This window comes from Spinacia oleracea, chromosome 6, assembly GCF_020520425.1.
Source record: "Spinacia oleracea cultivar Varoflay chromosome 6, BTI_SOV_V1, whole genome shotgun sequence".
Taxonomy (NCBI): Eukaryota; Viridiplantae; Streptophyta; class Magnoliopsida; order Caryophyllales; family Amaranthaceae; genus Spinacia; species Spinacia oleracea.
The window spans coordinates 138,200,651-138,272,739 of record NC_079492.1 but is presented as its reverse complement, the minus strand read 5'-3'; the positions used below and the strand labels follow the sequence as shown (position 1 = coordinate 138,272,739).

Genomic DNA, 72,089 nt, shown 5'->3' with positions numbered 1-72,089 from the left:
CTGCACATACACTGCAAATAGAATCATAAATTAGTCAAAGAAAAGAACAAAAGATACAACAAGGAAAAGACTTGTGACAAAAAAATTAGCAAGCTGTAAGATGCATGCTCTACTCTCGATCTACAATCTAAAGCAACTCTAGATCTGCAACTCTTCCAGGAGAGTTTCTAGGGTTTTAAAGAACGTATTTGTTAAGCCTGAACCCTAGATCTGCAACTCTAGATATGCAACTCTTCCATGAGAGTTTCTAGGGTTTTAAAGAACGTATTTGTTAAGCCAGAACCCTAGATCTAGTATAAAGAACGTATTTGTTAAGCCTGAACCCTAGATCTGCAACTCTTCCATGAAAGTTTCTAGGGTTTTAAAAGGGACGACGACGAGTACAACGAAGACGAAGAGGGGACGACGACGACGGATGCAATGATGGGACGGTGCGGAGGAGACGGCGGCGACAAGGAGGTGACCGTGATGACGAGTCGACGGCGTGTCCGAGTTTTGGAGGAGAGAGAGACAGAGAGTTTTGGTAGGATAGACAGAGAGAGCTTTGGAGGAGAGAGACTAGACGCGTTTGCAGAAAATGATTGGAGAGAGAAAAATAATCTATTTATACCGTACGTGATGCCAGGCGCGCGTGCGTGGTTGTCTAACGTGGTCTTTTGTACACGCGCCTATAATTAGGTCCTACCGAAAAATTTCTCGTATGAAGTAGTTGGTAGACAGACAATAGTGCTCCTCAACTCTAAGAAACAAAATATACAGGCTAGCACGTAAAGTAGAACGTGGTGCCACATATTCATATTTTGTATCACAAGAAAGTTAAATTATTCAAAGACATCACTAGTATCCCCTGATCTTACACCAACCAAAAAGATTACCATATTCAATTCATACTAGTATCTATCAACGGCGCGGGCTATTCGTTTTCCTTTCTACGATCAACATACATACGTACGTACTTACTATATATATTTTCAAACCAAAAATCAATTAATTTACAGATCAGTGTATAACAATGTTGCTGCATCCTGATATGCGGAGAACATTGATCAAGGTTATCGTCCTCGGTGATGTTGCGTATGTTTTATGTCCCTTCTCTTTCTCTATACTCTAGGTCTCTGCCTACGGAGTACTTCCTTTTATTTTTCTTATCATCAAATCATTCATCAATGCCTATGTTTTGTGTTTTTTCAGGGTCGGCAAGACCTCTTTAATTACTAGGTAAGCAATTTACTTTCTACTTTCTTTTATGTCCCAACTTGAGGGGATGTTAATTAGTTATTTGTTAACGGTTAGAGATAGAATTGTGAGATTAAGATCTAATTAATTATTAGTTTTCTAGTTGTTCAACTTGTGTTAGGACTTATATATAGGAATTAGGAAGCATGCATTGCCCTAATAGAATCGATATTTATTTAACATAATAATATTATTGGTATACAAACGTATACTTAACTTTCTGATCGATCAGTTTCTTTTTTTTTTGTTTTAATTAATTATGTAATATAGATACGTGCACAAGAAATTCAATCAGCAATACAAGGCAACAATTGGGGCAGATTTTGTGACGAGGGAATTGCAAATTGAGGGCAAACTGGTTAGCCTACAGGTGATGAACTCGAACTCGAACTCGAACTCGATCTGTGATCTTGTTTGTGTATACTTGGTACAAAATTTCCTAGATATATGATGAAAATAATTGAGTAGATTATATATTGGAATTGAATTGTGACAGATATGGGATACGGCAGGGCAGGAAAGGTTTCACAGTTTAGGACCTGCATTTTTTAGAGGATCAGATTGTTGTGTTTTAGTATATGATGTGAATGACCAAAAATCATTTGAAGCCCTTCAAAGTTGGCGTCATGAATTTATCAAACAGACAGATATCCCTGACCCGACAAAGTTCCCTTTCGTGGTCATTGGAAATAAGATTGATCGAGATGGTGGAGCTAGTCGCAAGGTAATTTCATTAATTAATTATATGCATGTAGTCCAGTATTAATTAATTTAATTTAATTAGTCTTAGTGAAGAAGCCCGATATAAGGGGGGTTGGTGGGGGCCATGATCGAGTTATCAGTTACGTTTACTCTTTTACATATAAAAGACAATATTATCTTGTAGCCTAGTTGATTTTGTATTGTGACTACAAAGTCTCAGCGCTCAATGCTTAGCGTTCGAGTCCTAGTGCACCCAATTGAATAGTTTTTAATCCTTTTAATTTCGGTATTCGTTTTAGTGTCATTCTATCAACAAATAGCTCGTCAAGTGATAGTCTTTTATCAACAAAGTTTATACATTATTTTTTGGGTACATAACATTATATGTAGTACAACTTAATTTCATATTTTGGTATATACAAGGTAAAAGTTCATAATATCTTTTTACTCTCTCAAATTTAATAATTCTTATCTAAAATTTACAAATATGTTATTCAAAGTAGTACTTAAATTTACAATATTTAAAGTTTTTACTGCTACTTCGGTGTTTTCCTATTTGCTTTTACTTTTATTCGCTTTTATAATATACGACGCACTTTGTAGCCGGAACAAAAACTTAAGCTTCATCTGTCACTAACTAAAAGGTAAGAGTATCACATCCTTGATTTATAACTTCACATATACGGAGTAGTACATATTGACTATTAAGTAGAACTTGAGAAAATATGAATGAATATTACTTTAGGTTTGGAATTATTTTGTGCAGTTAAATGTATGATTAGACAAAGATAACATATCTAGTTTTGCCTAGTTGGCCCCACCAAAGTAAAATTTTTGGTTCCGTCAATGAGTCGTAGGTTACCATGTCTAATTAATGTTTGTTAACTATTTAATTAATTAATTAGGTGGAAGAGAAAAGAGCAAAAGAGTGGTGTGGGTCTATAAAGTCGGGGCCAGAATCAAGCAGCATTCCTTACTATGAGACTTCAGCAAAAGAGGATGTTAACATAGATGATGCCTTTTTCAATATTGCTCTTGCTGCACTATCTCATGACCGTTCACAGGAATTGTAAGTGTCTGACCTCGTGTTGTATTTCTTACCATTGTTATCTACTCCCTCCGTCCCGGAATACTTGACCTGTTTTCCTTATCGGGCCGTCCCTTAATACTTGACCTGTTTCTAAAAATGGAAATATACTAACAATATTTTATTATTTCTCACTCCACCTCTATTAACCCACCTACCCCTTACTCCATACAAAAAATAATTAAAAATTCAACCCCTACTCTCTCCAATCCCACCCCTTTACACATTTCCCACTAACTACATTAAAATAATACCCCACTATCAACTACTACCTATTAAATTAAATAAATCAATTCAAGTCCCTTAAACTCTGTGCTGGTCAAACCGGATCGAGTATTCCGGGACGGAGGGAGTATATATCATATATGTACGTCGATGTGCTAAACATCCCCGTTTTTGTGATGCAGATACTTTGAAAGTATAACAGAGTCAGGTTCTCTATCAGAAATAGTCGAACCTAGAGGAGGATGCCCTTGCTAAACTAATTTTGCTTCATCGCGCTCTCCGTACTTTATAACTATTGAAATTAACTTGTTTGATTCTTTTTAGTTAAATGTACACACATTTTGCTTTCATTGTAAACTTCACGAAACAAAAATGGAGATATTTTATTCATCTTGGTTGTTCTTTGTTCTTCCTAGGGAAAATGGGAAAGCTTTAGCTGATCCCAATTTTATTATTGTTTTTGTAATTAGGCCTTATTTTCTTCAACTTATAGGACCTTATTTTCAGGTCCTATAAGTTCAGATAAGTTCCAATAATTTCATATAAGTTTCTATAAGGTCTAATAATGTCGTATAAGTTCCAATAAGGTCCTATAAGTTTCTATAAGTTCTTAAATAAAATATGTTATATTATGATTATTTGCGTTGTTATATTAAATACATCATATTTATGTTATTATATTAAAATTCTTTGTGATCACTAATTGAAGTTAATAAGTATCGATTATTTGTAAGTATTAATTAATATATTATTGATAATTATTATCAATATAATTTTAGGGAAAAACTTATTTTTAAATATTATGTGTACATCACAAATCAATTGACGATCTTTTTGGTAAGACATACAACAAATAACATGTACGTAAAAGTTTAGTAATAATCTATTAAACTTTAAATAAAGTCTAATAAGGTTTAATAAGCTCCTATAAGGTCCAATAAGGTCTTATAAGTTTCAATAAGGTCTAAGGTCGTATAAGTTCCTGTAAGTTAAATATGGTCCTGTAAGTTAAATATGGTCCTATAAGTTCAAATAAGTTCAGATAAGTTCTTATAAGTTCTGATAAGTTCATATAAGTTCATATAAGTTCAGATATGTTCATGTCTTATAAGTTGAAAAGAACACACCCTTATAAAGGCACAAATTTTGGTTACTATTCCCACAATGGTGGTTTTCCGATTCTGCCCCGGCCCCATTTTATGCCTTAATTTTCCGTTGTGTGTTAATCTTATAAACAATGTATGGACAATAACACCCTTGGGTATTTTGCAATGTCTCGTGTCTCCTTGCACCTAGGGGTGTGCAAAAGTTGATCCGAAGAACAGAAAATAATATTTCTCGACCAAAATACGTTCTTATCGACATTGGTGCAGCTAATACCATGCAGGACATCCGTTTCTCCATTTAGCCCTATCCCACCAAGCCATACATGCTTCAATGCCATCAAAACTCTTGGACAACCTTGTTTGTGTGTATTTGTCAATGGCCCTCATATATCTGATGTTGATCGAAACATGGCAGGCAGGTTTTGAGCGATTTTCCATCTTTATATTCCAACAATCCCCCACTAAAGATGAGAAAAGATACCACGTGAAAGAGGAAGATATTGGGCATAAGAGGAGCTTAATACATAACACTTGGTGTTACATAAAGTAAATTGAAACCAAATGCTTAGTGAAGTGAATTATGACTTACAAACCCAAGGGTGGACGAACCTTGAAACCCTTAAGTTCTTGATCAAAGAGTGGACTAACCTTGAAACTCTAATATTTAAGTCACGCCCCCACAACACATACCTTACTCCAAAAATTATATGGACTCCGCAAAGTGTACGCGTTTTAAGCCATGCGTTTACCTTAGTTCTCATGGAAGCTCTAGGAAACCGCCCAAGTTTCCATAGAAGATGGCGAGTCTTCACAACCACGTAGGTGAATCCTCAAGTGCTTCTCAAAATAGCACTTATTCAATAGGGTTAAAATATGTTCACCTTTAGGGAACCATCAAGAGCTACCTCGTAGCTATATTAACACCCCACAAGACCATAGATTCATTAAGAACATACTTTAATATTCAACCTCTCAAATAATTTGGTTGGTGAATCCACAAGTTGAATGCGTCCATTTCAATATGTTAGATTCATTAAGAGTTTATACAACTCAACCCTCATACAAGCGGTGGTTCTCTTTAAAGTGCATCTCAACTAGCACTCTACCATTAAGAGTTCAAAAACTCAACCTCATTCAAGCATTAATTACAACACACGCCATAGGGATAAGCAAGTAATGATTATTACTTAACTCAAATGGGCATGAAGCCTATCCCCCTCGACATTTCAATCATCAAGGATCATTACATGTCCCAATTCAATCTTCTTACCATAGTGCATAACGTACCTTGCATTAGGATTTTTCGTTAGAAAGTATAACCACAAGCAAGGACATATATACCTAGTATTTAAAAACCTAAACCATGTGCACAATATTGCCACGTGTCATTGTATACCATATTGCCATGTGTCATTTCCTTTGTTCACCATTTTTTTCCTTTTTCCCATTAACTTCTCCCCTTCCTGTGATGCCACTTCCTACGGTATCATCTATTCATCTCCCACCCCTTCCATCTTCTAGCTCCTTCGACCTTCAAAATTAATGCCCCTTCAATTCAAATATTCCTTCAACAATCAAATTAATCCCTCTATAAAATTTATTTAATTCAGTTCTCATTTTTTTGTCTCTTGAGTACAACTTAACCGTTTTCATAATTTAACTAGTATGCGGGTCCGGGCGATTGATGAGTCATATTTGTATAGGGTATTTTAGGCGCATTTAGGTTGCATTATTAGGCATTTATATCATTTTAGTTGCATTTAGGATCACATTTGTATAAGTTATCGTTGTCGTACTCTATTACGCCCCGTTTGTGTTTTCTTAATGTTTCAGGTGATTTTACGGTCATTTGGATGCTTTCGGAGTTTTATGAGTTGATTTGGATGATGAACGGATGGAATGTTGACTCGAGGATCATTGCATGTCTCTAGAGATAATTTTGAGTCAACAACAAAGCTAAACGCTATTTTTCTAAGCATCAAAACGGACAAGCGTTCACTCTTTTGATGATATCTCAAGTTCTACATGTCGAAATGAGACGAATTTGATTGGGCTAGAAAGTAGACTTCAAGAACTTTCCAACGACAGGTCACACGTCCTTATAGGCATTGTAGAACAAGAGTTATGACATAAACAAGATGGCTCGACTATCCGATTCGCCTACGGCCCAAAACGCAGGCTCAACTCTCCTCCTTGGGCGCGAAAACCAGCGACCAACCAGCGGGCCCGCTGGTTTCTGCGCCCAAGTGATTTCCGCGCGTGTTTTGGTCTTCGTGATCGTCCAATTAAATCTTAGCTTATGTAATTGTTATTTTTTCCTATTTTGTTTAGAATTTGAGAAGCATATAAATACTTCAAGGGAATGCTTTATCCCTTATGCTTTTATTTCCTTTAGGTTTTAATTCTCTTGGAACTCCTCTCTCACGTTTTTTTTCTCTCTTTTCTTTTTCATGAACCATAGTTTTTCTACAAACTCCATTAATGTAATTCTTTGAGGTATTATTGATTTTCGTTTTTATTTTATTTATTGCTTTTAATTATGTTTTCATTCTTAGATTTGATTTTCATTGTTCGTTTCATGATTGAGTAGTTTCTTTTCTAGGGTTTGGGAATCCATGTTTATGAATCCTTATTATTATTGTTGATGGTTTGATTATTCATTGATATTTCTAGTTGATTAGGTTTATATTGTTAATCTTTGCAATCTGATCAATTGTTTGATTAAATCATGCTAATAGGATTTAGAATCGAAAGATCGAATTTTAGAGGCTTACCTACAACTAGCAATTCTGATTATGTTAGCGATCGTACTGCATATGTTGAATTGAGAGTGTTAAGACCCGACCGTAGGATTAACTTGTGCTCTAGATAATTTGAATATTTGAGTTGTTGATGATGTTTTGATTGATTCTGAACTATGAACATGGTGAACCGTTGCCCTAGATCTTTTAGTTTATTTTTCTATTTATTTTAGTTTAAACATTGAATCCTAAATTTCGTGACATTGTTAGTTTCGCCATACCTTGGAAGCTAGATTTAAATAGCCATCTCTCTGTGGATTCGACCCTGCTTACCCTACTACATTGTTAGGAGGTTTCGTTAGGATTTTATTTTTGACGGGTGTACGACAGCTAGAGCTGTCAAAAATCGACCCGACCCGAAAACCGACCCGAACCCGACCCGAAAATACTGGGTCCTGAACAAGATATTGTGACCCGTAACCCGATTTTATCCGAACCCGAGCAACCCGAAAAGGAATGGGTCAAAACCCGACCGAACCCGTTTTGGACCCGACCGATTGAAAATCTTTGTATTTATAGTAATAAATGAGATTATGAGAAAATTTAAGCATAAAAAACACGCTATTTTTACTATTGTTCTGTGTAATATGATTTTAATTTGAATTATACGCCATTTTATGGTTGAATTTGACAAAATATAAACTTTCGTAGGAAAATTTGTTAATTTGTGCCAATATTTTGTATATTTTTCACCTAATTTAATGAAAATATAATGCGCGTTTTAAAATCTCTTAACCCGTTGGGTCAACCCGAACCCGAAAGTTCTGGGTCTTGAACAAGCATTTGTAAACCCGAACCCGAAAGTGACCGACCCGATTCAACCCGAACCCGAAAGTAATTTTTCACAACCCGACCCGACCGACCCGTTTGACAGGTCTAACGACAGCCTATCAAATTTTGGCGCCGTTGCCGGGGAGACGGTTCTATTTTTCTTTTTAGCTTTTATTTTTGGTGAGGCTACATTGTATATATTTTTTCGGTTTGTGTATAAAATTCCTTTTTAAAAAATATATATAAAATGACTTCTTTTTGTTTTCCTCAATTCGAGAATGAAGTGTTTTGGAGATATTATTATAGGCTCGGAGATTTTCTTGGTCCAAATCATCTTTTTGAACAATGGGAACTATGTATGGTGATTTATGAGGGATTGAATGAAGATACAAGATTGGTGTTGGATTCCATGAGTAGTTATATATTTGTGGAGAAGACTCCAGAAGAGTGTTGGGATTTGATCGAGCAATTAGGTAGAGATACATATGAGTGGGAGATGACAATGCATGTTGAACCTACTCTGCAAAATTTCTCTTTTCCTATTCCTCAAACTCACACCCCTCCCCCGTATTATTGTTCTTGTTGTCCTTGTCATGACCATGATACTTCTCTTTGTCCCTATAACGAGTCATATGTTAGTACTGTCAACCCTTTCCTTCGATTTGATATGCAAAATTTCCAACTCAAACCATCTTATTGTGACATGAAAATCCTTTATAATGATGATGATAATGATGGTGGATTTGTTGAGAATGTTAGTTCATTAGAGGAAGGTTATCATTTGACTCTCCATACTGATGAGGAAAAGTTGGATATAACGGAGACTTTGCAGGATAAAGAATCACTAATGTTTGTAGAATCGATGATTGAGAAACCATTGGTTGCGAAACTTTTGGTTGAAGATTTTAGTGACAAGTTTATTCACGAGGGTGAAATTGTAGGTAAAAGCATTAATGTTGAGCCTATATCTCCTCCCGCCTATGTCCCGCTCTCGCGTAGGCTTGATCTTGTTCCTTCATCGCCCATGTTAAGTCTTTCGTACTTTATCAATAGGCCTCCATTCCATGATACAATTGACCTCGTCGACCTTGATGCTCATTCTAAAACGTTTACATTGCCCGAGGAGCAATTAGAAGGAAGTTGTAAATATTCTCTTTTTGATTTTTCTTCTACTTCTGATTCTTTTTCTTTTGGTTTTATTGTTTCTGCTTATTTATCTAATACGACCCTATTTGCGAGGATGAATGTGGTTTTACTCAAGCCATACGTAGTGCTCAATGACATGTTTGCAGGGGCATTTGATAAATTACTCAAGGCGTTGGATTCTTCTGATTAACAATTTGAGTGAAGTCAAGCTAATGACTTAAAACGAGCGCTTATCGGGAGGCAACCCGATTCCTAACTTTCCTTCATTTCAATTTTCTTCATTTATTTCCATTTTAATTTAGTATTACATTTCTAATTGCTTAATTTATTGAAAAAAATTAAAAAAAGGAAACAACAAAAGCACAAAAATATTTTCCTTTGAGTTCACTTGAATTCATAATTTTTTTTAGATTAGTTTTCGTTAATCGTATTTATTTATTTATTTATTTTGCGTTTAATTTTACTAACGATTTGTTTTCCTTTGAGTTCGCTTGAATTCATATTTTTATTTCATTTTTAGATTAATTTTTCTTTAATCGTATTAATTTATTTATTTTTATGTGTTTAATTTTTACTAACGATTCTAATTTTTGAGTTTAGTGGTGCTTGATTTTTTTTTAGGATGTATAGGTGCAATAAGTTAATTCCAAAATTTTGATGCACTAACAAGCTTCGGTTCGCTCACTCATTGCCATTGTGCTGCTGTCTCGCTAACCCATCGTGTGCACGCCCACCCAGCGCTCAATCAGCTTTATCGCTGCTCTCTTGCACGCGAAATCCAGCGCATGCGCAGCGGGCCCGCTGGCCTGTAAACGTTCCAAAATCAAAGTCCCTGCCTTGCCCGCTGGCCATCCTGCGGCCACGCTGGTTTGCCGCCTATCCCAATTCAAATAATAATAAAAAAAAAATCAACTCTCCAGCCCACGACCACACCCACGCATAAACTGCAGCCTCCATCACCCCGCCGGCGCGCCACCCACACTACCGACGGACGACGCCACCACCCTCCACCTGCAACCCGGACACGTTCACCCCCAGCCCGCAAATTCCCCTCTCCGCTCTCTTTCACCACCCACGCAAAAACCTTCGAACTTCCCTCTGTCTCGCACCACCCTACGGTCGGCCATCACCTCACCGGCGTTACGCCGGCGCCGAACCGTCGCTTGCAACTCGCCCAGCCAACACCCCCGTCGTACCTCTCTCCCTCGTGTGCGGTTCTCACTCAAGCACGAAACAGCAAACAACCCCCCACCCAACCACCACCACCCGTCGCACCCCTCCAACCATAACCGCCGCCGGCCGCCTGCAATACGGTGGTCGGCGCACCGCCTCACACCAGCCACCATCCGCCACCTTCCCACCCCCTTCTTCACCTCTCAAATCTCCCTCCTTCACCATTATTTGGTTCATGAATTAAAACCCTAACTTTTGAAATCAATTTGGGGGTTTTTGGTTCTTTGTGGACATTGGTAAATTGTGTAGTATTGTGGCTCGTTTGCGGAATTCACAACTAAATTATGGTCTTTGTGGTGCACAAAAGATATTAAAATTTCAATTTTTCTAACGTTTATTCACTTGAATCATATTTTGAAAACAAATTTGGAATTTTGATGACAATATTGGTTGTTGAATTCAAATGGTTGTCGTTGTGAATATTATATGAATTATTTATTGAGATTGGTTAACTTTTGTTGATTGTTTGAGTTCAAATTGTTAGCATTGGGAGATAACTAATTATTGCTTGAACTATTCGTTGGGATTGATCGTGGAATCTTGAATTATGCACCATCTTGGTTGATTGGAGTACTTTAAATCGTGGTTGTTGCATCATGAAAGCAACTAAACCAACTAGCTCTCACCCAAATCCACCACATCATGGAGATTGGCTCTTTGCGTCGTCAGTTTGAAGCTTCTGGCCACACCGCTTCTACTATCGACAGTCCTATCGAGTGATACTCGACAGACGAGGCTCATCACGAGTGAGCACTTTCCATCTCTCTCCCTTGTTTGAGTTATATTGTTGCTATTTTCACAGTGAGGGCATTGTGTTTTGTTTAGCTTGGGGGAGGGATATCTATCTTTATTGCTTTCTAGTACAGTTTTATTGCTTTTTTAGGTGTTGTACGCTTTGTACCATCCATTAGGGGTGGGAGTTTACGTGCAACGAAAAAAAATGTACTGCTTTCCTAGTGTTATTGTTCAATTTAGTTGCATTTTTTGCATTCATATGTCTTTATACCCTGCATTGTGCAATTGACTTTCAAACTATGTTCGGGCTTTATTTGACTCTCTTGAGCTTCTTTTGAACTTAGTTATGATTCTGAAATTCAGTCGGTCATGCTATACATTGATAACTGCTTGGCATTGTGTGAACCAATTGAATGGTATGCGGTAAGATGTTGGTCTCGTATCAAGAATAGCTAGCCAATTATCTTGTAGGTCACCTTACTATGTGTTTGTGTGATTGATGTGACTTGTTATCGTATGATTTTGGCTTGAGATTCATTAGTAGTTTAGTTGCAACTCACGCATGCCGCGTATGACAGAGGCCATTCTCTTAGGAAGCCTTCAGACGAATTTAGAAACATCAGTTCCTGCCTTTCATACCCATGTTGTAGCCTTGTCCGTTTATTCTTTTAACTCCACAAAATTGAGCCCTATTAGCCCCGTTGGTTACTTGTCCCGAGTCTTGCTTGGGGGAGCTTCGGTGTTCGTAATGGTTTCATTGATGTTGATTGATTGGCATACTAAGCCAATAGTTCATGGTTCGAGGCTATGGTTGGATATGTGGTTTGGAGATGGTGCATATTATTGTTGGCACCCAAGCTTGTAATGTTAGCATTATATTTATTTATTTCATTTCATTTCATTTTCATTATTTTATTTCAATTTCAAAAAAAAAAGAAAAAAAAAGGAAAAAAAAAAGAAAAAAAAGAAGAGAAAATCAAGGAAAAAAAAAAAAAAAAATGTATGTTCTTCGTTTTTGTATATAGTGTGAAGGCAAGGAAAGGGGATTGAAGAAATATCATTTGATATTATATTATTCCCCTTGGTTATAATTTAGTTGATTGTTCGGGGTTTCATGGTTCGATGGAGTTGGATTTTCGGCATTATCACGCCGACGCATATAGTTCACATTTGCTCCCCAAGTTGGACCTTACTCTCACTTTTTCCCAAATTATACCCTACCCTTCCTTTTCACCTAGCCCCATTACAAGCTTGTTATAAAGACCTCTTGATCGGCATGTTTGTTTTGTGATTGAATGAAAATCGTTTCTTGCTATTGTCATCTTACCCCATGTTGCATCATATATTTATATTCTACAAGGTATGCGGCGACGACTAGCTTGATTGAGAATAGTTTGTGGCTAAGCTTGGTTGTTTCGATTGTGGATCACGATGCTTTGTGGTTCTATTTGTATCTGAGCTAGATTTCCGTCTCAATAACTCTGTTTGATTGTTTGCTCGAGAGTTAGGTTGGTCTTACCATGGTTTTATGAAAGTCAAGTGCGTCTTGCTTCTCTATCTTTGGTTTAGTGTTGCTTGGGGACAAGCAGCAGTCTAGCTTGGGGGAATTTGATGAGTCATATTTGTATAGGGTATTTTAGGCGCATTTAGGTTGCATTATTAGGCATTTATATCATTTTAGTTGCATTTAGGATCACATTTGTATAAGTTATCGTTGTCGTACTCTATTACGCCCCGTTTGTGTTTTCTTAATGTTTCAGGTGATTTTACGGTCATTTGGATGCTTTCGGAGTTTTATGAGTTGATTTGGATGATGAACGGATGGAATGTTGACTCGAGGATCATTGCATGTCTCTAGAGATAATTTTGAGTCAACAACGAAGCTAAACGCTATTTTTCTAAGCATCAAAACGGACAAGCGTTCACTCTTTTGATGATATCTCAAGTTCTACATGTCGAAATGAGACGAATTTGATTGGGCTAGAAAGTAGACTTCAAGAGCTTTCCAACGACAGGTCACACGTCCTTATAGGCATTGTAGAACAAGAGTTATGACATAAACAAGATGGCTCGACTATCCGATTCGCCTACGGCCCAAAACGCAGGCCCAACTCTCCTCCTTGGGCGCGAAAACCAGCGACCAACCAGCGGGCCCGCTGGTTTCTGCGCCCAAGTGATTTCCGCGCGTGTTTTGGTCTTCGTGATCGTCCAATTAAATCTTAGCTTATGTAATTGTTATTTTTTCCTATTTTGTTTAGAATTTGAGAAGCATATAAATACTTCAAGGGAATGCTTTATCCCTTATGCTTTTATTTCCTTTAGGTTTTAATTCTCTTGGAACTCCTCTCTCACGTTTTTTTTCTCTCTTTTCTTTTTCATGAACCATAGTTTTTCTACAAACTCCATTAATGTAATTCTTTGAGGTATTATTGATTTTCGTTTTTATTTTATTTATTGCTTTTAATTATGTTTTCATTCTTAGATTTGATTTTCATTGTTCGTTTCATGATTGAGTAGTTTCTTTTCTAGGGTTTGGGAATCCATGTTTATGAATCCTTATTATTATTGTTGATGGTTTGATTATTCATTGATATTTCTAGTTGATTAGGTTTATATTGTTAATCTTTGCAATCTGATCAATTGTTTGATTAAATCATGCTAATAGGATTTAGAATCGAAAGATCGAATTTTAGAGGCTTACCTACAACTAGCAATTCTGATTATGTTAGCGATCGTACTGCATATGTTGAATTGAGAGTGTTAAGACCCGACCGTAGGATTAACTTGTGCTCTAGATAATTTGAATATTTGAGTTGTTGATGATGTTTTGATTGATTCTGAACTATGAACATGGTGAACCGTTGCCCTAGATCTTTTAGTTTATTTTTCTATTTATTTTAGTTTAAACATTGAATCCTAAATTTCGTGACATTGTTAGTTTCGCCATACCTTGGAAGCTAGATTTAAATAGCCATCTCTCTGTGGATTCGACCCTGCTTACCCTACTACATTGTTAGGAGGTTTCGTTAGGATTTTATTTTTGACGGGTGTACGACAGCCTATCAGCGATGCCCCAGGTTAATACACGGATAATTTTTTTGAATAAGTACTCCGTAATTATTAAATTGTCATTTATTATATTTTGTTATGAAAAGATGACATATAATTTGATTTGGATTAGTGGTTAATTGTTTGATTTACAAATTAGAGGTCATGGGTTCAAGACTTGTATCATACATATTTATCATTTTTAAATAATTGTGTATGACATAGAACATTGAATGAGATTAGTGTGAGTGCCAAGTGGCACATAGACTTGCTTATCAACGCCTTTTAATATATAGTATAGATTGGAACTATTAATTGATTCATTAAGGGAAATGAATTAGAAACCGTTAGCATTTTGACGGTTTCTTCTTTACTTTTAGCCATTTAAATCCAATTTTCTACATTCAATTTTGATTAGGTACATTTCTTTGCTTTCATCTGTTGCCACAATTGATTTTAATTTTTCTATTGGGTTGTTTTTCAGGCAATTATATGAATTTGAAAAGGTGCAGCTAGCTCAACAAATACCGATCTTTTCGTCAATTTGGGCTTCAAACCTTCTTTAATATCTCCACTGACTTCTATATCAGGTTTAACTTCATACTTTAGTATGTTTTAAGGGAAAATTTGCAACATCAGGTGGGTATATGATGAACAATGTATTTTTCTTGATTGGTTGTTTCGGATATTATACTTCGTATCTTTTTTAAATTGAGGTTCTTGTATATTTGATTATTGGTTATTTGGTGGCTTTTAGAATTTTATTTAAAATTTCGCTAACATGCCAAGTTTTGTATCTGAAATGGGTTTAATTTTTATGAATTTATAATAGGGTATACGGTGAAGAAGAATGGCACAAACCATGGATTGGTGATTTAGTTTACTGAGCTGTAGGGGCTTCTCGGCCTCCTACGATGGCTAACTTCCTCTTTAATTGATCTGATTTCATTAGCTAACTTCCTTTGCTGCCATTGTTGTGCAATATTGTTGATTAGCTACTAACTCCACTATAGCTACATTATGGGCATCGGGTACTTCTGCTTCCCATTGTTTCATTGCAAGATGATTTTTTTCCAGACGCCAGTTTAATTATTTTTTTATTTATTCGTCTTATGATTAATTTGGATATGTGAATTCATATACTAAATTTTTACCCATTTTTCTTTTGAGCTAATTAAATCCTCATAATCAAATTTTGTTTCTAATCCAATCAAGTTGGGAAATGCCGCAATTGCATCAAATCTTATAGCTACTTCAAAGTCCTCACAATGTATAATATATGTACTTATATATACTACTACGTATTTACATTGTTTAGCTTTGGCAAGTAACGTGTATAAACTACAAAGACTACTCTGTATTAGTGGAATTTAACCTTGAGGCTTAAGGAGTTCCATCTTTTGCTGTAAACATGTTAGTGGTGGTGGAACATGTTCTGCATGCCTATGTATAATACTCTCATGTTTCCTATAAATAGCCCGTTCATCGAACGGGCCAAAAAACTAGTTTAAATAGTACATGCTCACTCAAAAGCACACATGGTTAAGAAATCATAAGATGCTTTGTTCTTGTTTCAACTAACACCAATTAAATTAGATGGGACAATTTTGTAAAGCTCAATTTTACGAAAAATTCTTCATAAAGTATGATCCTCAAACCAACATAGCCACTTTAGTGAAAGTACTTCATCAATACCAAACTTCTATAATTTGCATCGAAAACTTCAAAGTAACATACTTTGAAAACAATGCAAATAAATACCATTCGACCTTATGTCCTTATCCAAGGTACCTTTAAAAAAGAAGTAAACACACGTTCACCATGAAATTTGTGAAAATACAATAACTTAAATATTTCACAAATAATTGCTATGTAAAAATATCAACCATACATATCATTAACATAGTGGAAAATATATTAGCGTACACAACCTAAATCACATTTTAGGTCATTTTAAAGGTTGATACTACATAGTACATTCCACACACCCACAAACGATATGAATTTATATTTTCACAAATCTTCACAAATATTAAGAAAATGTCTTACTATGCAAAACAAACATTTGTTTTCATATATTACTCTAAACCATTTGCTTAAATAACACTTTCAACTTTCAAGGGAGAAGACATGGAATTCAAGAAGGTTTGTAACTCAATATTCAACATGTGATGTAAAACTAACTTGAGCACATATCCTACATATCGTGTAAAACAACCAAACATATTATCACCTTGGAAAACTAAGAATTGAAATTCTCCACACAAGTCATTACTCAAAAAATATGAGAATTAAAATTCTACACAATCAATATGCATCAAGATATTGATAAGGTACATGTACCATTACAAAGGTGATAACCTCATCACACATAATGAATTCCATAAACACATGATTCTTATCCTCAAACATGGGAACTCATCACTCATGGTTTTGCCACTTAGAACAATCACTTTACATACCTATGGAAAAAGAGCATGCAATATAAAAATGAAAAGCTAAATCGCCAAAAATCTAAGTGACATAAAACTTGTTCCCAAAATAATAAGAATCACAAAACCTTAATCCCATAATTTGATAAGGTTCTCCCAAAAATCAAGTATAGGCTTGAAACTCCTAATAATCATTCGTGAATAGTCATCCAAACCTTTCAAGAAAACATTTATATATTCACATTCCTTAGGTAGGTTGCGAAACTCACAAGTAAGCTTAACTTACTCTCAAAATATTCCCCTCAAAGGTCAACGACAAAAAGTCTCCATTGACAAATCACAGAATTAAGGTCTTACTCATAGGAATTGAAAACACAACACAAATTCAAGGCATACATAAAAACGTCTTTTAGCATAACGGGCAATTCTCATGCCTTGAAAACTCTAACGTACTTCAAGTCTCTTCTAAATTCAACTTGTTCACTACTAACAAAAGAATTACAAGAAAAAAGAACAATCAAGCAAGAGACACTTTAATCCCAACATGCATAGCCAAGCAATTCATTTCATCATGCACAAACATGCTAAAAGAAGAATTATCATTAAAATGAGAATACTCAAGTAAAATACATACCAAGACTCGTCAAAAGATGGACACCCAAAAAGTCATGGATTTAAACGCAAAATAAGATGAGTACCCTCAAGAAATACAAGGATTAAGAAAACTAGTCCAACATTGAAACATTAGGCACTTTCCACATAGTGGACTTAAAAGTCTTATTTGCATGATGCCTAAAATTCAAAACTTCGGAAATGAGGACTTGGACTTACAATCAATTTTCAAATAACAAATGGGGTGTAAAGTTTTCCCAATAGAAACTTTCAAGATACATGAGCATACAAAATACAACCCCCACATGGAAATAATAAGCCCAAAAGTTAGGATCATAAAATGATCACTCAACAAGGTTAAACTATGAGAAATACCATAATAAAAATATGTACTCAACAATTCCCATAAAATCATTTAAAGATCAATCAACCCTTAAAACTCAAGTCTCAAAACTTTTGGCCAACTTTAATGAAATTCCAACACCAACACAAAGTGATAATAAAAAGTCTATTTAGTCTCAACCATAGAAAATTCATTAAACAACAACATACCAATCATGACAAGATTAATGGTCCAATTCCCAAAAGTGTAGTGACTCGAATAATCAGGTATACATCCATGGAAAATATTACACGTAAAAATTCACTCAACATATTCCAAGGAAAAGGGTTCAACATAGTTTGATTCCACAAACTCAAACACTTATGTTCTAGGGGGTCATCACAAACTTAAGAAAACTTGCTTCATTGAGTACACGAAAAACTCCAAGAAATTAATTATGCATATTTCCAATAATGCATAAGAAATCATTAACGATCATTTTACATACCCAATATTCATGGTAATAAACGAGAACTTGGAATCATACATATACACCAATATTACCATGACAATTTAGCGCTTGAAATGACAATGTACAAGGCTAAAGATGTACTTACTAAATTCCTTTAAAGCAAGTACGCAAAGTCACAAGCCCAAAAATTTCTCCACCAAGGAAAATATGACAATGTCAAAATAATTCACATTTGTCTTTAAAAGACTAAAAACATAACTCTAATAAAACTAAGGTCTCTTTATGAAATTAAACATGCATGAAACCAAAGTAAACTATAGAATGCAATAACATGTTCATACATCATAAATAATTCAAGTCCTCTACTTTCTAGTAATCATTCCAACAAACATTATTTGACAATATAAAAATCAATTTTAATATTGTCATCTTCACAAAATATAGTTGAAATGGCTATTAGAAATGAACATGCTAGATTAATATCTTATTAAAAGAAGTAGTTTAGAATGAACCTCCCTTGATATTAAATCAAGTATGTGTATTGTAAGACATTCCAAAATCTTCAATCAATCCTCCATCACGATATCATGACCACCATTCATCAATCATTTTCTCCAAGACATTACTTTTGACTTTTCTTATCCAGAAAAATCAGGTTCGTTGTGGTAGTTGTTACTGGAGATCGAGATCATCAATTGACAATCCTACCGTTGAAAATCACGCCCAGGATGTCCCGGATATTGTGTCAAAATTTGGATAATCGGACCACGGATGACCCTCGATCGGGGTCAATCTTTGAGACTGCTCCTAGAAAAATGTGAATGAAAAACATCTTTGGAAACCCTCTAAATTCCCTTTATATTTCACTCAAACTCACTAATATAAATTTCCTCACAAATCATAAGAAGTATTTAGCCATTGAAATATATCTCGTTTTCAAATTGTTGTAATAATCGGGTTTTCAAGGCAAAACACTAGAATAAGAATAAGAACGAGTTTAGGAAATCGTTGCGTCGTGGTAACCAAACCACTGCCTTGAAAACGAGATTCGGTGCAACCGGGGTGCACAATTGTATTCACTGATTCGTTCCCTAAGGTTTACACAACTCTCAACACACAAAGGCACTTTTGGGTGATGTGATGGAGCCACATAAACTTATTCCCAAAAGAACAAGAAGGGGAAGCTTGAAGAGATATCATGACTTAATCATGAACTAAACGTTTTCCCATCCAAAAAGGAGGAAAGGATAAGGAGAGGAAGATATCAATATTGTGTGTACCAACAACTCATAAAATGAAGAGTACTTATAGGATTTTTGGAGGAGACAAAACAACCCAAAGAAATCAAAGGTTTCAAATGAATTCAATGATATTAATCAACCAATTAAACCTATGATAATGAAGGGTTTATAACCCCCATAATCAAGAGAAATAATGGACCAATTTAATCATCATAATCAGAATGATAATTGTCCATAAACCATACTTAAAAGGTTATCATAAAGGAGGAATCCAAAGAGAAGATAAAAAACGGACAACACAAAGAACCAATCTCGAAACCTGCCGATTTCCCAAAACCGACAGGTTTCCGGTGCACTTCAAGAAATGCCTTTAAAGTCCGTTTTTCAACTTACGCTCGAAACCTGCCGATTTTGGAAAACATGGCAGGCAGGTTTTGAGAAATCTGCCGATTTTCCAAAACCTGACAGGCAGATTTTGAGCGCTTTTCCATCTTTATATTCCAAAAAGTTTCAAGGAGAGAAAATAAAATGAATTAATGAGTAGAAAATGAATACCCGTTTGTCAAATGTGCAGGGAAAAAAAAAGACCACAAGTCAATGGAACAAAAAACATTTTACCAATTTATAAAATGAGCATAATGTTTATGACCATTATATTGTCTATGTTACAAATAAGTTACTTCTTATTAAACATAGTTTTATTGTTGAATTGTCATATGAATTTGTAATGCTTAAGTGCAAACTAATGTCTATTTGAAGATCCAATAAGCTTAATGATGCCGAAATAAATATTACACAATTTATGACCAAATTTGACAATTTAATCATGATCCTTACACAAGTTTGAAAATTACCCAATTTATTCATAAATTTGAAATCACCGTTGCACAAATAAGATTAAATTTGACCAGGATCATTACACAATTATAGATGTACATAGTTGCTCATTTGTCATATGAGCAAAAATTGTGATGCTTCTATTTTGCTCATTTAAATGATTTTTTTTTTGTCTATTTGAAGATCATTTGAACATAATAAGACCGAAATTTACATATATAGCACAATTTATGATCACATTTGTTCAGGATCATTTACACAATTTGAAAATTACCTAATTTATTTTTATTCATAAATTCAAAAATTGCACAATTTATGACCAAATCACCAAATTCAAAAATTACACAAATTGTATCAAAATTAATCTCTATTATATAAGGGAAGAGCTGTGGGCATTTCAATAATCACACTTTTGGTGTCCCCTATAGAATATTTCATAATATCCCCACAACTTCACAATTTAATTAATTAATAAAATGAATATGCATGTTGTAAAATGAAAATGTTGTTACATTATTGCCAAAAATTCGCATACTACAAACTCATATCAGAAAAATATCATAATTGCCATATTAAATCAAATCAGGCAAAAACCATTTGGCCTTAAATGAAAAATAAAAAACAAAAAAAGACTTTGTTACATGCGTTTTTCTAAAACGCACATATTAACTTATATTACACTAATTTTAAAATACAATAAAAATATAAAAGGTGAAATCATTTTATTTTTTTTGGTGAAATAGACGGGCCTAGCCCAAAAAGAAAGGAGAAAACAAACGAATGACAAAAAGAAAAGAACTACGGTAACCAAAAACTGAAACAAAATAACTCTAAAGCTAAACTCCTGCTCTCCTTCTTCCTCATGCTGCTACTGCTGGAACGAGTCGAAGGAGTTCCACTCCACTTAAATCCTCCAATAAAACGGCTCGAAGGCCTGGTGGAGCCGCTTCCATAATCACCATCTTGGGGTTCCGTCCAACACCGTAATTGGCTAGCCAATCAGCCGCCCTATTGGCCTCCCTATAACAATGCTGGACCACCACTTCCCATTCCTGTCTCACGATCATCTCTTTGCACCTTCTAGCTATGTGATAGAAGGGGGAGCTAGGAATATCCTCTCCTAGCAGAGTTCGAACCACAATCATTGAATCCACTTCCAATAGCACCTTCTTGTATCCCATGTTCCATACCAAGGCAAGTCCCTTCATTGTAGCTAGAAACTCTGCCTTAGTACAGGAAGTCAGACCACAATTCGTAGCAAACATGCCAAGAGGTGCACCATTGCTCCCTCGAACTATACCCCCTGCACCAGCCTTTCCTAGATCCCCCTTCGAAGCCCCATCCGTATTAAGTTTTACCCATCCCTCGTCCGGATACACCCAACGAACTCCAATTACTCGAGTAGCATTCATTCCTCTCCCCTCTTCTCTTGTGTTTCGCTGCATTGCTTGGACTGTTAGACCTACCTTGGCAATGATAAAGCCCAATTGGTCCACTGGAATTTCAGGCTGTCTTCCAAAACATCTATTACATCTCCATTTCCATAGCCACCAGAGAGTGGCACAAAATACCACGTCCCAATTCTCATCACGTGTGGGATCAGGTTTGGTGTTGCGTATAATCCACTGAGTAATAGTGCCACTAAATATTTCATGGTCATTAATTCCTGGGAATTTCCTCCATACCAAGGTAGCAATTGGGCAACGTCGCAGTACATGATCAACACTCTCTTCTACCTCTTCACAAACAAGGCACCGCGGGTCTTCTGTCAACTTCCGAATGAACCGGTTCGCATTAGTCATTAGCCTGTTATGGATGACCAGCCATAAGAAGAATCTGATTCTATGTGGGACAGGTAGCTTCCACATAAACTTCCAGTTTTCCGTAGCTCCCATATCTAACTCTCCTCTGATGATTTTCAGCGCCGATTTAATTGTAAAAGATCCAGAGTTCGAACCTGTCCAAAACACTTTATCAATTGCCTCCTCATCTTCAATAAATTCGTAGGAGTCAATCTCTTGTAGGACTGTAGGAGTTAGATATTCCGCAAACTCCTCCCACTTCCAGCCTTGATTCGTGTCCCATAGTTCCTGGACTGTGGAGTCCTGTTTCTCTATTGGGAGATCCTTCGTGACTAACTCAATTAGGCGTTTCTTTCCCGCCCACCTATGGTGCCAAAAGAATGTGCGTTGCCCATTGCCTATAGCCATGCCAACTCCCTGACTTAAAATATCAATGTTATCTACAATGCCACACCACGCATTCGATGAGCCTTGCTTGTGTTTAAACATATCCATATCACATCGTCCGTCACAGTACTTACTCCGTAGCACCCTTGACCATAGTGAGTTCGGTTCCGCCAACACTCTCCAACCCAGCTTGGTTAAGAATGCAGCGTTTGCTTGCCTCATGGAACGAATGCCTAGTCCACCATCCGCTTTGTTCTTTGTAACCGTGTCCCAATTCACCAAATGGACTCGTCGTTGCTCTTCACTGCCTCCCCACAAAAATCTCCTTGATATTCTATCAATATCGTCACATGTGGTTCTTGGGAGTTTTGTTGTCTGCATAGCGTAATACGGCATTGAACTTATCGATGACTGGACCAAAGTGGCACGACCGGCACTCGATATCATCTTGGATTTCCACCCTGCCAATTTACCGTTTATACGGTCTACCAAGTATTGATATTCCCTCTTAGAAGTTCTTCCATTGATGGTTGGCACTCCTAAATAGGTCCCCAAATCATCAGTGTCCTCCATTCGCAATTCTCTACAAATTTCCTCGCGAATTTCCATGGGAGTGTTTTTAGAAAAGTAAACTCTCGATTTGGAGACGCTTACTTTGCTCCCTGATACTTCAGAAAATTGATCCAGGCAGTTCATGATTATCTTGGCTTGGTCAACCGACGCTTCACCAAATAGGATTAGATCGTCCGCAAAAGCCAGGTGTGAAAGATTTGGCCCATTACGGCTGGCCCGAACAGGTTTCCACACACCCAACCCTACTGCACTTTCAATCAAATGAGACAAGCGCTCCATACAAATTACATAGAGATATGGGGAGAGGGGATCTCCTTGCCGGATACCCCGTGAAGGTGCAAAGCTATCAGTCGGTTCTCCGTTCCACAAAATTTGGAGGGTTGTCGAGGTTATACATCTCATGATTACATCAATCATACCTTGAGGGATTCTCATCTCCAGTAATGAACTCCGTATAAACTCCACCTCAACCTATCGTATGCTTTTTCAAAATCAATTTTCAATGCCATATACCCACCACTCCCTTGTTTCTTTCTCATCGTATGAAGCATCTCTTGGACAATGATTATATTGTCCGTGATTTGACGCCTAGGCACAAAACTGCACTGTGTGGGAGATATAATGGACGGCAGGATGGGTTTCAGTCTATTCACCAGCACCTTTGTCACTAATTTGTAGATGATATTACACAAGCCAATAGGTCTGAACTGGGTCACCAAATTAGGGCTGTTTACCTTCGGGATCAGCACTAGAAATGCCTTGTTCAAGCTACCTGGGAAGTCTCTGCCATTAACTACATCAAGAACGAGTTTGGTTACATTCGGACTTACCAAATCCCAATATCTTTGGTAGAAGAGCGGTTGGAATCCATCGGGTCCCGGGGCCTTAAACGGTTCCATCCCTTTTATTGCACTGGCTACTTCACAACGTGCAAAAGGTCGAGTTAAAGTTCGCAGCTCTTGGGTCGAGAGCACTGGAAAACGTCCCGGCATGAACTCAATGTCATTCACTTCAGGTTGTTCTTCCGTGAATAATTCATGCCAGTACCTGACTACCATTTTTTTCACTTCATCTGGGTCAGTGATCCATGTGCCACTATTATCTTGCAACATCTCAATCCGATTGTGTTTTCTTCTGATTACTGTTGACAGGTGGAAGAATTTGTATTGCGGTCACCATCCTTGATAGCCTCTAATCTTGATTTCTGGAACCATATCATCTCTTCTTGATGCAACACATCGTCAAGTTCCCTCCGTAGCTTACTTTCCAGTTTTACTAGGCCTCGATCCCACCGAATTGACATCCTCTTCTGTACTCCTTCTAGCCTTGCCCATAATTCCTGTTTTTTCCTAAATATATTATGGAACTCCTCTTTATTCCATCTCTTTAATTTATTGGCAAACTCCTCTTGGAAAGGGATAACAGGAGCATCTTGGGCCCAGTTCTTTGTGACAAAGTCATCAAAAGTGGCATGGCTTAACCACGCGGCTTGGAAACGAAACGGCCTTGTTGTTGATTGAACCGGAGCAAAACCACTAGAGCTAACAATTATCGGGCAATGGTCAGAGTTTCTCTTAGGTAGATGCTTTACTGACCCTTCCTCAAATCTCAATCTCCACTCATCATTACTCAAGAATCTATCCAACCGGGCTGCCTTATGGGTCTCTTTTATATCACCTCGAGCCCATGTGTGATTGGGTCCTGAGTACATGAGGTCGATTAGACCATTATCTTCCACCCAACTAGCAAAATTTCGGCACCTACGCTGCATCTCCGAACCTCCTATACCAATACGCTCATCCATGCTAATGGTTTCATTAAAGTCTCCTCCAAGTAACCATGGGCCACTAAATCTCCTTTTCACATCTTCAAGGGCTTCCCATAACTGTTTACGTAAAGTCGAGTCGGGGATAGCATAAATAGCCGAGAAAATCCACGGCTCTTTCCCCACCTTCGAGATTTCAACTGTTATATGTTGGGTATGGGCATCTAAGACTTTCACCGTCACCTCCTCCTCTCTCCAGAACAGCCAGATCCCCCCACGAAATCCTTGTGCATCAACTCTAAATTGCCCAGAAAATCCAATACGGTTGCAAATTCTTTCTGCCGTTTCCCCACTAATGTGTGTTTCGACTAATGCTAGAATAGTCGGTTTGTTGATTCGTACTAACTCCTTGATTATGCTCAAGAATCTTGAACTCCCGGCACCTTGAACATTCCACACCATTATTTTAATAGACATAGAAAACATGGGAAATTGGGGGTACCTATCAACCAAATTCAGAGGAACTTCAGGCAGAATATCCATGAATGCGGCCCAAAGGTCGTTCATGGGGTGTATTAACTCCATCGGGAGTTGTACTGTAGCCAGCAAATCCGGCGGATTGTGTCTTGGGGGAAGGTATGAGTCGACCAGTAGCTCCACCTTGTGGACTAGAGGATGCACCTTGACCATCGATGGGCCCTCTGTGGCGTAATCGATGAACGTCGAGTATGCCGGAGGTACCTGCATCTCTAGGGTAATTGGGATGTCTTGGGGATTCATGGAAACTCTCTGTATTCTCACCTTCGATAGCCAATTGATTGCTCGGATCCTTTAGTCTAGTATTGATTGGAGTAGAATCTAAGCAATTTTCCTTTTCACTGCTAATGAGACCATTTAAGGACAAGTTTACAATCTTTTCCTTTTCGTCTCTAGTATGGCAATAAGTATTATTTAAGGAACTATTTTCCCGTAGAGGTCTCACCCTATTTTGGTTTGGGCCCAACATCACCCCTTCGTGAGCCATGCCATCTTCTTTCCAATTAGTGAATGATCTTCTTTCCTTAAATAAAGGGTCCTCATTATTTGCCAAATCCACTGTAATGGGTAACGATTCCATAATATCTTCCCTTAGACCAATGTGATTCTCTCCCGATTTACTACCTTCTACATAATTAGAGTTTTTCCCCATAATCTCCACCCCTAATTGGGGATTACAATTCACATATTCTTGTGCCTTGTCCACGGATTGATCTCCTTCCAAATTTTGCTCCAAATTTCCCTCCAATTCCATATCTTGACTTGCCAAATTTTCACCATCACCATTTTGGTTCAAAATCGAAAATCTCGATCCGGTTCGAACCGGGTTTTGTTGCCCCGAATGTTTCACCCTTGGGGGTGGTTGTGGTGGGTCGTTTCCTTTGTTTGTCCCTTGCGCCACATGCTCCTGTTGGACTACATTTCGATGTTCATTCTGTTTTGCATTTGGGACTCGAGGTTTGGGGGGGCTCGTCGAGGTGCACGTTGCACTAGCATCCAAGTACCAAATTGGTCTCTTTCTTCGGGTTTTTTGGGTTTCTCCAACGTCTTAGATACTGGTTCTTGCACCTCTGTGGTTGCCTCTCTGATCCCCTCATTTGTAGACGCACTTTTGTACTTAGGACAATGATCCTCCTTATGTCCTAAGTGACCACACTTGAAGCATATTTGACGAAGCCCTTTCGTATTGGATTATCCAAACTCTTCCATTTAGCCGGAATTTAGACAGTAGGGGTTTCGATAGATCGACCTCTATGCAAAACCTTATGTACTGCCCTCTGTCCATAGATTCCGTATTCTTGTCTATGCGTACTACCTTACCAATCTTTTCCCCTATGCGGTGAAGGAATGCTTTGTCGAAGTACTCCACCGACAAGTTTGGAATTCTTACCCACGCCGTGAGTGTTCGTATTGGTTCTTCATCGGGGACAAAATTTGGGATCCATTTTCGTATCGTTAAGTAACTATCACCTATCATCCAAGGTCCCTGCGTCATTACAAAGTCGTAATCCTCCATTGACGAGAATCGAACCACGTAGAATGCGCAACCCACATCCGTGAGGGCAATCTCCCCCTTCAGGCTCCACATAAGGCGAAGCCTTCTAATTAAGACAGCATAACTTAACCGTTTATCAAAAAGCTTGATAATCAACGAATACTTCCATGGTCTCCTCAACCTTCTTTTCTCCTCTTTTGTGAGGAGGATTACCGGGCAACTTTCGTCACCTGCCTCTCCATCAATGTCCTTATCGTCATCCGATGCTTCTCCTTCGTCGTCAATCAAACGCATTTCACTTTCCAAATGGCTTCCCCTTCCCCGCGCTACATTGCTATACGAGTTAGCATGTCTTTTTTCACCCTCGATTTGTGCCAATTCCGTTGCATCGCTGTCCGTCTCCATTAATTCTGTCATTGTTTCCTCCCTTTCATCGAGTATCCTCGTACTCCTCTCCGTTCGTTTAGCTTTTTTGTTCGAGCGTCGAATTAGATCGGCCTCTTCAGCCGAAATCTCCTTCTCTAGTTGAGAGCTCATCTAGAGAGAGAAACAAGCTACGCTATCCGGTTTGGATATAAAAGGTGAAATCATAAATAGCCCCCCCAAAGGTGAAACAGCATAGGAAAAATTCAAAAAAAAAAAAAAACCTAGTAAAATGCTTAATTACAGCAAAATTGTATCATAATTGCCAATTTAGAAATAAATTAATTATTTTTATGATTATTGCAATTATAGTTTATGAGTAAGCTAAATTTATGATGATTTATGATTAATCATATCATAATTGCCAATTTGAACATAAATTAAATAAATTCAATTCAATCATCTTTATGATAATTGCAATCATAATTTATGATTAAGCTAAATTTGGGAATAACAGCAATTAACCCATAATTCGCGTCAATCCCTCTCAGGAAGCCAAAAATAAGTAGCATTTGTTTACTTTATAAACTTAACCCCCTCCCCATACTAATCACTCAAAACACAATATATGTTCCGCTCTTCCTTTATGTGATCTCTAATGTATGACAACGCTAGAACATTATTATTGGTTGTAGTTGAGTAGTTACTAATTATACAAATAAAATATCACTTTGTGTTATAGTTACGATCTCACTCTTATCCCACACTTAGTGGATCTCAATCTACCATTTCTTTTTAAAGTTTTCAACCTATCATTTTTATTGCTTAATATATATTTTCAAATTGTTTATTACTCCATAATAACTAATCAACTTCTTTATTTATTTTTGTTACAATTTTTTTGTAAAAACTAAGGCTGTGTTCTATTCACCTGATTTTCACTTATTTTTTCTGAACTTATCTTATCTGAATTTAACTGAACTTACCTGAACTTATTAAAACTTATTATTTTAGTTATAAATTGTACTTGACCAACCCTTATTTTTCCTGAACTTATCTTATCTGAACTTAACTGAACTTATTTGAACTTATTTTTCCTGAAATAAGTGGAAATAAGGTGAACAGAACAGGGCATAAAGAGCTAAATGAAAATGATGTCTATATGTTAGTTGCTACTCTTGTTTGTATAACATTTTTCACATATAATCGACCTTTCTACTACATTTTTTTAATCGTATGTTATTGTTAAAGCACTGATGCAAATGTCATCCATCAGATGCAAGAACCTATTAAAAACAATATGTACTCCGAAGTACTTAATTGTTTGTGACTTATTACTATAAGAAACACCTCTCAAAGGATATTGGCAATCTAGCATTTTTTTCTTTGAAAGTGTCGTCATCTATAAAACCAGAAAAAATATATGACCAAAGAAATTATGCTTTTCATAAAAAAAATTAGTTATTTATTTTTTAAACTAAAATCGTGATGAATAACATGTATAACTTTTATTTGACAACAAAAATCACGTACAAATTGGATTGTATAAATATATTAAATAATTTTCTTAACTTTTCGACCATGCATTTGTGATGAAATCTTCTAATAGGTATTAAACCATTGGTTAAAATACTTTCTGAATCTTAAAATAAAGAGTTAGTCGTTCTATGATAATAATTAAATATTGATTTATTAATTTTGGTTTACATGCATTCTAAAATCCACGCACGCATAGCGTGCATAAAATACTAGTCACTTAATATTATGAGTCTTAACCAGATTATGACAAACAGAATATGAATCAACAAATTTTAATATGTAATAGACCTGATCAAATGGCGGGCCGGGCCGGGCCGGGTTCAGGGCGGACCAAGGGCATACAAATCAATCCATTATGTCGGGCAGGGCAGGGCGGACCAAACTTCGAGTCGTTTTTTGTGGCCAAAACTCGCTATTTCCGGCTAAAAATAGCGGGCTTTTTGGGTCATTTTCGGACCGGGCCAAATTTATAACTAAAATTGTTATTTTACATTGCTCAAAGCCCGCAATTTGTTTAAAAGTTCGGGTCGGGCCGGGCCCGAAACCGGGCCGAAAAAGGCTGCCCAAAACCCAGTAATTTCGGGTCGGGCCAACGTTGATCAGCTCTAATATGTAGTAGGTAAAATTGACATGAATAATTCTAACTAATTTCAGCTTTGGATTATTTCAGAATAATCCTAACTTTTGAAGGGATCTTCTCAAAATAAATCAAACTATCACTTTTCTTGTCTACACTAATCCGTTAAGGTCGATAATATATAGAAAATCAATAGTTCGAATTACTTTGAGGAGGTATCCCCTAAAGTTGAGATTATTCTAAAATAATTCAAAATTAGGATTATTTTTAGAAGACCGGTGAAAAATGGGATTATTTTTAGAAGACCGGTGAAAATTGGGATTATTCATGTCAATTTTTCCTACTCCCTCCGTCCCGGAATACTCGACCCGGTTTGACCGACACAGAGTTTAAGGGACTTGAATTGACTTATTTAATTTAACAGGTAATAGTTGATAGTGGGTATTATTTTAATGTAGTTAGTGAGATGTGGGTTAAGAGGTGGGGTTGGGGGAGAGTAGGGGTTGAATTTTTAATTATTTTTTGTATGGAGTAGGGGTAGGTGGGTTAATAGGGGTGGAGTGAGAAATAATATAATATTGTTAGAATATTTCCATTTTTAAAAACAGGTCAAGTATTAAGGGACGGTCCGATAAGAAAAACAAGTCAAGTATTCCGGGACGGAGGGAGTATATACCGAAACTAGTGAAAATAATCAAGACCAGTGAAAATACCCGGATGCACCGAACATCCGGGTAACATTTGCCACACTTTTTAATAAGGTGATCGAAGTCAAAACATAAGTTGAAAGAACATGGTTTGCTGCTGCCTATGAGTAATAATAATGAAATGTCGTTGGGACAATCATGTCAATAAAAAAAATGTTGTTGGGACAAGCAAAAGCTAGGGAGTAAGTGATTGAGAGAAGTGAGGCGCTGAATTTTGCATGGGCGGTCCAACTATCACCAAACATAAGGCCGTCTTAAGTGGCCGCATAAACTTTTACTTTCTCCGTATTTTTTTAAGAGATATACTTGGCCGGGCACGGGTATTAAGAAGAATAATTGAATGAAATAAAATAATAAAACAAGTGGGGTTGGATAGATATTTTAATAATTAAACATGTGGGGACCATGTCATTTTGGTGGGTGGAGGGTGAGGTGGGTTTATGAAATTATTTGTTTAATAGGATGGTGGGTGATAGGGTATATTAGATGTATTATTTAATTAGATGGTGGGGTTGATAAGTTAATAAAAATGGCAAGTGCATCTCTTAAATAAATACGGCCGGAAAAGACAAGTGTATCCCTTAAATAAATACGGAGGGAGTATTAAATATTTCCTCTGTTCTTATTTACATGACACAATGGGATTTTAAATACTATTCATACAAACACCTTTGACTTTCTTTTGTGGTTTATACATAAGAAAATATATAGTCGTGTAGGGTCTTATTAGATTCGTATCAGTAAATATTATTTAAATATCAACTTTTTATAATTTTTTCCGATGCAAAATTAGTGATATTAATGTTTGAAATCGTGCATTGGCAAACGTGCATAAATAATTGTGTCATTTAAAAAAGAACGGAGGGAGTAGCATTGATATGCATTTATAAAAACTACGCATGAATATTTACAAATTTTTTTATTTACCATTTTTATGAAAAATATTTGAATAACAAAAAAATAAAGCACTACGGGTACAAATGATTTCAAAAAATTAATAAAGAAATTAGGATGTATTGTATGATATTAAAAATATTATTTTTTGAGAAATAAAATTAATAATAGTTGAAATTTTATACTAAAGATTAAATAAATATGAAATGATAAATTTTTAGTCGAAATAATGAATCATTTTCATAAAAGTTAATTGAAATAAATAAATAAATAAATAAATGAGAAGAAAAATTTTGGTCAGAAATTTGTTCACCAGAAAGAACACTTGTCACTCCCGGCGTTTGTTTTAGTATAATGTAATAGACCAGGCCTTGTTCTCGTCACCTTATTTTCACTTATTTCAGGTCTAACAAGATAAGATAAAATAAGGGGCGATAAGGTTTTGTTTTGTTCACATTTTATTTCACTTATTTCAGGAAAAATAAGTTCAGATATGATAAGTTCATGAAAAATAAGGGTTGACCAAGTAAAATTTGTTCTAATAAATTCAAATAATATAAGTTTAGAAAAAATAAATGAAAATAAGTAGAATAGAATTATACAACGCACCCAGTTCAAATAAGATAAGATAAGTTCAGATAACATAAGATACGGAGTAATGATCAATATGTTCAAAGGACACATTTTTACAAGGTCCAATAAAAGTCAATAAGATAAGTTCAAACAAGATAATACTCCTTCCGTTTCTTTATGTTCTTTACGTTTGACCTTTTGCACGTTTATTAACTACCAATTAATGTGCTTTGATATTTCTCTACTTTTAAAAAAAAAAACTAGGATAATTACGTTTATTTATAATTTTTTCCTTCCTATCAAAATTATGAGATTGGGAAAAAAATTAATGTCCTAATAGAAAAGTGTGAAAGATTAAATCACCAAATGAATTTAATTGATTAAAATAATCATTGGACACAAATTTTGATAGAATATTAAAGCATTTATGTGATAATATAAAAGGAAATATAAAAAAGAACAACGTAAAGAACAAAAAGAAATGGAGGGAGTATGAGGTAAAATAAGATTGGAGAAAGAGTAATAAGATAAGATAATACTCATCCGTTCCTTTTATATCTTCCTATTGTGGAATCGGGGTGGAAATTAAGAAAACTAGAATCTTGTAATGATTGGGTGTAAGAGAAAGTAAGAAAGAAATGAAGGGATCCTACTACATATACACCTAGTGTACAAGGCATCTTGTACACCATGCTTTTATATTGGTTGAAATGACATATTTATTGTCTTTCATTCTCATTTTTAGCGGGTTTTATGATGTGTCAACAATTAATCGAGGTGTACAAGAGAATCTTGTACACTAGGTGTACATGTATCCTTTTCCGAAATGAAGGAGATATAATATATTTTTATTAAAGCAATAAAAAAATCATAATAGTGGGGTTGGGTGGGTGAATGGGAAAATGTTAATGAATTAAATAAGGGATGATGAGGAAATTTAAGGTAGAATATGTAAATATTCTTAGGTATATTTGGTAATTAGAAATATAAAGAATGGTATTTGGGTAAAAAAATTATTGTACAAAAAAGAAACAGGAGGATAAAAAAGGAACGGATGAAGTATAAGATAAGGAGTAATAAGATAAGGGCCTTGTTTGGCAAATGGCTTTTTGATGGCTTTTTGGTTGGGTTTTGGCTGTTGGCTTTTTAATCTGGTCAAACAGCCAAAACATATGTTTGGTAACTGGCTTTTTAGCTTGCTGAAAAGCCAGCTTTTCCGCCAAAAATGAAAAGCTAGTAACACTAGCTTTTTGGAGTTGGCTTTTGGCTTTTCACTATCTAAATTACTTTTTTGTCCTTGTTTTTTACTAATTAACTAATAATTAATGATTAATGATTAATAATAAATGATTAATGATTAATAATAAATAATAAATAATAAATAATAAATAATAAATAATAATTAATAATTAATAATTAATAATTAATAATTAATAATTAATAATTAATAATTAATAATTAATAATTAATAATTAATAATTAATAATTAATAATTAATAATTAATAATTAATAATTAATAATTAATAATTAATAATTAATAATTAATAATTAATAATTAATAATTAATAATTAATAATTAATAATTAATAATTAATAATTAATAATTAATAATTAATAATTAATAATTAATAATTAATAATTAATAATTAATAATTAATAATTAATAATTAATAATTAATAATTAATAATTAATAATTAATAATTAATAATTAATAATTAATAATTAATAATTAATAATTAATAATTAATAATTAATAATTAATAATTAATAATTAATAATTAATAATTAATAATTAATAATTAATAATTAATAATTAATAATTATAATAATAATTAATAATTAATAATTAATAATTAATAATTAATAATTAATAATTAATAATTAATAATTAATAATTAATAATTAATAATTAATAATTAATAATTAATAATTAATAATTAATAATTAATAATTAATAATTAATAATTAATAATTAATAATTAATAATTAATAATTAATAATTAATAATTAATAATTAATAATTAATAATTAATAATTAATAATTAATAATTAATAATTAATAATAATAATTAATAATTAATAATTAATAATTAATAATTAATAATTAATAATTAATAATTAATAATTAATAATTAATAAGTAATAATTAATAATTAATAATTAATAATTAATAATTAATAATTAATAATTAATAATTAATAATTAATAATTAATAATTAATAATTAATAATTAATAATTAATAATTAATAATTAATAATTTAATTATTAATAAATAATTAATAATTAATATTAATATTAATTATTAATATAATTATTAATATTAATTATTAATTATTAATCATTAATTATTAATTATTAATTATTAATTATTAATTATTAATCATTAATTATTAATTATTAATTATTAATTATTAATTATTAATTATTAATTATTAATTATTAATTATTAAGTATTAATTATTAATTATTAATTATTAATTATTAATTATTAATTAATTATTAATTATTAATTATTAATTATTAATTATTAATTATTAATTATTAATTATTAATTATTAATTATTAATTATTAATTATTAATTATTAATTATTAATTATTAATTATTAATTATTAATTATTAATTATTAATCATTGATTATTAATTATTAATTATTACTTCGTAATTTTTAATTAAAATAATAATTTATTAATACTATTGCATAAAGTAATTTATTTTTAATTTATATTTTATTTATTTGTAATTACGTTTTACTCCATACATAATACAAAGTATGTATTGAAAATTGAATAAAATACATTAAATGTCCTTAAATGTCATTTTACATAGCTACAACCAACAGCCAACAACTGATTTTACCAAACATATTTGTAACCAATTCATAGTCAAACAGCCAACAAAAGCAGCCAACTTGAACAACTAGTAAAACCAGCCAAGTAAAACAGCCGACAGCCAACAGCCAATTGCCAAACAGGGCCAAGATAATATAATACTTCGTATAAGATAATATAAGTTGACCAATAACATAAGATAAGATAATATAATTGAAATTCATAGGAAGAGAATGGTATCTAATAGCATTAACAACATGCATTAGTAATTTAGTAGTGACCCTTAAACAACTTAACACAGTGGGTTGATCTATCAATCTCCAATTTTATATTAGTACTGATCCCTAAATAATACGAGTACTGATCCTTTTCATTTGCAATTTTAATCGATCCAAGTTTTTATTACTCTGTAGTAAAAAGAAGTTTCAATTAGAAAACTTAGGTTTTTCTAGTTCAATTGAATTTAACTTATCTGGACTTATTTCTTTTCTGGTTCAACTAAATTTAACTTTTTGAATTTATTTTTGATAAAAAAAAATCAAATTGTCTTTTCATTGTCTTTTTTTTTTTTTTGCTATTTAAAACAAACACACTTAGATTGAATCGACAAAAGGAGATTGTGCAGACTTCTTTGGTTTTTGCCCAATCTTCTTGCCTTAACGGTTGTACCTATAATATTTCGTCACAACTTGAGTTGTACCCAAAGTCCTGAACCCTCCACGTGTATCGACTCGATCGGCCCCCTGCCGTATTAGGTTTGTTAACAATAAGCTCTAATTTTCCCCTAATCCTAACACTTTGAAGTTACTATTCATACAATAGTGAAAAGACTGAATTGCCCCCATTTTTCTTCATGTTTTTTTTGTCATTTTCCTTATAAATAGTGTATTTACTGTCATGTTCTTGCTCATATTTGTCAGCTAACCTACCTTCTTTTCCCCTTCCTCCTCCTTTCTCTTTTCTTTCAGGGGGCGTTTGATTGGGGGTAATAATCAAAGGGAATGAGAATGGAAGGATATCATTCCCTTTGTTGTTGTTTGTTATACCTATTTCTTCATTCCCTTTACCCCTTTTTATTATCGACTTTACCCCAAATTCCTCTACACTAATTCCCCACCCCCCACCCCCCTACACTTTCCCATTCCTTCCCCCCTTCACTTCCCCATCCCCTCTCTCCTTCATCTAACCCTAGATCTTCAACCCACAAGCAGACCACTACCACCTCTGTCGCCGCCGTCAGACCGTCCACCGCCGCCACCCCTTCCATCGCCGCTTCGATTTCATGCTCTGGAAGCTCCACCACCTCCGTCGTCGCCCGAATTTCACCATTAGTTCAATTTCAATATCGCACCTTTCAATAACGCATTTCAATATCGTACCTTTACTATTGCTATTTCAATTCCTCATTTCTTTACTCATCTCATTTTGAGATGATGTGGTTTTGTACGCACTTTCAATAATTCCTTTATTTTTATTGTGGTGTTGCTTTACTTGTTTATTGCTTTCATCACCTCACATGCCAAATCCAACAAAATACAAAGTTTTATCACGCTTAACAAAGATAATTTCTTGGACAAACCGACCTTAGGTTCCTTCAAATTAAATTTAAAGCGAAGTGGTCACAATACAAGTAGAAATTCTATGTGCTAAATTCAAAGTTCAAACCCTTATAGTGTCATGACTCGGGTTATTCGAAAATGCTTTTTGCCATGTATTCGAATGCAATTTTTAAAGCTCGCGGAATAAGCATCTCGTTCCCTTGCTCGGATCTCACTCATCCATTTCTAAGATTCAACGCCTTATCCACTAAAGAGTCAACTTTGGTCTTTTCAAACGGGGCCCTTAAAATTGTTTGGTGGCGACTCCTTCGAAATCCAGAAACATACAAAGCCCTTTTTTCGTAGGAGAAAAGAAAAATGCACAACACAAAAAATACCCCTACACATCTCTAACTCAATAAAGTAAATGGTCTAGATAGGTGTTAAGTGGTCGGGTAATGAGGTTAACGAGACGGTTGTGCGAGTATTAAGTGGGTATTAATATCGAAATAAAGGGCGGGTGGGTTAACTTTATGTTTGACACAAGTGGTAAATGAGAATAAAAATAATTTTATCTAGGTAAAACTTACATGAATAATCTCAACTTTCACTTTTTTCTCTCAAAATAATTTCAACTTTGGATTATTCCAGAATAATCCTAACTTTTGAGGGGATCTTCTCAAAATAAACCAAACTATCACTTTTCTGCCTACACTAATCCGTTTTAGTTATATAATACATAGAAAATTAATAGTTCGGATTATTTTGAGAAGGTACCCCTAAAGCTAAGATTATTCTAAAATAATCCAAAGTTGTGATTATTTTTAGAAGACTGGTAAAAGTTGGTATTATTCATGTTAATTTTTTCTTTTATCTATGTACCCTTATTTCTTTTTAATTATTTTAATAAGTAAGACACTGAATGAGTAATAACAAATTTATTCGTCATTATTTTTTTTTTCTCCGGGAGAATATCTATAAATTATATTTTGATGATAATTATATACCATATTTCATATAAATTTATATGTAGATTATAAATTGTGCATCGTACTAGTACTATACTAATATACTACTCCGTAGTACGTAGTAATAGATAAATCAACATTTGGTTATCGCATACGTGAAAACTTAAAACGGTAATTAAATTGAGATGGAGAGAGTATATTAGAGCATCTCCAATGGTTGTAGCTAGGGACTAACTTGAAATTTATAAAAGTTTCAAGCTAATAGCTAGACCATTGGAGTGAAAATTATAAATTAGCTTGGCCAAGCAAATTAGCTTGTAAACAAGCTAATTTGCTTGACAACTAGCTACCAAATGTTGCCAATTAATTAATTGACAAGTGGGCTAAAATGGGACCAATTTAAATAACAAGCTAGTTGCTAACCATTGGAGCAAAAATTAGCTAGACAATAAAATAGCTTGAAATCTTATGTGACATAACAAGCTAATTGTCAAATTAGCTTACCATTAAAGATGCTCTTATAATAAAATAATGGACAAAATAAATCAAAGTCAACGCGCTAAAGGTAATTAAGTTTATCTAGAAGGCATGTGGCAAAGAGGTAATTGAGAAAGGCAGCAGGTGGTGTAGCACTCCGTTTATTTAAAATCTTGCGTTACGCCATTAAAGACGCTGCAGCAGCATGAATGAAGATTGAAGAACGAACCTTTTTTGAAGTTTGTCCGACTTACCACTCTTTTCTTGATACGGTCATGCTGCTGTTTCACAGTATTACCTAAATTATACTCCCTCCGTCCCGGAATACTCGACCCGGTTTGACCGGCACAGAGTTTAAGGGACTTGAATTGACTTATTTAATTTAATAGGTAGTAGTTGATAGTGGGGTATTATTTTAATGTAGTTAGTGAGAGGTGGGTTAAGAGGTGGGGTTGGGGGAGAGTAGGGGTTGAATTTTTAATTATTTTTTGTATGGAGTAGGGGGTAGGGGTGGAGTGAGAAATAATATAATATTGTTAGAATATTTCCATTTTTAGAAACAGGTCAAGTATTAAGGGACGGCCCGATAAGGAAAACAGGTCAAGTATTCCGGGACGGAGGGAGTACTCTACAATAATAATTCTACATTACATTACCCAAGCCAACTTATTCAATTTTGCAGATGTTTGACTTTGACGACGAGCATCATTTATTATTTTTGTTTTACTATTTCGGTCAACTCAACCATTTGGGGATTTGCACCACAACATTCCTAGATATGGAGTCATGGCCGGATAGGGGTGTCAAATCGGGTTTATCGATCAGTTACGGGTTGGGTATAAAATTGGATAATGTAGTTGCACGGGGATCATGGAGTCATTGTGCGTATGTGGATTGAATGTGTAATTTTTTTTTTCAGATCACTTCGATTTTTGTCAGAAATTGGTTGGATCGGGTCAGTTTTTGACAGCCCTAGATGGCACTAACTCAACCTAGCCTGACCCAACATAACTGGCCAACACATAACTGGTGTGTTTGGAAGTGGTAATGCCTATTTAGGCACGGGGAACAACCACAACCATTTCCTTGTACGTCATTTACATTGGGCATGAGCAAACCAATTCAATAAAGATGGGAGAATTCAACCAACTTATAAGTTCAATGGAGATTCCACACTAAAAGTCTAAAACCAATCGGTAATATTGAGATTAATTCCACAAGCTTTTAAGATACTCCCTCCATCTCTAATTGTTTTCCTCATACACCAATTTTGGTTTATTAAGAATTGTTTGTGTGGAATTGAGAAGCACAAAAGTAGTGGGCCAAATATATTTTGTGTGAAAGTAAAATTATATTTAAATTGTATAATTTCTCCACCTTAAATTGTTCGAAATAGGATGTATTTAAGAGTTTTATTACTTTGTACTAATTATAAAAAAAAAATGTAGGTGTGGTCCAGGAATGTCCAAAAATGAGGTATGAATAACAGATGAAAACAATAGTTATACGTATTAAGCTCCGTAACATAGTAGGAACTAGGAAAGAAAGAATGGAAGAAGTCCGATCCCGTGAGAATGAAGAAGCGTAGTTGGTTGACGTTGTTTCACAAAAAAAACACAAATTAAAGACGAGTACTCTAAATAAGGTTAGTTCTGTTCTTGGCAATTGTGGATATATTTCTCAACTAATTGCATTTATTTTCATCTCCTTAATCATGCATCATTATTTCCCTGCAAATATAGGTGTCACTCCTTTTTCTTTGTTATAATTAAAACCAAACTAGAAACTTTTGTCCAACTTCCAACAAGGCGGTGAGAAAAACTAACCTAGAGCTTCAAATTCTTAATTTACTTCCATGACTTGCTGCTTTTGACTTCTTGCTACGTACCTTTTACAAATTGCTGCAATGTTACTAGTAATAATAGAAGATTAGAAGACAATTAGCAATCCTGTATATGTGATGACTGAGAGGATACTACTTTAGGAAAAAAATTAAGACTATACTCTCTAAAATAAAACTACGGAGTATTAATTTCCAACCAATTAAATATTAATGGAGAATATAAAATTCAAGTAATTTTTCAATTACCCGTCAAAATACAAGTAATTTCTTAATTATTGGCCTATCTAGCTAGACTATATAATTAAGGGTGCCTAGGTGATGTTAATGTTTTGGCTACCATTAGTTTTGATTTGATGAAAGCGTTAGCCTCCATAACCGAGATTAAGAGTGAAAATATGTACTAGTACTTAGTACGAAGTATAACATTGTGATCGATAATCATAGATCAATAGTTCAATACACATGAACATGGTCTACATATTGTTCTTTTTTTCTTACAACATGGTTTACATATTTACTCAACGTACACAGTGGCGGACCTAGGCTTGGGCATCCTAGGTCACGTGACCCACTAATATATATATATATTTTTTTAAAAAAGAAGATTTGAAAACCAAAATGAAACCCAAAAACCCCGCTCTCTCTCTCTCTCTGAGTCTCTGGAACACAGCCAAGTGAAACCAAAAGCCCAAAACCTAAAAACCTTCTCTCTCTCTCTTCGACGCAGGCCGCAGCCGCAGGCCCGCAGCCACCGGCCACCACTAACCAGGTCATCCGACCACCGAACCCAAATCTGCAAGCCGCAGCAGAACCGAGTCACCGTGGTCACGGGGAAGAGGAACCAAGCAGCGAGCAGTCGAGGGCCTCGAGGCAGTGTCGACCACCGAGGAAGAAGAGGAGCAGCCGACTAGCCGAGCACCGACACACCGTTTTCATCATTTCCGAGCATGGTGACTCGAGGAGGCGATCGAGGAGGAGGAACTCGATTCAACTCGTGAGGTATAAATTGTATAATTGAATTAATTTTAGGTTAAATTGTTTTTATACCACCTAAAAAAATCGAAAAATTGTTTTTTACCACCTAAAAAAATAAAAATTGTTTTTTACCACCTAAAAATTAAATAAAAATTGTCTTTTGGAACCTCTTAACTACAAAATGGACGAAAATATTATGTGAATTAATGGAAAGTAAGGGAAAATTGTAGCTAATATACATGAAAATCGTGGGAGAAGAGAAGGAAATAAAAAATATAATCGTTGAAATGGGTCCGCATAACGTTTCCGCCCATCTTTCCGGTTAATAGGTGGTAAAAAAACAATTTTTATTTTATTTTTAGGTGGTAAAAGGCAATTTTTATTTTTTAGGTGGTAAAAAACAATTTATCAATTTTTTAGGTGGTAAAAAATAATTTACCCTTAATTTTAATTATTAAACATATAAATTTTAAACTATTGATAATAATTGATTTGTGATTTGTGATTTGTGAATTTGTGAATTGTAATATGTTGATAATTTGTGAATTTGTGATATTTACGTATTGTTTGTGAATTGTGATATTTGGGAATTTGTGAGGAATTAAATTGTTGAATTGAATTGTTGACGAATTAGGAATTGAATTGTTGAGGAATTAGGAATTGAATTGAATTTGTGAGGAATTGAATCGTTGAATTGAATTGAATTGTTGAGGAATTGTTGAGTTGAATTGAATTATTGAGGAATTAGGAATTTGTTGATTTTGATATTTAAATAGTTGAATTAGGAATTTGTTGATTTAGGAATTTGTTGGTTTAGGATTTATATATTATTTCAATGTTAAGTACTTGATTGTTTTGTGACTTAATTTCCAGAATGAAAAGGAAGAAAACACAGGATATTTCTAGTTTTTTAAGAAAAAAACGCCTCCTCCACAAAATCACCATCCTCCTCCACAAAATCCTCCCTCGCCTCAAGCAAGCGAACAATTTTTTTTAAGTATTAATATTTTTTTTTGAATTTAATCATTGATTTATGATTGTATAGTGAGCGGCGTAGAATGGTAACCCACCATCCGTGAAATCCTGGCTCTGCCACTAAATGTACATACATTAGTATTCCGTAACTATCAATCAAAACACGTACTTGTAGATGGTGCTTAAAGTACGTGTACAATATCACAATAGTATAAACACAATGTAAATACTCCCTCCGTCCCGGAATACTTGACCTGTTTTCCTTATCGGGTCGTCCCTTAATACTTGACCTGTTTCTAAAAATGGAAATATTCTAACAATATTATATTATTTTTCACTCCATCCCTATTAACGCACCTACCCCTTACTCCATACAAAAAATAATTAAAAATTCAACCCCTACTCTCCCCCAACCCCACCCCTTTACACATTTCCCACTAACTACATTAAAATAATACCCCACTATCAACTACTACCTATTAAATTAAATAAGTCAATTCAAGTCCCTTAAACTCTGTGCCGGTCAAACCGAGTCGAATATTCCGGGACGGAGGGAGTATACGGAGTACTAAAGTGAAAAAAGTAAATATTATTTTAAAGAGGAGTTAATGGAGTAATAATCTAATTATTCAACATTACATTACCGCTGCTTGATCGAGTTTTGTTTTAATAAAATTAAATGCGGTGCCTAAATACCCCGGACGTTCCATCAAAAAAAATTATAATCCATATCAAACACTGTACACACTGTGTTTCCTTAATTCGAATTGTTTGAATATGGTATATTTTCCATGTAGTGCTGCATATATCGGCATCAAAATAAAACGAAACTTGTTGATCTGATGATCGAATAACAGAGTCAAACAGGCGTAGGATTATAGCTAGATTGCATTCTATAAAATGCCGTAAGAAAAGGGACTAAATGTATGCATTTAATTTGTACTCGAATAAGAAAATCCATCTACTAGATAGTCATATCATCATATATCGTTAATTAGTTGGGTTGATCATGATGGAGTAGATAGTCGATCGATCTAATGCATATATGTAGAGGAGGTGGTATAAGTATTAATTAGTATTAGTGGTGTTGCTTAACTTAAAGTCTCCAACGACCTCTGTTGGCATTTAATACTTTTGCTGTCTTCTTACCTAGCTAGCTGCTCACTCTAGTCCACTCTCTCTCTATTCACTTAACTTCTCATGCAGCACATTCTCATCTATCTCTTTTTATTTTCCAACCATTTATTACACATCTGTCCTCTTCAATTCCCCCCCTCCACCTCCTTTCAACCCCTCTTTATATACCTCTCTCCTTTTCTCTCTCCCTCACCACCATTCTATCTCCATTCTCTCTCCTCCAACTATAACCATAACCAAAACCAAAAAACAGGGTATTACATGGAACCATTTACGGCGTTGCTGATTTTATCAGCAATTACGGCGTATTTGATCTGGTTTCGAACACTCATACGCCCACTCAAAGGTCCACGTGTCTGGCCATTGGTGGGGAGTTTGCCGGGGTTGATACAGAATGCCAACCGCATGCATGAGTGGATTGCCGAGAATCTCCGCTCCTGTGGTGGCACTTACCAAACCTGCATCTGTGCGGTCCCTTTTTTAGGCCGGAAGCAGGGTTTGGTTACTGTCACCTGCGATCCACGGAACCTTGAGCATATTCTCAAGGGTAGATTCGATAATTACCCTAAGGGTCCGACGTGGCAAGCGGTTTTCCATGATTTGCTAGGGGAGGGTATCTTTAACTCGGATGGGAATACGTGGCTTTTTCAAAGGAAGACTGCCGCGCTGGAATTTACAACTCGGACGCTTCGACAAGCGATGGGCCGCTGGGTGAACCGGGCTATTAAAGGCCGGTTTGTCCCTATTTTGAAGGCGGCTCAGCTTGAAGCTAAGCCGGTTGATTTTCAAGATTTATTGCTACGTCTTACTTTCGACAATATTTGTGGGTTGGCTTTTGGGCAAGACCCACAAACTCTCACCCCCGGTCTACCCGAAAATAGTTTTGCAATGGCGTTTGATCGTGCCACGGAGGCTACGCTGCAGCGGTTCATATTACCCGAGTTTATTTGGCGGTTCAGGAAGTGGCTCGGTTTAGGTATGGAAGTTGTCTTAAGGCAGAGTGTATCACACGTGGACAAGTATTTGACAAATATTATAAATACACGTAAGCTTGAGCTTACAGATGAGAAATTTAGTGGGACCCATGATGATTTGTTGTCTAGGTTTATGAAGAAAAAGGAGTCCTACTCGGACAAATTTCTACAACAGGTGGCCCTTAATTTCATCCTAGCTGGACGAGACACGTCCTCTGTGGCACTTAGCTGGTTTTTCTGGCTTGTGAGTATTAACCCACGCGTAGAAGAAAAAATCCTAATTGAAATTTGCACCATTCTGATGGAGACACGTGGCAGTGATACTACAAAGTGGACCGAGGAGCCTTTAGAGTTTGAAGAAGTTGACCGGTTGATGTACCTCAAGGCTGCACTCTCTGAGACGCTAAGGCTCTACCCATCCGTACCGGAAGATTCGAAACACGTCATCGCCGACGACGTTCTCCCCGACGGAACCTTCGTCCCTGCGGGGTCCGCCATCACGTACTCCATATACTCAACGGGCCGTATGAAGTTCATTTGGGGCGACGATTGTTTAGAGTTCAGGCCCGAAAGGTGGTTATCAACCGATGGTCACAAAATAGAGTTGCAAGACTCATTCAAATTCGTGTCATTCAATGCAGGCCCTAGGGTGTGCCTAGGAAAAGACTTAGCCTATCTACAAATGAAGTCGATTGTTGCAGCGGTTTTACTCCGTCACCGGCTCAGCGTGACACGTGGGCACAAGGTGGAACAAAAGATGTCATTGACCTTGTTCATGAAAAATGGGCTACTGATGGATGTTCACCCGAGAGACTTGTCACCCATTGTTTCCAAAATTAACCAAAAAGTTACCGGTACGGGTACGGGTACGGGTGCATAATTGCGTGGGGGGTGTCTAGAATTGATTAGCCTAAAAAGGTTGGTTAGAAGATACATTTGGTTTGGGCAACGTACGCGGGTTTAGTTGGGGGGTGGAGACTGTGAATACGATGGCTACATTTAGAACAAAAGATAAGCAATTAAAAGAGTTTGTTACATTTGGGTATATTTATGAACCAATAAAGCGACATTTACTTACGACAACTGTTAGGGTAATTACTAAATGGGAATATAAAGATAAATATAAAGTATATTTGTGTACCTATCTTTTCAGATCAAGTTTGTTACTAGCTCATGTGGTTAGTTTTGCAATTTACACATGATTTTTGTATACTCTTTAACTATATTCAGGTTTTCCATGTTTTTGTCCTTCTTGTTTTCCCCCTGTTTTTTTCTTTGCTTTGTAAATCTTACCTACATACCATCACACTACTATCTATAACCGGATTCATTCCGGTAAGATATCACATTGGGAATATGTTTCCTTGTTGAAGTGGTTAGATTCAGTTAAACTTCATAAATTGAAATGTATATTTCATCGAAAATGATAAACTTCATAAATTGAAATGTATATTTCATCGAAAATGATAAACTTCATAAATTGAAATGTATATTTTATCGAAAATGATAAAGGTCACAACATGCGACCTTTAAGCCGTGTCACAATTAATGACATATCATGCTTATGTGACATTATTTAAATTGGAAACTAAAATATTTAACTTATACGTAGTATAACCTGTTATACATGTTTAAAAAAAAGTAGGAAAATCTTAATATTTTTATTTATTTCCTTCTTTATATCGACTACCTTATTTACATATTTTCATAGTAAAAATATTGCATTGATAATAAAAATATTCCGATGACGCATAGCCTACGTGACTTCTGCATGTATGTACCAATTAAACTCCGACACGTAAGATTACGAAAATTAAATATTCTCGTAACTTGCGAACTTTATCATCACCCATATTTTTTGTGTTAGCACCAGGTTCGCCCTTGGGGTTAATCCAGATTCGGGGCGAGTTATGGGTAGATAGGTTCCAGTCCCCTCCCAATTGTTGTTGCAGGGGATCGAACACGAGTTTTCCCTACCAAATTCAGCCCCAATCACCACTGAACCAACATGCAATTGGTTTCATCATCACCCATATTTCATTGATCATAATTGTATTCCATTCTTTATCAGCACTGAAGTTCAAAACCGATCGACAAATAATATGAAGTAGAATTGATCGGATAATAGTAGGAGGTAATATGTAAGTTTCATCCGTAATTTGGATCCCCGGCCACCGTTCTTGGCATTGATTTTGAGTTACTAGCTCCCTGGATATTTCCAACCCCCTCTTGGTAGGTGTTGTGTGTTAACATCATTAAGACACGCTGATACTCTTGAGTCTAGATGGTTTATTAATCGTGGTTCTAACATTTATGCTATATAATAATGATAATACGGTTGGAGTATCATTAATTTAGGTTAAGTTATACTATACCCTACTACTCCGTATCAATTACACTCGTACAGTGTAAACGTCAAGAGGGCCTACGATATTAGTCACTTGTTCAATGTTCATATATTCATGTTACTAACTACGGAGTAGTTTCTAAGCTTATCAAGCAGTCTTTTAAAGTATTGTTGAGGGATTGTGATTTCATTGAGTTGAAAGATGAAAATAATATACAAATTATATGGTGGATTAATATCGAGTGTTAAAAAGGTAGATGGGCTGAAAGAGGTTATATAAATTAAATGGTGAATTGATCTTGAACAAGGAAGATGAAGTAGGGTGTTAAAATTGTAAAATAATTTGTATAACAAATAACAAACCGAAAAATAAAAAAATTAATTAATTAATAGAGGAAAGACGGGATGACACATGTCATCTAATAATATATGGTCTCTCTTTTTGAACGCTAGGTATAGATATAGATGATTTTTTTTTCATTTAAACATAATCAACACATAAGTAAATAAGTAATGGTATAACCGTATAAGAGTAATAGGTACTTCCTCCGTCCTTTTTTATTTTTTACGTGTAAATTAAGTTGGAATTTATATATGAAGTATATTATACCAAGCGTAAATATTAAAAAAGGGACGAAAAAAGTATTTCACAGAGGGATACCAAAAGATCAAAGATATCAGACGTTCCCTTATAAAGTAAGTTCCAGCATCATAATAGGAACAGAAGATATCATCCAAAGAAATGAAGTTGGATTTTATGTAATAAAAAAACAATGTAGCCCCTTAAATAAATTCTTACCATTTTAATCAATCTATTTATATGCGTTCGATTCTATCTAATTTATATGGTTTTTATATTCGCACGCATCTCATTTATATTATACTTTTTACATATTATTTCAAGTTTAAATGTAGTAACACAAATTTATATCTTATATTCGCACGCATCTCGTGCATATAAGACTAACAAGTTTATAACGAAAGCTCTATAGGTCTACATGGCCCATTACATATATAAAAAAAGAAGTTCTATTGGACCCTAGAAATGAGAGTGGGCCGTGATCGGCGGCTATGGAATTGGCATGCCATTTAATCCTGTTTTTATCCTGTCGGTACTTATTGTGCTTTCTCAATAAAATATAGCCCATGCACAACTCTTACCATGCTACTTGGTTAGTTATCGTCTCTGTGTCCGTGTCAACCTAACACAACTTTTTTAAGCTTTAGTTTAGGTTATCTGCGTACCCAAAAAGTATCAAAATCCAAGGATTGGGATTATAGTTTATAATTTTTATTATACTAGTTGTTGGACCGCGCACGTTAATACTAACGTGCGCGGTCCCCCGAGATATTGAAATTAGTTCGTAAAATTAAATCAAAAAAGGAGAAAGTGAAACAAAGAAAAGAAATTGGTAATATATGTAATTAACAAGAGTTGAACCTAGGTTGTTTGAACAAGCAACATAGAGCATCTAAAGGGAAGGAATGAAAAAAAAATCTTAGTAATAGTGAATTTCACCATTTTGTGACTCATAACACTATTCTTAAGCATAGTACTCCAATTGTGAGTATTTTAAAGGTTTGGGATACGCATTTAAATTTCTTTTTGTATGAGCTGACAAATGACATACTTTCTCTATTCCGGAAATATCGCACCATTTTTTTTACATTATTCACACTTCGACTTTGGCCATTTGTTGTGATTCGTACGTAAAAAAAGTCTAGTTATGTGAGGTCATGTTAGATTCATATCGATATTATATATATTTTTTTATAATTTTTGCTTTTACACGATTTGAAATATTAAGGGTCAAAATAATGGTTAGAGGAGTAAAAATCAATTATGGTGCGATATTTTCGAAACGGATGAAATATTAACTTTTCTATCTCCCATATCAAAACTTATATGAAATTATCTTTAGTGGATGAATTAATTTCATAGACCAAGTTGAAAGGAGAAAAAAGAATATTCGATATGTAATCTTATTTCGGATCCACTTCCCGTCTCCCCGCATCTAGCTACATTAGTACTAGATCACATACAATAGTAGCCATATTGATCATTTCACCTCAAGCCTAGCTCATTACTGCCCACGAGTACTCACTCTGTCCTATTTTCCACGGTTTTTAAGATGCGATTTAAAACATAAATATATTTTAATTCAATAAGTGTAAAAATTCTAAAAATATACATTGAATCGAATAACAAAACTTTATCATTTCTTATTTATTAATAAGAATTTGTGGTCAAACTCTTTAAAATAAGATTCATAAAGTAGAAATGGGGTAAATATTAAGGAACGGAAGGAGTACAATTGACCCAGTTGTACTATGAATCCTATGATTGCCAAGTCAAGTACTTAGCTCGATGAAAAAGCCATTAGTTAAAGCAAATATACTCAACGCGGTAGAGTGATGTAATCTAGCAGTGTCATTTTTAATTAAGCTCAAAAACATTTGGGGTGATTTGATTTAAGACTAATTAAGCTTAGGTAACACATTCAAAAGTCATTTTCTTGTTTGGTACTCGTGATCTTAGCTTAATCAATCACTGAATTGATTTTATTAATATACCTTATTACCTTGTAATTTCCTTATCTCCCTCAATTCAAAATATATGTGATGCAATTAGTTAAAGTGACACGATAATATCGTCTTCGTATGCAATGACGACAATAATATTAGGATTTTTTTAAAAAAAGACGGTCTAATGCCATATGTTACTGTTCCTAACTCATAACTATATGATATATTATTAAGCATGAACTGACAGTTAAGTAAGTATCAGATGGTCTGATAGGATATGAGATTATGAGACTAACTGTTCTTATACTAAGTACTCCATATATATTAGAAAATGATTTGTATTAGAAAATAAGACGACGGACCTTACTGAAATAATAGCTTTCGAATATAGTTTAATTCAAATAAAAAAGGTGTTAATCAACCCTATAGAAAATACTTGTTTTTTGTTTTAAAAAAATAAAAATAAAACAACCACCAACGTTGACATACGGGGGTGAACCTAAGTTGCTATGACATTCAATCGAAGGGTCAATCTAAAACTACAAATTCGTTTTCTATTTGTATTTGTTGACAAAGAAATTAAAAATATTAACCATGAATTTCATGATTAAACAGACAAATTAAGGCTTTTGTGTAACTTCACACTTCAGTCTCAACCGTCGGATTATGTTTGCACATGCCACATGGCGTCATATACCCCGGCAATGAACGTCGTTGATGATGTCAGTAATTCCTTCTTTTACAAGTCATATTTTTTTCGGGGCCTTGTCATCCTTCTTTCAAATCGGAAAATCGCACCCATTTTCTCTCTCCTCTACCATCAACAGGTAACTTGCTCTTCACTGCTCTTTAAATTTGATTTAAATTGGGTTATTTTTTAATTTCTGGGTTTCAATTAATTGTTAGAAATGTTGGAATTTTAAAGTGTTTGATCGAGTTCATGTTTGACATATGTGAGTAAAATAAGGATTACCGTGTTGCTGTTTTCACTTTGATGTTTGTTTGACTAGAAATTATCAAATGTTGATCTTAATGTTTGTGATAATTGTGTTCTGACTTGGTCTGCTTGTCGATTTCAAAGGTTAATTGACTTAATTGAGTTGGAATTTGTCAATACGCTGTTTAATTTTTTTTGATTAAGGTATCTTTTTATATTTAAAGGTTGTGTCTGAGAATGATTTTGGGAAATGGATTATAGAATTTTATTAACAGATTAGGTTTTAAGGTAGTTGTTGATACAATTGTATTCTGGTATATGTTTATGTGTACAAATTCTGAGGTGTCCCTAGGAAACAAGTTCTTAAGCATGAACTGCCATGGTAATTGGTAATGTAGCTCACTAGCTATTATCTTTTAATCATACAACATTAGCCACCTAGGTATCTGTTACAATATTATTCTGCTGAAAATAGAAAGAATCTAACTAAGTTTTTGTTTTTCTCTTCTGAGTTCTGAGGGCTTATTGGAGTATCCGGTCTTCCCATAGGAGGTTTTTCATTGTTGTAATTGTACTTATTTATGCTATGCCATAACTGACCGAATGTTTGTTAAAGTAGATATTGAGGGTTTCTTTGGAAGATTAGTTTAAGGGTATGTCAGAAGTCTCACAAGTAGATTGAGCAGATTTTGTTGTTGTTTCAAAACCTGAAGTATTGGAGTATTGAACTTATTTAAGAGTGCATGAAGAGTGAAGGCCTATTGCTAGGATTTTAGGATCTTTAGCACTGGATTTTTCTATAATACATTGAGACTGACAAATACGAGAGGTTTTTGTTAATTGTCTGAATCTAATTTCTAGTATTGAAGCTCCAAAATATCTTTATTTGAAGCCCGTTTCACAAATTTTGTCAACTTTACGTGTGCGATTGTGTTCATTTGAGTATAACATATTGATTCAGTTGCGTTTCTTGGTTAAGGAATCAATTGACAATGGTTTTGAGCATGCACTTTTTTTCTTTTTCTTTTTATGTGGTCTTACAATATTGTGACAGTATTGTTGATTTCGATACTAATTATCTAAAGCGTATAAACAGATTTTTCGTCAGTAGTCCGGGAGGATGGAGAATCATCAGGGGCACTTTGAAGTTTCATCTTTAACATTGTCACATCTCTCTTTTCTTCAGTAGATTTCCTATTTCACTGCTATCTATAATCTGTTAGTGGACCAAGGACAATAGCACATTGTTTCTGTATATTGGCACATCGATATGCCTTTGTGGTGGGGGAAGTCTTCATGCAAAGAGGTGCAAGGAAAGACAAACAGAGGAGGTTTTGTTAATTCAATACAAAGGAAAATTAACAGTCGTCTGGAAGACAAGAAAACTGGTAAATCTGCAGGTTCAGGGAAGTATTCTTTAGATGCCTGCTCAGAAAAAAGATCCCTCTCAGACTCAGCATTACCCTCGTTGCAAGTATCACGCTGCCATTGTTTTGCTGAACCCCCTCATGCTCAACCTCTTCCACTTCCTGTGCAGCCTACTTCAGTTGTAGGACCTGCTGTTTCTAGACATTGCCCAACGAGCTTGGAGTTGCATGGTTGCTCTAAGCCTTTGCCAAATTCTGATTTTCTCTCTCGACATGGATATGACCGTGAACATCCCCTTGCTCTGGATGCTTGGGGACATTGTGCTACTTCCTCCATTTCGAGTAATAGCTCAGGTGATACTAATGATCAGCCTGATTCTCAGCTCTTGAGCCCACAGGCATCTGATTATGAAAGTGGGAATGTAAATGCTATCAGCAGTCCTTCCAGGTATAGTCTTTTCCATCAGCTCTTGTCTTTTCATTACCTTTAAGCTCCATCTCAAGTAATTTTTATAGAATTCTTCTTATTTTTAACATTTAAAAGGCACATGGAACACTCCTCGATCATTACTCGAAGAATTCTAAAAGACCAATTGAAGCCAGTGATTAGTGATCATACTCCCTTTACATCAGCAAAAAGTGGACGATTTGGTGCCCAAGTGACTAAATTGCAAATTGCCCCTCGTGCTGGTTTCTTTAGTGCTCCAGACAGCTATACTTCAAGTCCTTCACGAAGCCCAGTAGACTCTTGTACCCACAAACAAGTTGTCAAATCTTGTTCTGGTGCAGGAACACCATGTTTAGATGTGAAGTTGGCTGGATCTGGACATTTCTGTTACCTGAGTTCTGAAAAAAGTTCAGGACACAACCCTGTCTTGAATCTGTCTTTCATTGGGCCTCAGAATGGGTGTAGTCCAGAGTATTCACCTATACCAAGCCCTAGAATGACCAGTCCGCGACGAGGTTCTTCCGTGGAAAGTGGTGGTGGGACTCCATTACGTCCTTGGTATGGAAGGAATTGCACTGAATTTTCTGTGGACAGGTGTAATGATGGAAAGCCTGAGAGTCACAAGCTACCACTCCCCCCTGCAGCAGCTTGTAGCTCTTGTCCATTTTCATCTTCATATGTAGCAGGAAAAACTCCCACTCCCCCAAATATCAATCTTCGGCCAGAAATGTCAACAAGCCCTGTTTCACGCTGGAAAAAAGGGCGTCTTATAGGAAGTGGCACATTTGGTATGGTCTATCTGGGCTTCAACAGGTTTGTTAAAAGAACTTCCATGTATTGCACTATTTATTTGTTTTATAGAGGTAGCCTTTTGAATTTTAGCAACTTCATGCTGAATTCTTCAAATCTGGTATCCATTTTCTTTCTTTATCCTTTCCTGAAGCCTGTTGAACCTTTCTGATCATTCATATCTATTCAGCTTTACTCAAGACATTTAACATTTCATCTGACTTCTTAGAATTGTTTTCATCTGATTCTTCATTTCTTGATTTTCAGTGAAACTGGCGAGATGTGTGCGATGAAGGAAGTTACGTTGTTCTCTGATGATTCCAAGTCAAAGGAAAGTGCACAGCAATTAAGACAAGTACGTCTTCAGTATTGTGCTGATACTTGTCAAAATAAAATAAAATAAAGAAAGATAAAACCTGTGCAATTGTTGAAAATTTCAATAGTCAACCAAATAGTCTTTCACTTTTATTTACTGAAAATTAGTTTAGCTCTAAATGTCCCTTAATACTTGTGCCATGTTCTTTTTTCATTAGGAATCTTTTTTTGCTTGTTGATACCATGACAGGAAATCACTCTGCTGAGCCGCTTAAGACATCCAAATATTGTGCGCTATAGTGATTCTGAGATGGTAAGGCATTCTGTACTTTTTCTATGATGTTGCTGGAAGTGTATTTCTGTTTGGAATACCTTATTGTTAATATTTGGCTAAGCTAGGGTTATGTTCTATATTAACGAAGTATTTATGAGGCTCTAATCTTTTGTAGGTTGACGACAAACTGTATATATATCTAGAATATGTCTCTGGTGGTTCTATTTATAAAGTTCTCCAAGAATACGGTGAGCTTGGCGAATCAGCTATCCGTAGCTATACCCGGCAAATTTTGTCCGGACTTGCATATTTGCACTCTAAAAACACTGCTCACAGGTTAATGTTTCTGAAAATCCATTGCTTTCATTGGCTTGTACTTCCTTGGTTAGTACATCTAATCTGTGAAATCTTCTTCTCATATGTATGTTGTGTTATGGTATGTGTTGTGCAGGGATATCAAAGGGGCCAATATACTTGTGGACCCAAGTGGGCAGGTTAAATTGGCAGATTTTGGCATGGCGAAACATGTAAGTATTCACCACTGTCCGCATTTCCTGTAACTTTTTTGTTTTGTGAATACTTCTATTGTTGTGTGGCACTTAAATATGAAGTAAAAGTCCCTGTAATAGTTAACAATAACACGGAAGATATAATTGGAGATGAGAAAAATAAGTCAGTTTGGGATATCCTGGTTTGTAACCTGCTTTGATTGTATCTGTGTTATCTGTAAATAAACTATTGAGTGGAAGGACTTATTTGACTTGCAGATCACTGGGCAGTCATGTCCATTCTCTTTCAAAGGAAGCCCATACTGGATGGCTCCTGAGGTTAGCACACTTGCCCTTTTGTTCTGGTCCTTTATTTGTGCTCTGGACCAGGGTTTCCAGAAGTCATCAATATTTTACTTATTCAGGTAATTAGAAACTCAAATGGATGCAACCTTGCTGTTGATATATGGAGCCTTGGGTGTACTGTAATAGAGATGGCGACTGCAAAACCTCCGTGGAGTCAATATGAAGGGGTGAGTTGCTTGAGGTGTTAGTTTATGATCGATGTTTAACCTCAGAACTATGATCTTGTTCATACAAACTCCTGTTCTATTTCGAATGATGGGTTGGAGGATATAAAAACATTTACTTTTCTACTTGAGACACAAATTCTTGTGCATGGATCTTTCTTGCTGGACAAACAACCGCCTTCCCCCCTTCCCCCTCCCAGTGGACACACACACACTCAATTTATGAGTTAAATCACTCTTATTTTGGGTTGTTCTGAAGGTTGCAGCTCTCTTCAAAATTGGGAACAGCAAAGAACTTCCTACAGTCCCTGATCATCTCTCAGAGGAAGGAAAGGATTTCATTCGGCGATGTTTGCAGAGAAACCCTCGAGATCGGCCTACTGCTGCTCAGCTGTTGGGACATCCTTTTCTCAGAAATGCTGCTTCTGAAAGTTGCTTGCTAAATTTAGATCCTCTTGGGCCACACTATACACCTATTAATCCAGAAAGATACAAGGTACGAAATTTGTAGTTGATGGAAATATATCGCATGACACATCTTGTTGCTACACACTGCATAATTGCAGTGGATTTCATAAGAGTTGCCTTATCTCCTTGGTGGGTAAATATGCATTTTCGTGGATGTCCAGACGTCCAGTAGCTGTAAATATGCTCTGTGCGCCAAGGACAGGGCTGGATATCTTTTACATGCTCAAACTGGATAAGGGATGGACTAACTGAGTAAGTATAGTTTCTGAAAGTTTAGCAAAAGACTAAAAGGTAACGTGAAGCTCTTAGATCTAACGGATTCCTTCCGTTGCTGGTAGATGAATCATGAATGCCAGTGTTTTACATTTGCCTAAAAACTGCCAGATATCCAGCTATCTGTTTCTTGGTCCTTGAAGTTGTAATTGACCAATGTGTTGGATTTGAAAGTCTAGTAAATTTTAGAAGAAGACGGTTGTTTTTGGGAACTTTTTCCAAGGGAGTATGCTCTTTACCAATTGTGACTTCTGTTCAAACTTCTTATGTAGCATGCATATCTTCACTGTGTCAACTTGGTTAAATGAGTGAGAATATCTAAGTAGATGTCTGGGAAATTAGAAGAGGGGGGGGGGGGGGGGGAAGAGGTGAGCGCTTTTACAGGATTAGTTGAGAGAGGGCCTGAGGGAGAGAGAAAAGTACTAATCATACTCTATATGACTATTTAGCTGTGGTTATTGTTTGGGTTTGGGAAGATTTTCTGCAGTGGTTATGGTTGTGTTTGGGAAGATTTTCTGCAGTTGTTATTTCGTTACATGCAGCTGATTTCATTAAACTGATTAAATACATGGTTATTACAGGGCAGGAGTCATACGAAAGCAATGTCAAGCTTGGACTTAGAAGGAGTGGCTGTGCAGTTGTCCAGGGGTTTTAGGAATGGATCAGGATCCAGGTTCCTTTCTCTCTTCATATGCTCTGCCTTGTGCTGATTAGAATATATACAAAAAATAATAAAATAAAATCTGAACACTGATTTGGAATACCTTGGCGTATTTGATTTTTTTCCTATGAATACTTCCTTTTTGTCGTCCTCATGCTGAAACTCTACCAAATGTCCTGGCTCCTATCCATTTGTTTATCGTTACCAGTTTGCTTGGGTCTTGTCAAATTTGCATACCAAGTTGTTGGAGATGATTTAATTAAAAAACACAACAAGAACACTTAAAGTTCATGCTGGCATGGCTTTTCGAATTCATATCCTGTGCACACTGCACCTACCTTGTTTGGAATAAGGATCCCAAAGATTCAAACTCAAGATGTCTTTGTTTTCGTGGGTCTGCTACCTAAGAGAACCAGTTTGACAAAAACTTGTGTTAGAGGTCCAGTAAAAGGTTTATCTCTAATATATCATTTATGACATTTTAAAGATAATTTAATAAACTCTTTTGGTAGCAAACTTGCTAGATTCACCCTAAATCTAACATTACTTTTGAATCACAAACACACTCTCCGTTCAGAAGTAATAGTCACGTATTCCATCCTCACTCTAAGATGTCAGGAAAAAAACATTTCATATAGAAATAAATGATAATTGTATATTTCCAAACAACCCCACACTTAACTAGAGCGGTGGAGAGAGGATGGGAAGGAGACAACTATTAAAAGGCCTATTTTATTGAAAACACGATGTATGCCATTTAGTAAGGGGTTGGGACAATGTGAGTTGGGACAATTGATCTGGATGGAGGAATGTACTTTTTACGTAGAGGGTAAAATCCTGTTGTTGTTGTGTTTTTATGCAGTAATCCTCGTGTATCAAAACATATATCATGTCCAGTTTCTCCTATTGGTAGTCCTCTCTTGCAACCAAAGTCATCACAGCCAATCTACAGAAGAAGAAATCCTACTATTTCCAGCCCTCAGACTGCTTCTGGGTCATCTACACCCTGCACTAGCGGGGATTTTGCCTTCCCAATTAAGCATTTGGATCACTCATTACCTTATCGAAGGCCTCAGAAGAGTATTTATGTCAGTGGCAGCCCCTTGTACTGTAAAAGAAAGCTAGAAACATTATCTGGTATTCCAGAGGTCTCTCAGCTAAACGGAGATGTAGTTTCATGTCAAACTGACTTTGTAGGAAGTAAATTTGGACAACTTGTTCAACGCGAGCCTGGAAAATTTTGTAATCGACAGTCAGTATTGGCTAATCATGTGTCCCAGCAACTCTTGATGGATCATCTCAGCTGACTCCTGGTACCTGGTTAAACATCATACACTGTGAATGGTGGACATAATTATTTTTTTGACAGCAAAAGTGGATGCCTGGAAGGTGGTTAGTTATTGTACAGTTGAACTATTGTTGCAGATGTATACCTTTTTGAAGATCAGTTTTTGGGGATTCTCCTGATGCAAGGGCCAATGTATTTAAGGTGCAATCATTGTGGTGAATAGCTAGATATTTTTAGCAATATTAGGTTAGTTTATTGCTTAAACATATTTAGGTTAGGTTTTGGCTGATATTTTTGCTGTATGTACATATCAATGAACAGATCCTTTTTTGTGCTTCGAAGTTCCAAGGCAAGGAAGCTTAAGATGCTATGTATCATTTGATTTATGTATACATACTCGTATTCTATTGTAATATGCGTTACTCTGTATTTAACATAGATGGCAAATCATTTTTCTGAACAATATCGATCTAATATCAAAATTTCTGAACGTAGTTTTAACTTTTAAGCAAGGAAACCACCCTGCATATTATTCAACAAGAAGAAATCATTCTATGAAAGAGAAACACTTATTTCTAATTTTTCTATGAGTAGTGTATGCTAGAGGTCAACACAGTACATAGCAGCAAAGAACAACCAACCCAATGCGACTTAAAGCTAGGCGTGTGTGAGCTTCAAGCTAAAGTCCCATAATCTCTTTGCCAATTCTGCATCTTTCGCCTGAGAAGACGGCTGAGCTATGTTACTATCCATGAAATATTCGCCACTTACTCCTTGAACTTGTGGATGCAATGCCACATAACATGATGTTGCTGCCCCCTGTCACATACGCCAACCACATTCAGTGATAACTTTCGTGAATCAACTGAAGTATATAAAACTCTACAATATATGGTCTATAAAGGGAAGATATATTTACTTGCTCAACGTCTTTGAGCACAAGTTTCCCAAGAGTGTGGATGACTCCTGCATAAAAAGCAGAGTGGGCATATACACATCAAACATGCATAATGATGACTATGTAAATATATGCAATCATGAATATGCTCTAGGACTGGATGAGGATTTGTTCTTGTGTGTTCTATAAAAAAAATTACCAAACTCGAACTGTAACAGAAAATGGCCAAATTATTCAAATACATACTCCCTATGTTTCAAACCATAAATTTGCTAATTGTCCTAAATTTTGACCATTGATACATAAGAAAAACCCGATTTCAATAACATGAAATCAATAAAAATGTATATTGCTGTATTTCGAAAAGATGTTCCTTAGAAATATAACATTATTTTGAAATAAATGCTTTGGAGAATAAGTAACGGTCAAGGTTCAATTTAAAAGAATGAATGAGAAATAAGTTGGGATGAAGGCGGAAAATTGAGACTAATCTAAGACGTTTACCATTGATGAGACTGTGGTGACGCAGAAGATTGGTTGTGATGGATCCAGGGTGAAGTGAATTTGCAGTTATCTGAACCCCCTCTTCCTGTATGAATAGAGAAAAAAGGAACAACTAATTAACACAGAATGTATCTTGGATAAAGGCATACGCATTGCAGTAATGCATGCAACTGTCATTAAGAGCTACAATTGGAGATTATTTCTCTGATTATTAATAGGCACAACTGCACAAGTACCTTCAGTCGCCTTGTAAGCTCATTTGCATGCAAAATGTTGGCAAGCTTTGACTGTCCATACGCCTGCAAGCTCGTGTACCTGCAATAATAGCATATACCATACATTTGGTATCTTCCACTAGGCTCTCACATTCTAGACCATTTACACCCTAAAAATAAATCAAACTAGCAGGATGAGGTAAGTATGAATGTCAAATGAAAATAGGAGATTGTTACCATGACTCGTCGTTGATTTTGTCAAAGCAAATCCCTTCAGTATAAGCAAACCGATGTGCCTCTGATGAAACATTGACAATCCTCCTTCTCTGTTGCTTTCATGGGCTGTCTTCTTCATGGCATCCAGTAGCAGATCCGTCAAATGGAAATGACCTAAATGATTGGTTGCAAACTGAAGTTCTACGTTGTCTTCGGACAGCTGAAATGGTGTAGCCATAATCCCTGCATTGTTACTTGAAACAGAAGACGTCATTAACCACTCATCTAGATGACTCTACAAAAACAACAATCAGACTATATTTTTCCAACAGAAAGAACTGGTTGCTTATGGAAGATCTAGAATTTCAACATCTTAGCCTGAAGAATCAGTCACACTTTATTCTGTTCAGTTTCCTCACATGAGAATATTGAGGGGCAAACCCGAGGATTTGAATTCAGATGCAAATTTCTTCACTGATGCTAATGAGCTAAGATCCAACTCCATGACATCAATTTTGGCAGCAGGAATTTCTTCAAGTAATTTATCTTTGATATTTTTGCCTGCATCTACATTCCGCACAGCCATAACAACATGAACACCGCGCAGGGCAAGAGTACGTGCTGTTTCTACTCCTATACCGTTTGTTGATCCTGAAAACCATTGAAGTCATAAGCATAAAATTCATGAGATCAACAATGTTGAGAGTAACCCAATTACTTCGATCATATACTTCGTTTTACACATAAGTATATAACCAGCATTCCAGAAACATGCGTACTAATTAATTTATGGCATGACATACCAAAGATTCACAGGATCATATTTGCCAGAGCTATTTCTTAGATGCATAAAGCATAATTAACCATCCAACCAAATTGCAAACAATCAATGAAGGAGACTGACAAATGCTCAATCAAACAGGAATAATCTAGCATCCTAAGCCGAAGACGTCTATACAACGACAAAACATCGAATACCAACAACCTCAACATCAAGAATCATGCATCAATGACATCAAAATGAGCTGAATTTTGTTAGAGTTATGATATATCTAGGGTGCTAGTATGTTTGGGATACTAGAGTTGTGTTAGTTTAGGAATGTAATAGTGTCCTAAACCTGTTATAGTTATGTTATGGTTTCTTATATAAACCACAATGATGTAACCCAACCCAAGTTATGATTAAGTTGTTAAGTTATAATATCGTCCATTAATATTGCAGTTTAGAAAATTGAGCTCTAAATTGTTTATTTGACTTTGGTAAGCTAGCCCAAATTCATAATCCCTCCTGCCCTAAATAGCGGGAGCCTTGTGCACTGGGTACGAATCTTATCGTTTGTATTAAGATCATAATCAATTATGCCTACAAGCAAACGATTGTTCATCCTGTTTCTTCATCTTAACAAAATTTGTTCAAACTGCCAATTAAGCTCAACGTTCTTTAAAATTACTCCTAAATATACACCAAATCATTAAATTACTAAAAACAAGCTCAAACCCCATCATAATTATCTGATTACAGTAAAATTCATTAATTAGAGGTGGTAATTAATGAATCCAATTACATTATATGATCCATTAGTTCCAATAAATCCAATAATAATGAAGTATAGAAATTTACCAGTAACAACAGCAGTGATACCATTAGCGTCAATTCTATGAGTAACTTCATTGGCGGTAGAAGCAGCTGAAAACCCAGATGCTCCTTTTCTTGTAAATGGCCATATTTTCATCATCTTTGTATTTAATTCTGCTTTTCGTTCCAAATATTTGTTAAACCCCTAAATTTTGACATTTTGTCAGTACAATTTCCAGGTTTTGTCAGCTATTTTTATTTTTATTTTTCCTTTTAAAAAAGGAAAAGTTTTGTGGAATCTAAACACTGAAAGTCTGAAACCAAGCGCCTGCTAGTCCTGCTAGTTTTGATCACGGCCCAAATATATTTTTAACCCAATAGATTGGAGGTAAATGCCAGTCCATTAAAATATAAAAATTATTCGTTAACTCCTCCCTCCATCTCTTTGTATTCTTTACATTTTTCGTTTTGAATGTCTCATTAATCTTTACGTTTGGAATATTTGATTTTATATCCATAATATCTAATATAAAAAAAATTGTGCCAAATAATTATTTTAATCAATTAAATTCATTGAAATCTCTCACACCTTTCCGGTATCAGATTTTGGATAAAAGCGAAAACATTATAAACAAGGTAATTTACATTGTTTAAATAGGAAAAAGAATGATCAATTCAGTATATATGATACCAAACGTATAGAATAAAAAGAGATGGAGGGAGTACTGTTAAAAATTTAATTAACTAGTACAAATGAACAACAACATTAACAAGTAAGCCTAACCAATGAAGTCTTAGTCTAGTGAACAATTCATTATTTAATTGTTAAATTGTATGTATGATACCAAATGTATAGAATAAAAAGAGATGGAGTACTGTTAAATATTTAATTAACTAGTACAAATGAACAACAATATTAACAAGTAAGCCTAACTAATGAAGTGTTAGTCTAGTGAACAAGTGGTTAAGACTGTTTGTTTGTGTAACAAGATACCGAACAATTCGTGGACTATGGACCATGGTGCACAGTAAGTATGATGCACCAAAAGAACATATGTGCATAAGCAAAAGAACATGACACTACGACAAAAGAACATGCGATATAATATTTCACTTTTTGTTATAAAAAAATATATTCATGTTCTTTTCACGTAACCAGATGTTCTTTTAATTATATATTAGTGTTCTTAAGGTGCACCATGCTCACTATACACCATAGTCTACCTTCTAAATTGCGAGATACCGAGTACTCCATATATCTTTGTTTTTGAAAATAATCTCTTTTGGCTTTTCTATAAAATCAGCATTTGAATTTGGGAGTTTTGTTCTCGTGAAGTATTTGAAAAGCAAGCAAAAATCTAACAGAATAGTTGGAGTTGTCAGTTTATCTGACTTAACTTGTGGGCGAGTATGAGTTAGGGTCAGTTATTGTTGGGAAAAAGCCCAATAATTAAAGTGGGCTCAATTGGGCTTTGTTGATATGGACCTACGTTTGATGTAATGTGCTATGCAAAGCTGCCAACATGCGTGGTCGACGTATATGTGGATTTAGTGCTATGGAATTTGATTGATGTTGTCCACATTTGTGTGACACATAAGCATTAAGCAAGGATCCAAATATTTCATTTTTCTCATCCCGTGCTCATTATTTGACGTCGGCAATCAACCTCTGCTACACGAATATTCCAACTTAAATGGTTCCTTTAATTTTATTCATCAAGTAACGAGGTATTCGCCTATATAGATAAATACCGTATTTTATTACTTCCTCCGATTTTTAATATTCGCAGCGTTTGTGATTTCTACACTATTCACATATTATTGTTTGACTATTGTTAGTGATTTATACGTAAATTAAAACATAGTCATGTGGATCTTGTTAGATTCGTCTTAATATGTATTTTCAAAATATTAACTTTTTATAATATGTATCAAGCTTTTTGTAAAGTCTACCATTAACAACACCACAGCCATGCATATAAATTACCATGCTGCATGTGTCTCGATCTGTCGATGGATAATTTTTTCATCTTTGAATGCAAACACAAAGAATCTAATAGCTTTATTGTTAGTAGGGCCTACTAAATTAATACAAACAAAATATGTTACACCACTCAAATCTTTCGAAATCATATCTATCAATTCTTTTCAAAATAGTAAATCTTATTACAGAGTATTATTTTCCATTTTAGCAGTGACAAAAAAGACGTTTGAATCTTTTGATCACCGATTTTGATTTGACACATTAGAACGAATCAAATTAAGAATATTATTCAATTTCAGGTCATATATTCAAATGATGAGTTATTCGATTTCAAGTTCAGGTCAAATTATTCATGCCACAATGAATTATTGTAACAATAACGTAACATGCTGTATATGATACAAAGCCAATTAATGTCTTAATCCCAACAGGCTAGATGGATGTATGATTCATTCATTCACTCACTCATATTGATCTGATAAAGAAACGAGATGATCGAAATGGACAAAACCCATTAATTACAACAAGCTGATCTTGTTCCCGATAATAGTAATAGTACTAATAATACACACATTTAATTAAGCACAAAATGATCGACAAAATAAAATGGAGATTTCAGAGGAGAGAGAGGAAAAAAAAAAAAGATAAATTAAAAAGAACTATATTTAATTAATATAATTCCAAATTAATTAAGCAAACTATGGAGTAGAAGCTATAGTTTTGCTGCTAGACTTGGACTTGAAGGGCATGGCTCTCAGAACAATCTGGTGGTACACAGCAGCAAGAGCGGCTCCAATGAAGGGTCCCACCCAGAATATCCACTGCAATTATTTTTAAAACAGTCAAACATTTTAGTATTAAGATTTAAGATCTAGATTTATTACTTAAAAAGGATTAGATGATTGAAATTAAATAATGCTATTAATAGTAAAGGAATATATATATATATACTTGGTCATCCCATCCTAGCCTGTTGTTGTAGACGATTGCAGCTCCCAAACTCCTAGCTGGATTGATGCCTGTTCCGGTGATTGGGATAGTTGCTAAGTGGACCAAAAACACCGCAAATCCAATTGGGAGAGGCGCCAAAACCTGTAACGTACGAACCACAAAATATTCATTTTCCATAGATATATTCAGATCTCCACAACAGACAATATTATAATATAAGTGTTAAATACGGAATTGGTCGGCGCCCGTTGTCAAAAGATAATCCACTTTACAAGATCAAAAGAGGTTTCACCTTAAAACCATATGACAATCAGGGAAGCAACGCGCTCAATCTGTTATATTTTTATCAACGTGGGACCCACACACGTGATATTTCATGGTCCAGGTTAACAATACGTGATGTTTTATGGGCCAGATCTTAATAGTAAGTTAGATAAGGGCAATTCAGATAACATTAGGTCGATAAACGGAAGAATCTTAACCTACGTCGGCTAGATATATGGCATGACTAGACTATAATCGAACGTAGATCACACATAATAGATGGCTAGAATTTTGATAGGGAGTATAGAAATTCAATGAAATTATCATAAGAAGCCAATTATACAGCGAAAAGTAATTAAAGTGAAGTAAGAGACAAGTCACCCTCGAACCCCAGCTATTTTTGGAAAGTGATGTACACATTATTTCAATTCTCTAAATCCAACCAGTACTTCTGTGGCAAAAAACGGGTGCAGGAAAATCCAACACAACCCCATCCATTTATGTAAAAACAATCAGTCCATCACTATTATACCTTAGCTTTAATTTCCCCATTGGTGAAATCAGCATACATTTCTACCTTAATTAGGAAAATTAAAGACACAAATTTACTTCATTCTCATGTTTGTAATTTTTGTCCTACCTCTATCTATAGTAACACCCAAAAAGACCGTCACATTTTCAGTTAATTCTAGTCAAATGTCCGTGTTAGTGACAAGTCTGAATTATCTGTTCCACATGCAATTTGTGTACCACTTTGTGGTATTGGTTGATATTAATGTAAATTCAAATATGAAAATTAAAATCGTTGACCAGAAGTAAACTTAATGGTAAATATAATTTAAAAACAAATGAAGAAGAAGATTGAACTTACAGGAATAGGAGAGTCTCTTGCAATTCTCTTGGGATCAGTAGCAGAGAAAACAGTGTAAACAAGAACAAAAGTGCCAACAATCTCAGCACCAAGACCAGCACCCTTTGTATAACCTTCAGCAACCACATTGGCACCACCACCCAATAAAGCATATGGGGTGGGTTGGAACCCTTTAACCACCCCGGCACCACAAATGGCTCCCAAACACTGCATTAACATGTAGAATACTGCTCTTGTTATCGACAATTTCCTTGCCAATAACATCCCAAAGCTCACTGCTGGGTTTATGTGTCCACCTGCCCCATTTCATTTTAACAACTTAATCAGTAATTAATTAATAATCTTTCTTAATTACATTACACAAAAAAGGGAAAAATAAGTTAATTACCAGAAAAACCAGCAGTGCAGTAAACAAGGGTAAAGATCATGCCACCAAAAGCCCAAGCAATACCCTGAATACCAACAGTATTACACTTGTTGGGAGTACGAAGAACACCCATGACAGTTAAAATGGAGACATAGACGAACAAGAAGGTAGCGACGAATTCAGCAATACCAGCTCTCCAAAAGGCCCATCTTCTGAGCTCGCCGTGTTCCCACATGGGTGCGGGAGGAGGGTCTTTGTAGTCCTTTGATGAATCTGGAACTGATGTACCAAGTGGTAGCTTATCTGGGTACTTGTTTAATCCCAAATTCGTATCATGGTCATCATCGTCCCTCGACTCATGCCTTGTTCTTCCTCCTGCCATTCTCTCTCGATCTCTGTGTTTTTTTTCTTTGTGTAGAATAGGATGGTTATTTAATGAGGTAGCTTGATGTAAGTGGCGGACTCCAGGGTTGAGTTCATTACCTTTTATAGATACGGAACGGTGGGGACGACACAGCTATTTAGATTTCTCTTAATTATCTATTACGGAGTATTTAAATATTGTATCATAGTTGACTTTACGTTCTCTAATACTCCCTCCGTTCTTAAAATATAGCATATTTTATTTTTACACTATTCACACTACGACTTTGGCAATTTTTGTGATTTTTAGTCATGCGGGGTCATGTTAGATTTGTATTGATATATATATTTCTAAATATTGATTTTTTGTGATTTTTACTTGCACACGATTTGAGATATTAATAGTCAAAGTAATGGTTAGAGGAGTAAAAGTTAACCATGGTGCGATATTTCCGAAATGGATAAAGTGTATGACTTTGACTTTAAATTTTAGTAAAACTATAAAAATTTAATATTTAGAAAATATTTTCGATACGAATCTAACAAAATCTCATATGACTGCATTTTTCTTACATATTCATCACAAAAGATGATTAAATGTCTAATATAAATAGTATTAAAAAAAATCAAATAATGTGATATTTAGGAAATACATAAAGTATTGGTATTTAAGTTCTCAAGTTATAATTATTAATGTATTTTTTAAAGCTTGAAAAGAAATACTTAGTAACCAAGTATATTCCGATTTTAATACTTTTTATTTATTTATTTATTTAAATAATGAGTGATATACCTCCGATTGTACGCTTCTTAAACTTTATCATATTGACTCCAATAATGTGCCAAAAACTTGTATCTCGTCTATATCTTTTTCTTCATTTTGTACATGTGACTCACTTTGATCTCTATGGACAATATTGAAGAAGTAAGGCCTGTGTGCCAAGTAAATGAAGGCCTATGAGCCATGTGAATGAAGCCCAATCCAGCTCCTAGTTTCTATCAAATTTAGTGCATGTGATCATGTACTATCTAGCCGTTTTTTGTCATTTCTGTCAGCATCATGTGACTGATCCTAGGGCCACAATTGTGTGCTACTCTAGGTTGATTCTCTTGTATGCTAGCTGTCCTTATTTCATTGGTTAAGTGTAATACTTAGGGCTGTATATAATGCCTTGCTTAGCCACTCTTTAGGGCAAGCCGTAATGAATGAAAACTGGATTGGAGCACACACTTTCTCTCTTCTTTCTTGCGTATGAAACTACAATGTTTTCATGGTATCAAGCTACCAGGTTCAGGTAGTACTCAACTCTCTTACATTGTGTGTTTCTGCAAGAATGATTCAGGAAATTTGTTAGAATAACAAGTTAGTAAAGCTTCAAACTTTATTGTTTATTTCTGCTAGTATAGAGTCTGTTTGTGAACAAAAATAACATGACTACCATAGACACCACTAGTCCCTTATATTTACATCCATCTGATGGGAGCACCTCTGTAGTAGTTGAAAAACTTCAGGGTGCCTCAAATTATAGATCTTGGAAGAGATCCTTTGAAATCACCCTAGCTGCTAGAAGAAAGCTGGGATTTCTGACTGGTCTAGTCAAAAGAGACCCCTCTGATGCAGTGAAACAAGAGCACTGGGACACATGCAATAGCATGGTGATCTCATGGCTCATTGCAAATGTGTCTGAGTCTATCAAGAAGTCTGTCATGTTTGGAACTAATGCTGCACAGATATGGAGTCAACTTGACCAAAGATACTCTGTCACAAATGGTTCTAGGAAATATAAGCTGAACAAACAGGTGTATGAAATGAAACAACAGGGAAAACCAATTACAGATTACTACACAGATCTTAGAGGACTGTGGGAAGAACTAGAATCTCTTAACTCATACCCTCCTATTACTACCATGATTCCAGAAATCAATGCATTTGTGGGTGCATTGCATCAACAAAAAGAAGAACAAAAATTGTTTCAGTTTCTGAATGGTGTAGATGAGATATATGGAGGATTGAGAAGTAATCTTCTAATGATGAGCCCACTACCATCTGTTGACTCTTCTTGTAGTGCACTGCAACAAGAAGAATCACAAAGAGAAATTCTTAAACCTGTTAAAGAAGAATCAGAACCTCTAGCTATGTATAGCAAGGGCAGTGATGAGAACTGTTTAGCTTGTGGCAGGACTGGTCACACCAAGGATAAATGCTGGACTGTAGTTGGCTTTCCAAGTTGGCATCCAAGAGGCCAAAAGGATAAAGACCAAAGAGGGAAAGGAAGAGAATATGGAAACAATGCTAGAGGTGGAAGATGGAATAGAGGAAGAAATGGAAGAGGTGGTGGCAGAACAACTGCAAATGCTCAGGGAAGTGCTAGCAGTTCTAGCTCTAACACTCAACCAGCTATGTTCACTGCTCAGCAGCTTGAACAACTCATGAAACTGCTGCCAACTCCATCAAAAGCAAGTCACTCAGACACTGAAGATGACTTTGATATGAGCTATGCTGGTATGGTGAGCTGTCACTATGCAGATAGTGTGAAATCTGAGTGGATAATTGACTCAGGTGCTTCAGATCACATGACAGGAAGTTTTGCAATGATTCTTCAACCAGAGAAAAGCAAAAATGAACCTAAAATCAATCTACCAACTAGACACACCTCCATTATCTCACACTGTGGAAAGGTGAAGTTGGAAAAGGGATTGAATCTTGATAATGTGCTGTATGTGCCAGAATTCAAACACAACCTTCTATCTGTTCAGAAGTTAGCCACAGATGCTCAATGCAAAGTCAATTTTCACTCAAACTTCTGTGTGATTCAAGACATCAACTCAGACAGAATTAGAGGAGTAGGAAAGGCTGAAAATGGTCTCTACTACTTGATCAACAAGCCCATGCAACAGATTCTGATGGATCTGAAGAAAACCATGTCTCAACATAGTCTTGAAAGCCAACACAGTAAAGCCATGAATGCTGATACAGGTCTCACAACATTTGACTTGCCTGCTACTGTATCAAATGTTACTACTCTCAGTGATACAACACTCTGACATCACAGGTTGGGACATGCACCATTGAAGAAAATAAGCAAAATACAAGGGCTAAAAGGGTTCAAAAGCAACTGCAGTGATGTATGCATCACCTGTCCTACAGCAAAGCTGACCAAACTTCCCTACAGTCTAAGCAAATCAAGAGCAAAAGATCTATTTGAACTTGTTCATATAGACATTTGGGGTGCCTATAAGGTCAAAACCAGAGGAAATCACAGATATTTTCTAACTATGGTAGATGATCATTCCAGGGTCACATGGGCACACCTATTGAGACGGAAATCTGATGCATTTGAAGCAATCACAACATTTGTAAACATGTGCAAGAATCAGTTCAGCAAAAGAGTCAAGATCATCAGATCTGACAATGCACTTGAGTTTGATGACAGCCAACAATGCAGACCTTTTTTTGACAAATTGGGAATCATACATCAGACTTCATGTGTTAACAGACCTCAACAAAATGGTCGAGCTGAAAGAAAGCACAGAAACTTACTGGAAATGGCTAGAGCTCTTAGATTTCAGGGTGGTTTACCTCTACATTTTTGGGGTGATTGTGTACTTGCTGCTGTATACATCACCAACGGAATTCCAAGAACAGTTCTGGACAACAAAACTCCTTATGAGGTACTTCATAAAACCCTTCCTACCTATGATCATCTTAAATCTATTGGTTATCTTGCTATGGCTAGTAATCCTAGTAGATTATCTGATAAGTTTCAAGCTAGGGGGGTACCTTGTTTAATGTTGGGATATTCTCTGACTCAGAAAGGGTACAAGTTGCTAAATTTGACAAACAATGTAGTGTTTGTAAGCAGAGATGTCAAATTCTTTGAACATGTGTTTCCATGTAAACTGTTTAAACAACAAACAACCAGAAACCCACAAAACACCATAACCTGCAGTGATTGGAGTGAACTGGAAACTACACCAAACACTACAGAAAATGACATTCATGAACCACCCACTGAGACCCAATCACCTCCACCTCCACCACCTCCCCAACAAACACAAACCCCAACCCCCACCATACCTAGAAAATCTACTAGACAACACAAACCACCCTCCTGGCATAGTGACTATCATGTAGCTCACAATGTCAGTGTTGTCCAACCTACAAAAATTCACCCATCAACCTACACCCAAGCCACCTATGAATTTTTTTGCTTTCTAGCCAAAGTTATAAAGAATGTTGTCCCACACCACTACAAAGATGTTGTGAAGCACAAAAGGTGGGTGGATGCTATGAATGAGGAGTTAGAAGCTCTTGAGGAAAACAACACTTGGGAAATCACAGACCTACCACCAGGAAAAACAGCAATTGGTTGCAAATGGCTGTACAGAACAAAATTTCATAGAGATGGTAGGGTTGAAAGAGACAAATGCAGACTTGTTGTTCTAGGCAATAGGCAAACATATGGTGTTGACTATGAGGAGACATTTGCCCCAGTAGCCAAAATGGCAACTGTTAGATCTTTGCTTGCTGTAGCTTCCTTACAGGAATGGTTTGTCCATCAAATGGATGTTAAAAATGCATTCTTGCATGGTGATTTGCAGGAAACTGTATACATGAAGCTTCCACCTGGCTACTGTGGCAAGGGGGGAAGAATATCCATTCAAAGAGAGGGGGAGCAATCACAACAGTTGGGATACAAGTCCAACAAAGTAGGTAAGCTTGTGAAATCACTATATGGCCTCAAACAAGCTCCCAGACAGTGGTTTGCCAAACTCAGTCAAGCTCTCAAAAGCTACAATTTCTTCCAATCCAAATCTGACTATTCTTTGTTCACTAAGCAAAGTGGGAAGTCATTTACTGTGATACTAGTATATGTAGATGATCTTGTGCTGGCAGGAAATGATATGCAAGCCATTGAGGACACCAAAACCTTTCCCTCCTCTTAGTTTCACATGAAGGACATGGGTGAGCTAAGATAATTTCTTGGGATTGAAGCAGATAGATCACAACAGGGGATCTTCCTCTCTCAAAAGAAATATGTGCTTGATCTACTTGAAGAGTATAAGATGAAAAACTGCAGAACTCTCAAGCTTCTCATGGACAGTCACACCAAACTCACTGCAGACATAGGTGATGTACTTGACAACCCAGAAAGCTATCAGAAATTGGTAGGAAAACTCATCTATCTTACATTAACAAGACCAGATATTGCATACACTGTCCATGTTCTGAGCAAATTCATGCACAAACCAACTACAGTGCATATGCAAGCTGCTAAGAGAGTCCTAAGGTACCTTGCAAGCAGCATAGACCAAGGCATCTTACTGGCAAGCAAATCAAGTGCACAACTCACTGCATACTGTGACAATGACTGGGCAGGATGTCCATCAATAAGAAGATCAACATCTGGTTTTTGCATCCTTCTAGGGAACTCTCCCATCTCATGGAAATCAAAAAGACAAAATGTTGTAGCAAGAAGCAGTGCATAAGCTGAATACAGGTCTATGACCTTGACTGTGTGTGAAGTAATGTGGCTTAAACAACTACTGAAAGATCTGGGAATTAAGAACCTTGATACAACCCTGATCAAGTGTGACAATCAGGCAGCCATTGCCATTGCAGCTAATCCAGTCCACCATGAGAAGACTAAACATGTTGACATTGACTGTCACTTTATAAGAGAACAAGCTACTAAAGGGCTGATTAAACCTGTCTATGTTCCTTCCTCTCAACAACTTGCAGATGTGTTCACCAAGCTCTTGACTACTCAACAGCACAACCACCTTCTGTCCAAGCTGGGAGTTCGAAGCTCTCACTCTCAGCTTGAGGGGGAGTATTGAAGAAGTAAGGCCTGTGTGCCAAGTAAATGAAGGCCTATGAGCCATGTGAATGAAGCCCAATCCAGCTCCTAGTTTCTATCAAATTCAGTGCATGTGATCATGTACTATCTAGCCGTTTTTTGCCATTTCTGTCAGCATCATGTGACTGATCCTAGGGCCACAATTGTGTGCTACTCTAGGTTGATTCTCTTGTATGCTAGCTGTCCTTATTTCATTGGTTAAGTGTAGTACTTAGGGTTGTATATAATGCCTTGCTTAGCCACTCTTTAGGGCAAGCCGCAATGAATGAAAACTGGATTGGAGCACACTTTCTCTCTTCTTTCTTGCGTATGAAACTACAATGTTTTCATAGAACATAATACATAATCAACATTAACTATGTTGGTTATCTAATTATATGTATGAAAGCATAAAGTCGTATGGATGATATATTATTTGTTTAATGTACTCATCTTAATAATATATTTACAAAAATATCTACTTTTACTCCCCCGTCCCATTTTAAGTGCCACATTTCTCTTTCATAGTTGTCCCAAATTTTAAGTGCAACATATCCTTATTATAAGTGGGCCTCATACAAAGTTACATATTTATTCTAATTAATTAAATTAAAAATATCTCAAGAACCACTTTCATTAACAATAAAAAATACTCATTAAAAATTGTTTTTCTCCTTTTCTTTTTTATGTCCCTAAACATCCGTGTCAAATTCCATTTGTGGCATTTAAAATGGGACGGAGGGAGTATCATTTTATTTCTTTTGCTCATAGATAACTAAATTTACTTAAAATTCGATAATTAGGTAAACCTATAAACAGAGGACCGGGAGGATAGAACTAGAGCACTAGAAAAAATAGCTACAAATAGTTAACAACAACTAGTATTTTGACGTCGTTTGGACGCTGCTTCAAGTTATTGTATTAAAAACATTTGTGAATGTTTATCTACGAGTACCACAGTACTTCGTAGTACTTAAAAGTCAAAGCAGCAGTATAATGACCGTTATTCGTCATGACATCATATATAATGTTATGTAAGTCATGTAACTATCCATTTATATGTAGTATTAGTGGAAAATAGAACTGAAAAAAAAAATCAAAACAAAAGTATTGTTCTGGAAAGTTAGAAGAATAATAGCAGTCGACATGCTTTCTTTTTACATACTCCATAATACGCAGTATGATTAATTGATTATCGACCTTTTTTTTTGGATTTTATGATGTCAGTAACACTACAAAATAATCGTTTTATAGAGACGAGAAATTTCGTCTCTATATAGTCCAAATCCGTCTCAAAATGATGTTTAGAGACGGATTTGAGACGAAAGTAGGGCGTCTCTATAGAGGGCGTCTCAAAAAAATCCGAGACGGAATTCTTGCAAATCCATTACAAATTTGAGACGAAATTTTTGAAACTCCATATACAATTCCATCTCAATTTTAATTTAGAGATGAAATTTTAGTAATCCGTCTCAATTTTGAGACGTTTATTGTATCCGTCTCAAAATCCATCTCTAATTGATGTATAATTTTGTAGTGTAATATCTTCTCAGACCAATGATTTATTCAACTATTATATGCAAAATTAATTTCATTGACACCAATATGTAGCGTGAGCGCAGAGAATAAGCAACCGAAATAGGTGTATTTAGCATTACAAATCACAATTTTGGGTGTATAGTATTAGTATGACATACTTAAAACTATAAAATAGGTGTTAGACTTAACATAATTAATCAAGGTTGATGTGTCATGCTTTGTACCAAATTTGCATTTTCAATTACATTTCCATTAAGGCTACGTTTGGTATCTAGGATATAAAATATTTTCATGGAAAACGATTTTCCTTTTTCAATCACTTTAAGTTGTTTGGTTGGGCAAAGGATGAAAAATAATCTTTCATAACTCCCTTAAAGGTGAAAACCCTTTTTCCATTTGAAAGTGAGGGAAACCAATTTTCCTTCTTTTCTCCTTAGTTCCTTATCCCCCTCTTCTTTTTTCCCCTCAATCTTCACCATCTTCTTTTAAAGAACCAAACAAAGGAAAACTAGTTTCGAATTGTGTTTTCCCTTAAAAAATATTTTCCATGAAAAATGATTTTACAATAAAAAAAGTTTTATACCAAATCAAACGGGGTCTAAGCATAGTACGTACTTTGTGGTGTACTAGCTAGTACGAAGTATAATGCAACCTCTTATATATTAGATTGGTTTTGATCTTCTTTACACTTAACCGGTACTTCATCCATTCTCTTTTAATTGCAACGTTTATATTTTGGAACGTTTCTTTTTAGGTGCGTTCTATTCAACTTAATTATCTGACCTGAACTTATTTGAACTTCTCTTATCTGAATTTATTGGAACTAGTTTATCAGAACTTATTGGAACTCAA

General features: G+C 35.4%; 6 protein-coding genes and 1 pseudogene across 8 annotated transcripts; 3 read left to right on the top strand and 4 right to left on the bottom strand.

Annotated features, from left to right (window-relative positions):
• Positions 1 to 926: 926 nt before the first annotated feature.
• LOC110784923 (ras-related protein Rab7) lies at positions 927 to 3,640 on the top strand. The gene is made up of 6 exons (XM_021989365.2): positions 927 to 1,074; positions 1,192 to 1,218; positions 1,507 to 1,606; positions 1,733 to 1,960; positions 2,844 to 3,007; positions 3,433 to 3,640. The coding sequence occupies exons 1-6, from the start codon at positions 1,013 to 1,015 to the stop codon at positions 3,503 to 3,505; spliced, it is 654 nt and encodes a 217-aa protein (XP_021845057.1). The 5' UTR covers positions 927 to 1,012; the 3' UTR covers positions 3,506 to 3,640.
• A 20,266-nt stretch (positions 3,641 to 23,906) lies between these two features.
• Positions 23,907 to 24,995, bottom strand: LOC110784903 (uncharacterized). Its single transcript, XM_021989351.2, has one exon. The coding sequence runs from the start codon at positions 24,993 to 24,995 to the stop codon at positions 23,907 to 23,909; it is 1,089 nt and encodes a 362-aa protein (XP_021845043.2).
• Positions 24,996 to 26,205: 1,210 nt separating this feature from the next.
• LOC110784904 (uncharacterized) lies at positions 26,206 to 26,982 on the bottom strand. Its single transcript, XM_021989352.2, has one exon. The coding sequence runs from the start codon at positions 26,980 to 26,982 to the stop codon at positions 26,206 to 26,208; it is 777 nt and encodes a 258-aa protein (XP_021845044.2).
• A 15,141-nt stretch (positions 26,983 to 42,123) lies between these two features.
• On the top strand, positions 42,124 to 44,186 carry LOC110784972 (cytochrome P450 86A22-like). The gene has a single exon (XM_021989415.2). It carries the CDS (start codon positions 42,226 to 42,228, stop codon positions 43,816 to 43,818), a length of 1,593 nt encoding a protein of 530 aa, XP_021845107.1. The 5' UTR covers positions 42,124 to 42,225; the 3' UTR covers positions 43,819 to 44,186.
• A 4,261-nt stretch (positions 44,187 to 48,447) lies between these two features.
• On the top strand, positions 48,448 to 56,078 carry LOC110784973 (mitogen-activated protein kinase kinase kinase YODA-like). 3 transcript variants are annotated; one of them, XM_021989416.2, is made up of 12 exons: positions 48,448 to 48,638; positions 49,845 to 50,563; positions 50,660 to 51,376; positions 51,620 to 51,707; positions 51,918 to 51,980; positions 52,117 to 52,277; positions 52,393 to 52,468; positions 52,709 to 52,768; positions 52,855 to 52,962; positions 53,219 to 53,455; positions 54,282 to 54,373; positions 55,224 to 56,078. In XM_021989416.2, exons 2-12 carry the CDS (start codon positions 50,019 to 50,021, stop codon positions 55,666 to 55,668), a joined length of 2,592 nt encoding a protein of 863 aa, XP_021845108.1. In that variant the 5' UTR covers positions 48,448 to 48,638; positions 49,845 to 50,018; the 3' UTR covers positions 55,669 to 56,078. The 3 variants fall into 3 exon arrangements, with proteins under 3 accessions (XP_021845108.1, XP_021845111.1, XP_021845109.1); XM_021989419.2 differs by lacking the exon at positions 48,448 to 48,638 and adding an exon at positions 48,740 to 48,764; XM_021989417.2 differs by lacking the exon at positions 48,448 to 48,638 and adding an exon at positions 49,000 to 49,137.
• Positions 56,079 to 56,120: 42 nt separating this feature from the next.
• Positions 56,121 to 59,334, bottom strand: LOC110784975 (short-chain dehydrogenase TIC 32, chloroplastic-like; annotated as a pseudogene).
• A 2,200-nt stretch (positions 59,335 to 61,534) lies between these two features.
• On the bottom strand, positions 61,535 to 63,963 carry LOC110784976 (probable aquaporin PIP1-4). The gene is made up of 4 exons (XM_021989420.2): positions 63,517 to 63,963; positions 63,129 to 63,424; positions 61,994 to 62,134; positions 61,535 to 61,863 (listed from the first exon to the last, which is right to left on the bottom strand). The coding sequence occupies exons 1-4, from the start codon at positions 63,875 to 63,877 to the stop codon at positions 61,741 to 61,743; spliced, it is 921 nt and encodes a 306-aa protein (XP_021845112.1). The 5' UTR covers positions 63,878 to 63,963; the 3' UTR covers positions 61,535 to 61,740.
• Positions 63,964 to 72,089: the final 8,126 nt, after the last annotated feature.

What these genes read in the sequence shown, in the direction of transcription:
- LOC110784923 (XM_021989365.2), top strand. Translation starts at nt 1,013, where the DNA reads ATGTTGCTGCATCCTGATATGCGGAGAACATTGATCAAGGTTATCGTC. An exon ending in AAGACCTCTTTAATTACTAG is followed by an intron (nt 1,219 to 1,506) that starts GTAAGCAATTTA and finishes TATGTAATATAG; the next exon opens with ATACGTGCACAAGAAATTCA. An exon ending in ATGGTGGAGCTAGTCGCAAG is followed by an intron (nt 1,961 to 2,843) that starts GTAATTTCATTA and finishes TTAATTAATTAG; the next exon opens with GTGGAAGAGAAAAGAGCAAA.
- LOC110784903 (XM_021989351.2), bottom strand. Translation starts at nt 24,995, where the DNA reads ATGGTGTGGAATGTTCAAGGTGCCGGGAGTTCAAGATTCTTGAGCATA.
- LOC110784904 (XM_021989352.2), bottom strand. Translation starts at nt 26,982, where the DNA reads ATGACAGAATTAATGGAGACGGACAGCGATGCAACGGAATTGGCACAA.
- LOC110784972 (XM_021989415.2), top strand. Translation starts at nt 42,226, where the DNA reads ATGGAACCATTTACGGCGTTGCTGATTTTATCAGCAATTACGGCGTAT.
- LOC110784973 (XM_021989416.2), top strand. Translation starts at nt 50,019, where the DNA reads ATGCCTTTGTGGTGGGGGAAGTCTTCATGCAAAGAGGTGCAAGGAAAG. An exon ending in GTGCACAGCAATTAAGACAA is followed by an intron (nt 51,708 to 51,917) that starts GTACGTCTTCAG and finishes ATACCATGACAG; the next exon opens with GAAATCACTCTGCTGAGCCG. An exon ending in CATACTGGATGGCTCCTGAG is followed by an intron (nt 52,769 to 52,854) that starts GTTAGCACACTT and finishes TTACTTATTCAG; the next exon opens with GTAATTAGAAACTCAAATGG.
- LOC110784976 (XM_021989420.2), bottom strand. Translation starts at nt 63,877, where the DNA reads ATGGCAGGAGGAAGAACAAGGCATGAGTCGAGGGACGATGATGACCAT. An exon ending in CAAGAGACTCTCCTATTCCT is followed by an intron (nt 62,135 to 63,128) that starts GTAAGTTCAATC and finishes CGTACGTTACAG; the next exon opens with GTTTTGGCGCCTCTCCCAAT. An exon ending in GGCTAGGATGGGATGACCAA is followed by an intron (nt 61,864 to 61,993) that starts GTATATATATAT and finishes AAATAATTGCAG; the next exon opens with TGGATATTCTGGGTGGGACC.